This window comes from Bombina bombina, chromosome 3, assembly GCF_027579735.1.
Source record: "Bombina bombina isolate aBomBom1 chromosome 3, aBomBom1.pri, whole genome shotgun sequence".
Taxonomy (NCBI): domain Eukaryota; kingdom Metazoa; phylum Chordata; class Amphibia; order Anura; family Bombinatoridae; genus Bombina; species Bombina bombina.
This window is the reverse complement of record NC_069501.1, coordinates 1,149,168,136-1,149,240,224: the sequence shown is the minus strand read 5'-3', so window position 1 is coordinate 1,149,240,224 and position 72,089 is coordinate 1,149,168,136. Positions and strand designations below refer to the sequence as shown.

The following is a 72,089-nucleotide window of genomic DNA, read 5'->3' as shown; positions in this document are numbered from 1 at the left end:
CTTCACGCTGTCACCTACCTCTTGATAAATTTCAGTCCTCCAATGCAATACAGGGTCTTGCAAGCTACAAAGGAACAATAGGATACAAAATGTCAACCAAACATCAACACAGCATATATCAGTGAGCAGCTTATTACAACCTAAGTTGCTGAATGAACATTGTACACCAGATTTTAAGAGCCCCTGCTGCAGGGCCAGGGGAAGGCTGCTCCAGCCCCTTGGTAGTAGTTGTAAATGCAATATAAAAAGATCAGTGGGTAAACCCACGTTTTTTTAACATACAATATTCAGCGATCTCAGTAGAGATAAGCAGGATAAGCATCAATATGTTAAACCTTGCATAAGAGATGAGGCCCATATTGCTGGGCATTAGTCTCGGTGTTTTAACTATAGGCACTTTCAGAAACTCAAACATCAAACTTATACACAATCTAAACTTATATAATATCAACCTGGGTGTCCAAGAATTGGGCCACCATCTTCTTGATTTGGCTACTGCAGCCATTTAACACATTATAAAATATAAGCGTTGCAAGTGAGTCAAAATCTTCAACCCTCCCCACCCCTTGCTCTCCCTGGGCTCATTCCTCCCTGTTCTACTTCTAGAAAAGCTTGTGCCGTTTCTGGCAAGTCAAAAAATTTGGGTCCCCTCGGGGTCGAGATTTTCAATTTGGCCGGGTACAGCAAGTAAGCCTGTCTACCTGCACGGTGTAATCTGGAGCATAGCGCAGAGAATTCCCTACGCCTTTTCATCAAGTCTACAGAGTAGTCCTGAAACAGCAGGAGCCTGGAGTTATCATAGGTTAAGTCCTCAACTCTTCTATATGCCCTCAAAACTATGAGTTTAGTTTGGAAATGGAGGAACCTTATCATTATTGGGCGAGCCTGAGCATCGCGATCCATGGCGGGTCTTTCTGGGCCTACTCTATGTGCCCGCTCAACACTCCCCGCCAACTTATCAGGTGGGATATCTAGTAGTGTCGGGAGAACAGTTTCTACAAATTTTAAAAGCTCCGTTGGTTTAACAGACTCAGGGAGCCCCAGTAGGCGAACATTGTTGCGCCTCGAGCGATTCTCGAGGTCGTCAATTTTTTGCTGCAAGATCAGCGAGTGTTTTTCTAGGGCTTCTAATTTACTAGTGGTGGTAACCTGCGTGTCCTCGAGATCAGAGATCCTGGTCTCTGCCTCAGTTACTCTAGTGGAGAATTGTTTCATCTCCTCCACCAGGGTATCTACTCCCTTTTGGAGGTTCTCTATTTTGGGCAAAAACAGGGTGGAAATCTGCTTGACTATGGGGTGTGGATCAAGTAAAGTGTGGTCTTGCTGGACCTCAAAGGAAGGCCCTTGTGCTACAGCTTCTGAGCCCTGCCTGGCTCTACGCTCAGCAGTCTTATTGCGGTTCGCCATTGGGTCTGGTATGAGATATTTCTCCATGCACACACACAACTATATTTTAGGATACACCATGCATCAAACTTATTGCCAAAAGAGTAACGGGTTCTAGAAATTCCCCCCAGATGTACCCGTACAACCACAAATATAAGGGCTAGCAGAACACACTTCCTGTTAAAACAACAATTTAACAAGTACACCTGTAGGAAATAAAGGGAAGGTTAGATACATCAACCCCATCAAAAGTATTTGTAATCAAAGGTCCTTTTCAGTCTTTGTCCACTTGTATGGCCCCAGAACAACTGAGTCAAGGTCCCATAGTATGTTAAGCAGAGTTGCCCTTGTATAGGGTAAGATATCACCAGCTAAGCAGAGAAGTGAGTCTTTAATTTAGCAAGAGAGTTTATGCTCCCCCACTCTAATACTTTGTTTTGCCTCACAGGCACCTGCAGCTGCTGAAAATCCTTAGGGGGTGATAAAAAACAAAGCTTGCTCTTTCAAGGCTATACACAAGCAGGGATCTGCAACCACAAATAACTGGATGTATCACACTTCAATTCTGATGTAGCCGGGTTTTAGTAGCTCCCAAGTAAAGGCCTCAGTAGTATGTGGTTAAGAAACGCTGGAGGCCCTCCCACGTGGCTACGCCACAGTTATACAATATATTGTTATTTCCCAGTCATATTATGAATGCTGCGGGGGGCACCCTTAACTGTGTGTCCCAGGCTTAGGGCCTTCTTATTTATTCCAAGTCTCAATACTCCCAAGAGTCAGGGGGGCCCCAGTGCAATATATTGAACCAGCAAGGTGGCACTGAATCGTAGGGACTTTAAATCAGGCTGTGTTAAAGGCTTACCAACCGCCACTGTGAAAGTCGTCACCATCCATGTGTCCTCATTGGCCCGATAAAGCCTAGGTGTAGGCCAGGATAGCCCCTTGCCAAGATTTGACCCAATTCCAGGTTGGGTATCGATGCTTGTCTCTTAGGTGGCAACAAGGCGTGGGACGAGTCTGCAGGGCCCCTTGATGCTTATCGCTGAGTTCCCCACCGATCTCCGGTACTGCAGTGCGTCCTGGGAGTCTGGATGTGCGAATGTGCTCCTCCGGAACCTCCTCCGATATTACCGCTACAAGCGGCACTTATTGCAGCCGCAGTAATCCCTTTTCTTGGCCGATCCACTATGTCCGCTTCGTCCCGCGGCAATGTACACAGCTCTGTTCCTCTCTACTTTAAGGCACCAGTATGGCCGCCGTCACTCCCGCCAAGAGAGCCAATGTTTTTTACGGACCTCCGTGGGGGAAAGTTGTTCTATTTCCGCCTCTTCAGTGCCCAGACACGATGACTGTCAAGGGCAGTTAGGCTCGGGCAAAAATTGAGGCTGAAATCTGCAAAAAACACTCAATTTAGGGGCAATGTGCGCGGAGCTCCACACACACGCTGCTGCTCTCAAGCCCGTCCCACCGGAAGTCAATAATAGTAAGTTTTATTTAGATTTATTAAAATAATATTAAAGTTGGAGGTGTTAGTGTTAGTGTTAGACTTAGGATTAGGGGTTAATAACTTTAATATAGGTGACGGCGGTATAGGAGGCAGGATATGGGGTTAATAAGTTTAATATAGGTGGCCGCGGGGTCCGGAGTGGCGGTTTAGGGGTTAAACATTTAATTTAGTTGTGGTGGGGTCCAGGAGCGGCGGTTTAGGGGTTAAGGAGTTTAATGTAGGTGGCGGCGGTGTAGTGGGGGGCAGGATAGGGGTTAATAAATGTAATGTAGGTGGCGGTGGGCTCCGGGTGTGGCGGTTTAGGGGTTAAACAATTTATTTAGTTGTGGTGGGGTCCGGGATCCGCAGGATAGGGGTTATTAACTTTCATATAGGTGGGGGCAGTATATGGGGCAGCAGATTAGGGGTTAATAGGTATAATGTAGGTGGCGGCGGGTCCGGGAGCGGCGGTTTAGGGGTTAATACATTTATTATAGTTGCGGCGGGGTCCAGGAGCGGCGGTTTAGGGGGTAATAACTTTATTTAGGTGCGGGGGGCTCCGGGAGCGGCGGTTTAGGGGGTAAAACAGTGTAGTTTAGTGTGGGTGCTTAGTGACAGGCTAGCAAGAAAGCTGCCAAGAATCCGATGAGCAGCGAGATCGATGACTGCCAGTTAACAACAGTCCGCTGCTCATCGCTCCATACTTGGTGCGCAAGCTTTCTTGATAACTTTCAGGAACGTATTCAGGTCCGCGGCAGCGATGGTAGGCAAGATTAGGTGAGTGTATTGGGCCGGCGAATGCAGGAAAGTAGACGGCTTCATAACTAGAGGCCATTGTGTTGATTTGATGACATTTTTAATTGTTTGGAAATTGATTTATTGCTCTCATAGAACATTTTGGCTGCAACAGCAAAATCTAATTTGGCAATACTGGTGTTGTGTATTTATTTCAGGTAAACAAAGAGAAAAAGGGAAATGGTGGGGAAGGGAGGTAACAATGTTGTGTAGTAGGGGTATTCACTGGTAGGTAAAATAGAGCCTCTAAGTCATAAAGGTAAATTCTGTATTAGATCATCCCGATCATAGGGGTTTTGCCTGACTCAAAGAGACGTTATTTATCTTGCAATTTCTTTTGGTCATAGCCAAAAGGATATTGGGAATTGTTGGTCCATCTGGAAACTAAGCAGTACTAAAAAAGTGAAATCATATTTTCCTCTTGAATATATACTCATAAAAATGTATTATAACTTGATATCGTAAATCGATCGACGACGTGCAGGGTATGTCCTCTAATCCCACCACTTTACGGTTATTTTAGGGATGCCTCGATATCGAGGCATCCCTGCAATAACTTTCCTTAGCCATCCGATGCAGAGAGAGCCACTCATCGATGGCCGGTATCTTTGGTGGGAGCCGGTCTGGGAGGTGGGTGGCAGATATCGATGCATATGATGATGCAAGAGGGGGGCGGGATCATTGGTGGGATCGCCAGGGGCACGCATGAACGTGAGAGCATGGGGAAGGAGTGGGTGGTAACCACTACACTACAGAACATTTTTTGTGAAAAGTGGTAAAAATGGGGGGAGGCAAGCTGACAAAAATGATCAGGCAGGGTGTGGAGGGTTGGTCTGTGGGGGGGGGGGGAAGCTACACTACAGAATAATATTTTTTTTGCAAACTGGATACTAGCAGACAGCTGCCAGTACCCAAAATGGCTCCCAATAAGGCAAAGGTGGAGGGTTAGAGAGCTGTTTGGGGGGGGGGGGGGGGGATCAGGGAGGATGGGGGCTAAGGGGGGATCCTGCACAGTAGCATATGTAGAAATGCTAAAAAAAAATAAAAAAATAAAAAATACCTTTTATTTTAGTACTGGCAGACTTTCTGCAAGTACTTAAGATGGCGGGGACATTTGTGGGGTGGGGGAGGGAAGGGAGCTGTTTGGGAGGGATCAGGGGTGGAATGTGTCAGGTGGGAAGCTGATCTCTACACTAAAGCTAAAATTAACCCTGCAAGCTCCCTACAAGCTTCCTAATTAACCCCTTCACTGCTAGACATAATACACGTGTAATGTGCCGCAGCATTTAGCGGCCTTCTAATTACCAAAAAGCAACACCAAAGTCATATATGTATGCTATTTCTGAACAAAGGCAATCCCAGAAAAGCATTTACAACCATTTGTGCCATGATTGCACAAGCTGTTTGTAAATAATTTCAGTGAGAAACCTAAAGTTTGTGAAAAAGTTTGTGAAAAAGTGAACAATTTTTTTTATTTGATCGCATTTGGCGGTGAAATGGTGAAATGGTGAAATGAAATATACCAAAATGGGCCTAGATCAATAATTTAGGTTGTCTACTACACTAAAGCTAAAATTAACCCTACAAACTCCCTACAAGATCCCTAATTAACCCCTTCACTGCTGGACATAATACACGTGTGGTGCGCAGCGGCATTTAGCGGCCTTCTCATTACCAAAAAGCAACGCCAAAGCCATATATGTCTGCTATTTCTGAACAAAGGAGATCCCAGAGAAGCATTTACAACCATTTATGCCATAATTGCACAAGCTGTTTGTAAATAATTTCAGTGAGAAACCTAAAATTTTGAAAAAAATTACGATTTTTTTTATTTGATCGCATTTGGCGGTGAAATGGTGGCATGAAATATACCAAAATGGGCCTAGATCAATACTTGGGGTTGTCTACTACACTACACTTAAGCTAAATTTAACCCTAGAAGCTCCTTACATGCTCCCTAATTAACCCTTTCACTGCTGGGCATAATACACGTGTGGTGCGCAGCGGCATTTAGCGGCCTTCTAATTACCAAAAAGCAACACCAAAGCCATATATGTCTGCTATTTCTGAACAAAGGGGATCCCAGAGAAGCATTTACAACCATTTGTGCCATGATTGCACAAGTTTTTTTGTAAATAATTTCAGTGAGAAACCTAAAGTTTGTGAAAAAATTTGTGAAAAAGTGAACATTTTTTTTTTTATTTGAACGCATTTGGCGGTGAAATGGTGGCATGAAATATACCAAAATGGGCCTAGATCAATACTTTGGGATGTCTTCTAAACAAAATTATATACATGTCGAGGGATATTCAGGGATTCCTGAAAGATATCAGTGTTCCAATGTAACTAGCGCTAATTTTGAAAAAAAGTGGTTTGGAAATAGCTACTTGTATTTATTGCTCAATAACTTGCAAAAAAAAGCAAATAACATGTTAACATTGGGTATTTCTAAACTCAGGGCAAAATTTAGAAACTATTTAGCATGGGTGTTGTTTGGTGGCTGTAGATGTGTAACAGATTTTGGGGGTCAAAGTTAGAAAAAGTGTGTTTTTTTCCATTTTTTCCTCATATTTTGTAACTTTTTTTATAGCAAATTATAAGATATGATAAAAATAATGTTATCTTTAGAAAAGTCCATTTAATGGCGAGAAAAACAGTATATAATATGTAAAATTGGAGTGGGACATTAACCCGTAATCAATAAGAAGCAGCACACACTATTGAGAGTGCTTTTTGAATTTGGCGGTGAAATGGTGGCATGAAATATACCAAAATGGGCCTAGATCAATACTTGGGGTTGTCTACTACACTACACTTAAGCTAAATTTAACCCTAGAAGCTCCTTACATGCTCCCTAATTAACCCTTTCACTGCTGGGCATAATACACGTGTGGTGCGCAGCGGCATTTAGCGGCCTTCTAATTACCAAAAAGCAACACCAAAGCCATATATGTCTGCTATTTCTGAACAAAGGGGATCCCAGAGAAGCATTTACAACCATTTGTGCCATGATTGCACAAGTTTTTTTGTAAATAATTTCAGTGAGAAACCTAAAGTTTGTGAAAAAATTTGTGAAAAAGTGAACATTTTTTTTTTTATTTGAACGCATTTGGCGGTGAAATGGTGGCATGAAATATACCAAAATGGGCCTAGATCAATACTTTGGGATGTCTTCTAAACAAAATTATATACATGTCGAGGGATATTCAGGGATTCCTGAAAGATATCAGTGTTCCAATGTAACTAGCGCTAATTTTGAAAAAAAGTGGTTTGGAAATAGCTACTTGTATTTATTGCTCAATAACTTGCAAAAAAAAGCAAATAACATGTTAACATTGGGTATTTCTAAACTCAGGGCAAAATTTAGAAACTATTTAGCATGGGTGTTGTTTGGTGGCTGTAGATGTGTAACAGATTTTGGGGGTCAAAGTTAGAAAAAGTGTGTTTTTTTCCATTTTTTCCTCATATTTTGTAACTTTTTTTATAGCAAATTATAAGATATGATAAAAATAATGTTATCTTTAGAAAAGTCCATTTAATGGCGAGAAAAACAGTATATAATATGTAAAATTGGAGTGGGACATTAACCCGTAATCAATAAGAAGCAGCACACACTATTGAGAGTGCTTTTTGAATAGGTTGAGTGTTTTATTTTATTTTGGTAGCGGTTGTTATTTGGAGGATGCGGTTTGTGTGAAGAGGAATTGACAAACATTATTAACCCAATTTTTTTCTGTTTATTAAAGCTGGAATTCTTATATTGCAACCTTTATTAGTCTAAGGAATAAAATATCTAAGTCTCAATTGCTGGGATTTTTTTGTATTATTTAGTATATAATTTGTGTGGGTACAGTAAATGAGTAAGAGGAAAATTACAGCTAAACACAAACACTGCAAAAATTTAAAATAGCCTTGGTCCCAAACAGACATAAAATGGAAAAGTGCTGTGGTCATTAAGGGGTTAAATTGCACACTCTGTGCTGTTTGTAGATGTGAGTACATAAATAATAAGTTGTAACTCAACCAAGCGAACAAAGGCAGCCAACATCAAAGCTAATTAGTCCAAATGTAAGGTATATATAAACAGAAAATTAAATCTTGTTACAATAAGAATGCAGTTTATTTTTTAATTTAAATATAAACCTACCTAATAAATGGGCATTTTAATATATATATATATATATATATATATATATATATATATATATATATATATTAATATATATTACTATATATATATAGATACACACATATATATCTGTATCTATTTATATATATATATATAGATATATTACTATATATATATATATATATATATATATATATATATATTCATATATATTCAGAAATCATAAAACCCATTAGAATCGATACAAATAAAAATGAAAATAGAAAACAAACACCTAGATTTAGAGTTTTGCGTTAGAAGGGGTGCGTTAGCTACGCGTGCTTTTTTTCCCCTGCACCTTTTAAACAACGCTGGTATTTAGAGTTCACTGAAGGGCTGCGTTAGGCTCCAAAAAGAGAGCGGAGAGCATAATTTACAGCCACTGCAACTCTAAATACCAGCGTTGCTTACGGACACGACCAGCTTCAAAAACGTGCTCGTGCACGATGGGGCAGTTTGAGCTGAAAAAAAACCTAACACCTGCAAAAAAGCAGCGTTCAGCTCCTGACGCAGCCCCATTGTTTCCTATGGGGAAACACTTCCTAAGTCTGCACCTAACACCCTAACATGAACCCCGAGTCTAAACACCCCTAACCTTACACTTATTAACCCCTAATCTACCGTCCCCACTATCGCTGACCCCTGCATATTATTATTAACCCCTAATCTGCCGCTCCGTACACCGCCGCAACCTACATTATAGCTATGTACCCCTAATCTGCTGCCCTTAACATCGCCGACCCCTATATTATATTTATTAACCCCTAATCTGCCCCCCCCAACGTCGCCGCTACCTAACTACACTTATTAACCCCGAATCTGCCGACCAGACCTCGCCACCACTATAAAAAATTTATTAACCCCTAAACCGCCTCACTACCGACTCAAAAACCCTATAATAAATAGTATTAACTCCTAATCTGCCCTCCCTAACATCGCCGCCACCTAACTTCAAGTATTAACCCCTAATCTGCCAAACGGACCTCGCCGCTACTAAATGTATTAACCCCTAAAGCTAAGTCTAACCCTAACCCTAACACCCCCCTAAGTTAAATTTAATTTAAATCTAACGAAATAAAATAAATCTTATAAAATAAATGAATCCTATTTAAAGCTAAATACTTACCTGTAAAATAAACCCTAATATAGCTACAATATTAGCATTTTAGCATTTACAGTATATTTATTTAACAGGCAACTTTGTATTTATTTTAACTAGGTACAATAGCTATTAAATAGTTAATAACTATTTAATAGCTACCTAGTTAAAATAATTACAAAATTACCTGTAAAATAAATCCTAACCTAAGTTACAATTAAACCTAACACTACACTATCAATAAATTAATTAACTAAACTACCTACAATTATCTACAATTAAATCAACTAAACTAAATTACAAAAAAAACACTAAATTACAAAAAATAAAAAAAGATTACAAGAATTTTAAACTAATTACACCTACTCTAAGCCCCCTAAAAAAATAACAAAGCCCCCCAAAATAAAAAAATGCCCTACCCTATTCTAAAATAAAAAATTAACAGCTCTTTTACCTTACCAGCCCTTAAAAGGGCCTTTTGCGGGGCATGCCCCAAAGAAAACAGCTCTTTTGCATTTAAAAAAAACATACAACACCCCCCCAACATTACAACCCACCACCCACATACCCCTAATCTAACCCACCCAAAACGCCCTTAAAAAACCTAACACTAAGCCCCTGAAGGTCTTCCTAACTTATCTTCACCACATGCCGTGTATCACCGATCCGTCCAGAAGAGGGTCCAAAGTCTTCATCCTATCCGGCAAGAAGAGGTCCAGAAGAGGGTCCGAAGTCTTCATCCTATCCGGCAAGAAGAGGACATCCGGACCGGTAGACATGTTCATCCAGGCGGCGTCTTCTATCTTCATCCATCCGGCGCGAAGCGGGACCATCTTGAAGCAGCCGACGCGGATCCATCCTCTTCTTCTGGCGACTCCCGACGAATGAAGGTTCCTTTAAGTGACGTCATCCAAGATGGCGTCCCTCGAATTCTGATTGGCTGATAGGATTCTATCAGCCAATCGGAATTAAGGTAGGAAAAATCTGATTGGCTGATTGAATGAGCCAATCAGATTCAAGTTCAATCTGATTGGCTGATCCAATCAGCCAATCAGATTGAGCTTGCATTCTATTGGCTGTTCTGGATCTTGAATGCAAGTGACATCATCCAAGATGGCGTCCCTTGCATTCCTATTGGCTGAAAGGTTTCAATCAGCCAATAGGATTAGAGCTGCTAAAATCCTATTGGCTGTTCCAATCAGCCAATAGGATTGAGCTCTCATCCTATTGGCTGATTGGAACAGTCAATATGATGAAAGCTGCTCTAATCCTATTGGCTGATTGGAACCTTTCAGCCAATAGGAATGCAAGGGACGCCATCTTGGATGATGTCACTTGCATTCAAGATCCAGTTTATGGCAGAGACCGTATTGAAGAGGAGCTCCTCGTCGGATGTCTTCAGGATGGACCCGCTCCGCTGTGGATGGATGAAGATAGAAGAGGCCGCATGGATGAAGACTTCGCCGGCTGGATGAAAATGGAAGAGGCCGTCTGGATGAAGACTTCTTGCTGGCTGGATGGATCCTTCAAGCGGAACTTCAACAACTGTAAGTGGATCATCGGGGGTTAGTGTTAGGTTTAGTTAAGGGTTTTTTGGGTGGGTTTTATTTTTAAAGTAGGGTCTGGGCAGGTAAAAGAGCTAACAGCCCCTTTAAGGGCAATGCCAATACAAATGCCATTTTAAGGGCAATGGGGAGCTTAGGTTTTTTTAGATAGGGTTTTTATTTGGGGGGGTTGGTTGTGTGGGTGGTGTGTTTTACTGTTGGGGGGTGTTTGTATTTCTCTTTACAGGTAATAGAGCTGATTTCTTTGGGGCAATGTCCCGCAAAAGGCCCTTTTAATGGCCATTGGTAGTTTATTGTAGGCTAGGGTTTTTATTTATTTTCGGGGGGCTTTTTTATTTTGATAGGGCTATTAGATTAGGTGTAATTATTTTTTATTTTTGATACTGTGGTTTGTTTGTTTTTGTAACAGTGTTTTTTTATATTTTGTAACTTAGCGTTTATTTTTTTTGTAATTTAGTAATTTTTAATTGTAGATTTAAATCATTATTTTGCCACGCAGGACCACATCACATTAGAAAAGAGAATACAAGATTTTCATATTTACACATCTTGCTGGGTTTTTCTTTATTTTCCTTTAAAACTATCCTACAAAACCCACCTGGGAATACTTCCAGGCCTATTGCAAAAGAAAAATGTTTGCGGAAGAGGAGAAAAGAAAAATGAAGGAAAGGAGAGAACACCAACTTCTATATAAACCACTCACTTTATAATGTAATGAGCATTAAAGGTAATTCCCTTCATCTTATCCCTAAGTCTCTACGTCTTGTGCTATGCATTATGGTCTACTCTTAGCTAATTCTCGTATTCCCTTATCATTCATTCTCCACCAACCATCCACACCAAAAAACACAAGAGAAGAAAAAAAATAAAAATTAAATAAATAGATATACCGGTATGCCTTCCCTTTCCCTTCCCACTCCTCTCCCACCCCCACTCTATATATCATACTATGTTTCAAAAACCCAGTCCCCCCTTAGATTTGCTTCCTTTATAAATAAAGAATCCCTGAAAGGGGATGTGATTAATTTCTGAGTATTGTTATCAAGTGTATTGATAAGTTTCCCCCATTTATCTTAAAATTTCTCTATGTTGACCTCCATTTCCATTTGTATTTTAGCCTGTTCTAAGAATAGTTGATGAATCAACCCATTCTTGAATTCCGAAAGCTTAGGTTCTTTCTGAGACTGCCAGTTTTTCAGAATTATTTTCCTACCTATAAGAATAGCTGTGTTCAATAGGAGGGAGAACTCCCCCACTTCTTCTGATGAAGTTAGGAAGAATACGTTCTGCCTGTTGATACATATATAAGTCCTGGAAATTTTGGTGGCCCAAAATGAGATTTTACCCCAGAATCTCTGCATTACTGGGCATTACTGGGCATGACCATAGTAAATGAATAAGGTCTGCTAAACAAAATTTACATCTCCCTAGGTCTCCCTCTCGTTAGACCAGTATGATCTCAGCTTGGGGGTGCTATAATATTTATACAGAATCTTAAATTGTTGTTCTCTATAGTATTCCCCTCTCATGGCTTTCACTGCCCTCTTAATAGAACTTGTCAATACCTCTGTTTCTACCTCCCCCTCCAGAAAATCTTCCCAAATTAACGTGAGATATTTAATATTACTCTGCTCTTGGTTACTTAGCACTGAAGTATAAATCGGCGAAATAGAGAGTTTTCCTATTCTGAATAAGAGTAGTATACTTTTTAAGGCTTTATTTTGCCAGTCCAGATTTGTTATTTTCAAAATTTGCTCGGCATAATGCCGAACTTGCAGGTAGGCAAAGAACTGGGATTTGGAAATCCCAAATTCACATTTACATTCATCAAAGGTTTTCACTCTGTTTTCCTCTAAGTTAACCAATTGGATCATGTAACTAATCCCTGCCTCCTTCCAAGTTCCAAATCTTAACGAGTCGTATCCTGCCAAGAAGTCTGGGTTCCCCCTTATAGTTAAATAAGGGGAGGCCCTATAGTCAAAGCCTATTTTTGCACAAAATTTCCTCCAGGCTCTGATTGGCTGATTTATAATTGTTAATTGTCTTAGCTCTTTAGGGATCTTGGATGTGGGCATGTGAGCGAGAGCTTTGAGGGAGAGGGGTGCGACCAGTCCTTCCTCCACATCATACAGCGAAAAATTAGTTGTTCCTTGGAACCAATCAATAACATACTTTATATTGGCCGCAATGTTGTACGCCTCTATATCCGGAATGGCTAATCCCCCCCCTCCCTCCTTGCACACATACGTTTGAATGCTATTCTGGACCTTCTATCCTTCCAAATAAATCGTCTTATAATTTTATTAATTATCTTGCTATCTTTTTTCAATAATAAAAGTGGCAATGCCTGAAATATGTATAAAAATGTGGGTAGTGAAATCATTTTGAGTAAATGAACTCTACCAGACAGAGATAGAGGTAGATTCATCCACTTCTCTATGTCTTTCTCGAGGGAACTAATAAGTGTTGGAAAATTTAATTTATACCAGTTCCTCGGGTCTGCTGCGAACTTGATTCCCAAATACGTAATGTATTCTTTTGCCTCTTTGAACGGAGTTGTAGGTGAGTTTTTACCCTTTATTAGCCACAATATTTCTGATTTAAAAAAGTACAAGAAGACAGAGGGGCGCCTTATGTGTGGTATAATCAGATGGTATTTTTATTTCATATATATATTTTTCATTTTTATTTTTATTTTGTTTGGTCCTTGTAATATTTGAATTGTTCTGTATTATCTACGCATAGTGATTCATTTTTGCACTGAGTTACCCCTGCACCTTTAGCGCCCCTCTATTTTGTTGTTATATTTCCGATTTATCCTTATTAATAGCAAATCCTGTAAAGGACTGAAATCTATCCAGGATATTGATAATCAGGGACAGGTTATTTTCCAAATTCTGTGTGAAAATAAGGAGATCGTCTGCGTATATAGCTTGCTGGATTTTAAAAGCACCTATGTCAATTCCCTCCAATTTTCCCCGAAAGTATATAGCCAGAGGTTCCAATGCTAGATTGAAGAGCAGGGGTGAAATAGGACACCCCTGCCTTGTGCCCCGTTGCAAGCAGAATTTATCTGAGAGACTAGAGTTGATAACAAACGCAGCTACAGGTGCATTATACAGCTTGGAGAGGACATTTACAAAATTACCTCTGAATCCAAACTTCTCTAATGATGTGAACATATAGTCCCAGATCAGAGAGTCGAAGGCCTTCTGTGTGTCTATGGTTATCACTGCCGCATCTTTCGCTGCGAATATGCCTTCTTTGATTGCCATGTCACAGTAATCTATCACTACCTCCAACTTCCTGAGATTTTTGACCAATGTTCTCCCTTTCATGAATCCAGTTTGGTCTGGATGTATGAGTGAGCTAATAGCCAACTGTAGTCTGTTTGCAAGAATGTGTGTCAGTATCTTATAATCCACATTCATTAGTGATATAGGCCTATACGATTCCATCTTACTTAGATCCTTCCCTTGTTTTAGTAATAAAACAATCCTAGATTTGTTAAAGTAGCTAGAGGGGGACTCCCCCTCATAAAGAAAATAATTATATATTTCCCTCACTATTGGGGTAATTTTCTCCTCAAGAATCTTGTATAATTCTCCTGGAATATCATCAGGGCCAGGCGCCTTGTTGAGCTTCAGGTTTTGGATAGCTTTTTGAACTTCTTCATTGGTGATCTGGGCGTTTAATTTCATTATATCTTCCTTTGCTACTTGAGGTACCTTAATAGTACCCCAGAACACCTCCTTCTCCTGTTGGTCTACCTCCCTATTCCCATACAGTTCTTTAAAGTACTGTTGAAACTCCTGAATAATTTCTGAAGACAGACTAACTATTTTGTCCTTAACTTTGATCATTGTTATAGGCTTACATCCTTTTTGAGACCTAACCATATTGGCCAAAAAATTCCCAGTTTTATTACCATAGGACATAAATTTACTATTCCTTTTAATTTCAGATTGTTTCTCTTTTAAGACACACCAAGCGTCCCTCTGTTTTTTGGCATCTACGTATTGCTTCCAGTTCTCAATACTATTATTTTGCAAATACCTTTGATATTTATTCACTATTTGATTAGTGAGTTGCATCCAATATTTGTTATTTATTCTCTTACTTCTAACAAGAAAGGCCAAAATTTCACCACGAATCACGGCCTTAAAGGCGTGCCAAAATGTTTCCTTACTCTTAACTGAATCTTTGTTATTGAGGACGTATTCGTCCCATTTACTGCATAGAAAATTTCAAAATCTAAGATTTGTGTATAAATATTTTGGAAAAAAGAATTTATTCCCGGGTATACTATTACCATTTTTTACTAGACGTAACAGTATTGGCGCATGATCCGATATTGTGATTGGGGTAATTGTTGTCTTTTGAACTAAAGAGAATAGGTTTTTACTAATTAAAAACATGTCTATCCGCGAAAGTGATTTATGTGCTTTAGACAAGCAAGTGTATTCTTGAGTATCTGAAAAATTATTTCTCCAAATATCCAATAAATCCAAATTATAACACAATTTTTAAAAAATTCTAAAATCCCTTTTTCCCAAATGTTCCCTATTCCCCGTCCTTTTCCTGTCGATTATTTCAGATGCCACCATGTTTAGATCTCCTCCTTTTACAATATTCTGTCCTAATCCTGCCAGTTTGGCTTGCAATGAATTCCATAATGGACCCTTCTTTTCATTTGGGCCATATGTATTACACAGTATAATTATTTTCCCCCCAATTTCCAACTTCAGAATAATGAACCTGCCCTGAGGGTCTATTTCCTTTTGGAGAATCTGGTATTGTAGATTCTTTCTAAACAGAATAGCCACTCCCTTCTTCCTCCGGTTACCCGGGGCGCACACTACCTCCCCAACCCATCCCCATCTTAGTTTCTGACTCTCTGTACTATTCAAGTGTGTTTCCTGTAGCATACCTATATAAACCTTTAATTTATTCAAATACTGTAAGACCATATTCCTTTTGATTGGCGAGGTAAAACCCCCCACATTCCATGAGCCTATGTTATAATTCCTAGTCATTCTCGTTTATGCAGTGGAGGTAAGCCATAAATGAGAGGGAGTGAGAGAAGAAAAAAAAGGAAGAGGGGAAGTAAAGAGAGAGAAAAAAAAAAAAAAAAAAAAGGAGAAAAAAAAAAAAGAAAAAGAAAAAAAAAAGAATAGTCCAAACACGCTTACTCATTCACACAAGCCTCCCTCATCCTCCCCCCCCCCCTTCATCCTTATCCAACGATTCCATGTTCAGATTGTCTCAACTTTTGCTTTCCTCCTTGAGGAAATTTTCTGCTTCTTGTGGGTTCTCAAAGGTTTTGAACCCCTCCTGAGTTTTAATGCTAATTTTGGCTGGATAGAGTAGCCTAACTGATCTGCCTTCCTGTATTAGGCGAGAGCATAGGGGTGCACACTGTCTTCTCCTAGTGGAGGTCTCAAGCGAGAAATCTTGGAATATAAGAAATTTCTTGTTTTGATACATAACATTCTTTTGAAGCCTAAAAGCTCTTAATATCTTAGCCTTATCCTGGAAGTTTAAATACCTAATAATAATAGGTCTGGGTCTATCCTTGCCTTCCTCCTGCTGCCTGAGAGCCCCAATCCTATGTGCCCGTTCAACTGGTAAAGCTTGCTCTCCCTTGAGCATAGAAAGTATAGAAGGTAGCTGAACTGCTGCAAAATGTAACAAATCCTTTTCTAAAAGGGTTTCAGATATACCAATTATTCTCAAGTTATTTCTTCTCGATCTATTTTCGAGATCCTCCACTTTGTCTGTTAAGAATTTAACCTGTTTCCGTATTACTGTTAATTCCTGGTCTTTCTCAATGTCCCTGTCCTCTAGATCTGAGATGCGCTGTTCCACTAGGCCTACTCTAGCCAATATTTGTTTTGTTTCCTGCGAAATAGACTCTATAGTATTTTGTATAGCCTCAAACTTGGGCATGAAAAGTGCACTCATCTGTTTCAGCAACTCAGTGTTTGTTGTCAAATCAGGCCCCACCTCCTGCGAGGTTTCTGAGCTTAGTTCTGTACTTCATCTGGTTTGCTTTTTCTGATATAAATTTATCCATAAGGGACGTGGCACTATTGTCCCTACCTTCCCTATATGACTTCCTCGTGCTTGTGTCTCCCTCTATCACTATCCTCCTTTTGATTAGCCTTTTAGCAGCTGTGGAACTCCTATTACCCTCTCCTCTTTTATCATCAATGTTCCTATATGTGTTGTTATTACAAAGTCAAATATTTAAGCAGAGCTAAGAAAAAAAGAAAAATTTAACAGCTTCCCTTCCTCTCCTCCCTCCCCAACTTACCCCCAAACACCTACATAGTGCATAATTCAAAAACCACTATATGGACAGATACAATAAAATAATCACTCAGTGCATATACCTTACAAAATAAAATGGTATAATACTTAATTAGGTTCCTATCAAATTCAATCCCATATGTCCTACTGTTCCCAGTATCAGAGGGCTATTTATGTGTCTAGTACCCCAATATTCTATCTTCTAACCTGATATACATTAATTATACAGTGCATTATTCTAAATCAATAAATAAAATAAAGAAAAAGTAACAAATCCAACAGCCCTTCAAGACTTGCAAGAAAAAAATAAATGTGATACTTCTGTGCCATCACAGTCCCAAATGTCCCGTTGGGTTTAATAACAAATAGGAGTCCTTTCTTCCCCTAGGTATTTCCTCTGGGCAATCAGGGGTGATCCTTATCCGTGTCCTGATTTCTCCTCAGTTTCTGCTTCAGCGAGTCTGTTGGAACAAAAAAGAGAAGGGGCGCCCCATGTGTTCCAGAGGCACCCACATGTGCCAGTAGAAGCGGGCTGAACCTTTAGCAGCAGTTCAGCATGCTGTCTCTCTCCTGGAGAATGTTGTTTTTCTTCCAAGTTTAGGTGAACATATAAGGGGGACATAAAATACAGTACCCTGTGTGAATCCGCTAGGAAAACAAACATAAAGTGTATCCAGAGCAGTTACAGGGTACTCACAAACACAGCGGCACTCTCTTGTGCCAGTTGCCGCAGGCTAAACCTTTTACAGCAGTCTAGCATGCTGTCCTCAGTCGCGATGTGTCTGTGTTCTTCCAGTACATAAGTTAGAAAGGGAGACATAATACAGACCGCACATGTGTGACTCTATTATAACCAGTGCATGTATCTTTAGTGAGCTTACAGAGTGGTACTCACAAGCGTTGCGGCACTCCTGTGTGCCTTTGGAAGCAGGCTGGACCTTTTAACAGCAGTCCAGCACGCTGATTTCTGTAGTGGCCACGTGTCTGTTTTTCCAATTAACTTTTTGGGGCTATAGTATGCTAATGAATTTACTGTTTTTAGGACTTAGCTTCTAAATTTAACCTTATATCTAAGGGGGGGGGGGGGGAGATAACCCTTTTATCTTTCCACAGCCCTAAATTCCTGGGGCAAGTCCTAGCAGGTCGCCTTTGTTAATGACCAATCTTGCGGCACAGAGTGTGAGTACTTAAGGAGGGCTGAGCAAAATAATCCCTTTCCCCCACAGGTATACCAGCAAGTTTGGGAGGGAACAACCTTTTACTGCTGCCTATCAAGGGGGAAGGGTATCAATGTGCCATGTCAGTATCTGCTACCTTAATTCCTTTCTCAGCCGCCTCTCCTCAACCTCCCATCCTGCCTAACGAGATTTCTAGCCACTTGCGGGGACCAGGGAATGAGACTATCCGCCGTCGGCTGTGGATTCCGATCGCCACTTCCGTCTCACTGCACTGGTCTCCCGTCTCTCGATCTCTCCCGCCGGTTCCGCTAGCAGCGTTCACCTGTGTGTCCCTCGCCTCGGCGCTCCTTATGTGCGTCTACGCCAAGCGTGCCACAGTAGCTCCTAGGAACGCCTTGTAAAGGGATTTTCATTGGTAGTTTAATGTAATTTTATTATAATAGTTAGGGTAGGTTAATTAATAGTTTAATATAGTTTAATTTAATTCTACAGGTAAGTTTTAATTTTATTATAGGATAGGGATGTTGTAATTTTAATGTAAAGTTAGCTGGTTGTTAGGTTTAGGGGTTAATAGCTTAATTTAGTTTATGGCGATGTGGGGGGCTGGCAGTTTAGGGGTTAATAGGTTTAGTTAATGGTAGTGATGTGGGAGGCCAGGGGTTTAGGAGTTAATACATTTATTTAGTTGCGGCGGGGTCTGGGAGCGGCGGCATAGGGGTTAATAATTTTAGTAAAGTTGCGGCGGGATAGAGGTTATACTTTTATTAAAGTTGCGGAGGGGTCCGGGAGCGGCGGCATAGGGGTTAATACTTTAATTTAGGTTGCGGCAATGTCGGGGCGGCAGATTAGGGTTGTTTAGACTCGGGGTGTTAGGTGTAAACGTTACTGGTTTTCTACCATAGATATCAATGGGATATCTGGCAGCATCGAACACAGCTTTCGCTGCTTTCAGACTCCCATTGATTCCTATGGCATCTGCGGCCTCCAGGGTGGCGGATTGAAAACCAGGTACACTGGGCCAGAATAGTGGCGAGCGTACCTATTAGAAATATGTTAACTTGCAAAAGGTGTCAGATAGTCAGATGATAAAGTTCTTGACAGTACAATTAGAAAAAGTCTGAACAAGTATGGTTTGTATGGAAAGGTTGCCAGGAGAAAGCTTCTTCTTTCTTAAAGGAACATGGCAGCGCGGCTTAGGTTTGCAAAGTTGCCTCTGAACAAACCACAAGACTTCTGGAACAATGTCCTTTGGACAGACAAAACCAAAGTGGAGATGTTTGGCCATAATGCACAGTGCCACAAATGGTGAAAACCAAACACAGCATATCAACACAAACACCTCATACCAACTGTCAAGCACGGTGGTGGAGGGGTGATGATTTGGGCCTGTTTTTAAGCCACAGGACCTGGGCACCTTGCAGTCATTGAGTTAACCATGAACTCCTCTGTATACCAAAGTATTCTAGAGTCAAATGTGCAGCCATTTGTCCGACAGCTAAAGCTTGACCGAAATTGGGTCATGCAACAGGACAATGATCCCAAGCACACCAGCAAATCTACAACAGAATGGCTGAAAAATAAAAGAATCAAGGTGTTGCAAAGGCCCAGTCAAAGATTGAAATGCTGTGGCTGGACCTTAAAGGGACAGTAAACACCAGAAGTTTTGTTATTTAAAAAGGTAGATAATCCCTTTATTACCCATTCCCCAGTTTTGCATAACCAGCACAGTTATAATAATATACTTTTTACCTCTGTGATTACCTTGTATCTATGCCTCTGCAAACTGCCCCCTTATTTCAGTTCTTTTGACAGACTTGCATTTTTAGCCAATCAGTGCTGACTCCTAGGAGCTTCATGTGCCTGAGCTCAATATTATCTATATGAAACACATGAACTAACGCCCTCTAGTGGTGAAAAACTGTCAAAATGCTTTCAGATTAGAGGCGGCCGTCAAGGTCTAAGAAATTAGCATATGAACCTCCTTGGTTTAGCTTTCAACTAAGAATACCAAGAGAACAAAGCAAAATTGGTAATAAAAGTAAATTGGAAAGTTGTTTAAAATTACATGCCCTATTTAAATGATGAAAGTTTTTTCTTTTACTTCATTGTCCCTTTAAAGGGACAGTCTACACCAGAATTTTTATTGTTTTAAAAGATAGATAATCCCTTTATTACCCATTCCCCAGTTTTGCATAACCAACACAGTTATATTAATATACTTTTAACCTCTGTGATTATCTTGTATCTAAGCCTCTGCAAACTGCCCCTTTATTTCAGTTCTTTTGACAGACTTGCAGTTTAGCCAATCAGTGCCTGCTCCCAGATAACTTCACGTGCACGAGCACAGTGTTATCTATATTAAATACGTGAACTAACACCCTCTAGTGGTGAAAAACTGTTAAAATGCATTCTGAAAAGAGGTGGCCTTCAAGGTCTAAGAAATTAGCATATGAACCTCCTAGGTTATGCTTTCAACTAAGAATACCAAGAGAACAAAGCAAAATTGCTGATAAAAGTAAATTGGAAAATTATTTAAAATTACATGCTCTATCTGAATCATGAAAGTTTATTTTGGCCTAGACTGTCCCTTTAAGCAAAATATATTGTACATTTTTTATTGCACATAAGCAATCATTTATACATATTTTATATTACAATATCAAATAGTTTACTTTTCCTTTAATTACTTATGGAAGTACATAAAAAGTGGAGAAATTTACGTCCAGATTACAACTCATGAAAGCAATATTTGTGCTCCACTGTGTAATACCGGCGCACGCTGTGTTTCCAAAGGCATCAGAACTTCAGCGCAGCGAAGGGGGTAAATAGCGCAGCGATGGCATCAATTTTAAATATATATGTATATGCTGATAAACATATATTTCTATGTTAATATGTGTATATACACATATTAACACATAAATATATATGTATATAAGCAAATACATATATATTTACAAGGAACACACAGTTCACATAGACCACAATGTAAAGGCACTTTTCAGTGTCACTCCCACCAACTTTAGTCCCAAAATACTGCCTGGTACAGTCATTTTTATTAAAAAATAAAGATGCTGCAATCTTTATTTTTTAATAAAATACACGACTGTATTTTGAGGCCGTTTGGGACACATTTATAAAAATTAACCAGAGATCTAAGCTCACAGTAGCAATAACCAGCAACTTATAATTGGTGATTAATTATCGCACTTGCCCATTTGTAGGCGCGCAATAATTTAGCGCTCCACTTGTAAATCTAGCCCTTAGTGTTATGCTCCGTTTTTATATTTGCAAAATACCCAACACTGTAACCAAACTCTTAAGAGTCACCTTTATAATAGCCCAGTACATAGTTACAAGCAATGCAGCAGTTTATCATTTTCTATACTAGTTATACAAGTCATTAACATGTATTTCCATAAGTGCTCAAAATGGGTATAAAGCATTTTAATCATTTTGGTCTGGCAGAGAGGACAGAAACACAGTTCAACAGAATGTACCGTAGAATGTAATGATGGAGGCAACACCATTATCTCATAACTGCAAAATAGTTTAACATTAGACAAAAACATCCTTAAAAAACAGCTTGTGTTAAATTCTAGAAATTAGTGGAAGGAGTGCATGCATACTGGAGCCCAATAAGGGCTGGGCTTTCCTGAGGAGGTAATGATAGAGGGGGTTGGTAGGAATGCCCTGCAGGGGGGCGAGACTGTTAGGGATTGGTGCAGGGGAACAAAGGGGGGGAGTGGCTACAGGTACTTAGGGCGAGGTGCGGCAAGGAGAAATCATTCTAATTTTTTGTTTTATTTCAACAGGACGTCCAGATCATGGAGATTCCAAGATGGCGACCAGGAACAAAAGAATCCTGTAGAGGTACCTTGACAACAAGGTATCAGTTTGGAGAACCAGGGCCCTGCAGGCACAGAAGAAGCTGCAGAGGATAGAGAAGGGGAAGCCAGGACAGAAGGTTACACCAGGAGCAGCGTCGGACGATGTGGTCGGCAGTTTAGTGAGTCCCCCCCCAGCAAATGGCCATTAGGGCAGATCCAGAGCCGGTAATTGAGGCAGGGGTGAGGGTAGCCTCAGGCAGTCCCAGCGGTCCAGTAGGTAACCCCATGTTAATGGAGGATGGGCACAGCGGCCCCTTGGTGGAGTCATAAGAGAGCTTTGGGGTCCCGGCCTGTTTCACCTCCCCCCCGATCACCGGAGGGGGGCATCTTACTGGCGCAGGGGAAAAGGGGGGATATTAGCGGGCATAGGGAGCGGGTGGTAGAACTATGTAGTAGGGGCATAGGATGGGGCATCCCCATGAGGTATTTAGCGGACCCAGGCGGCGAGGCCTCGACCGTCTCGCCATCGTGATATCTATATAGTAAATTAACAGGGGGATGGGGGGACCACGTGTGCCAACCAGCTGGAATGGGGATACAGAGAGGGGGCAGAGGAGCGGGGATGGCGATGTTCCTTGCAACAGGATTGCACAAAGGACACAGAGGGGTGGCGCGAGCACATGACATGGGAGGGAAGGGGCCCATATGGGGGAACAGGGAGGCAGGATGGGGGGGACATTTTGGCGCTGCAGTCCCGGCTGGCCGAGTGCTCCTTTTGAGGAAGGGTGGGATAGCAGGGAATACAGGGGTCAGAGAGGGGATTTCCCAGATAAATGAGGGGGATAGGGGATTTAGAGCATGCAGGGAATCAGAGCAGGCAAGGTTTTTTAAAGGGGAATCGGGGGAGCTGGGCAGGCCAGTGAAAAGAACCAGGCAGGAAGTGGGGGGCAGGCCATGGATAATTAGGGACATGGATGGTAATTCCTATATGATAATGGAGGAAGAGGAGCCATGGGGGGAAAAGTCAGGGGATGGCAACAGGGAGGGGAGGGATGGGAGTCACGGGGGTCAACAGGGGGCAATGAGGCCAGAGCATCCCTTGCAAAAGGGAAAACAAACCATTACTAATGACAATTATACTTTGCAGAGCACTGTGGAACAGGGAGATAAGGAGAGGATGGCAAGGTCAGCAGCCAAGGTTACGGAACCGTTAGAAGCAGAATCAGGACAAAAGGCTGGGACAACGGCAGCACAGCAGAAGGAAGGGGCTATGGCGGCCAAGATCGTGGAGGGAGTGGAAAAAAGGGACAGCACGTAGAAACCGGCGACTATTATGTAGAAGCAATAGCATGTCTGAGAGTTCCTCTGAGTATGATGCTGAAGATGATAAGGCCAAGGGAGGTGGTTGCAATAAGATACTAAAGATAGTCAGGAAAATCAGGGAAAAGGGGAGGACAAGGAAATAGTAAGGGAGTCCACGGCAGGGGAGGTGGAGGAGTTTAACACAGATGATGAAGTCACGTGGGCATTATTATTGCCCCTGAGCACACACTTAAAAGCGAAAATAGTAGCCAGGGCATAGAAGGGAAAATTCGGAGACGTATTCAAAATAACAAGGGAAGCAATGGCGGTTAAATCAAGAGGGGATGATGGGAAGCCTAGAAAAACCAAGCAGACATTCGCGGAATGGGTGAAGGGAATGTTAATATATGTGGAGTGTTTTATCACTGCTAACCCCGAAAAAGTGAAGGGAATGCTAAGGTACATTCATTTAATTGCAGAATGTTACACAACCTATGGCGGATTTGCATGGAAAGATTAAGATGCAGAGTTTAGGAGGGGCAATTTGCAGCTTGGCGATAAGGGGCACAAAGACTTTGGGGTAAGATTTTGGATCTTTATACAAGGGTAATAAAGATAACAGATAATCAATGAGGGCGAAATATTAACGTTGGGAAAGAAATTAAAACTGAGTTCAAGGATTGCTGGGCTTTCAATGAGAAGAGATGAGATAGAGGGAATGACTGTAAATATAGACACGCATGTAGATACTGTAGTGGGTGGCACGCGGGGGTAGACTGCAGAAGGAACAACAGTAACAATGGAGGCTGGAGGGGTTCCTTTCTTAGCCAAGGAAACATGGGTAGGGGCAACCAGTAGGGCCAGGCCTCAACGCTGCTGAGGGTAGATAGGTTGACATGGGAATTGAGTAAATACACATTACAGGAGGACATGAAGCTGTTAATTGAGGGCATAAATAAGAGATTCCTAGTACTGGTAAAAAGGGAGGCAGAAGGGGCAAGCAAAGCCAGGAACCTAAAATCAGCATATGAGTTTCCGGAGATTCTAGTGGAAAAATTAGGGAAAGAAGTGCTGTTGGGAGGATGGCAGGCTCTTTTAAAGAGAAACCTTTTATAGACATGGTAGTATCCCCCTTAGGGGTGGTCCCCAAAAAAGAAAAAGGTAAATTTAGAATGATACATCATTTATCTTACCCCAAAGGGAAATCAGTTAATGATGCTATCGATAAACTAGATGCGGCAGTACAATACTAATCATTTGACAACGCGGTAGATCTCGTGAGAAGTGCAGGGGAAAGGGCAGAAATGGCAAAAATAGATATTGAATCACATTTAGGCTATTACCCCTGAACCCCGAGAGCTTTAGGCTAATGGGGTGCAAATTCCAGGGAATGTACTACATAGATACGTGCTTGCTAATGGGGTGTTCAATCTCATGATCAATATTCGAAAAATTTAGCTCTTTTTTGCACTGGCTATTGGTAAAGAGAACGGGGAGGGAGTCGTTAGTACATTACTTAGATGACTTTATGGTAGTCGGAGCAGCAGGATCCGGGGTACGTAGGATAATGAGAGATGGTTTGATGGAAATGTTTGGGGAACTGGGGTACCAGTGGCAATAGAAAAAACAGAAGGCCCCCTGACAAGAATGGCTTTCTTGGGTATAGTCATAGATTCAGAAAAGGGACAGTGTGAGTTACCAGAGGACAATATTGAAACGGCCAGGCAGGCAGTTGGAGAAATGGCGAAGAGAAGGAAAGCGACGCTCAGAGGAATGCAAAAGCTGTTGGGGATTTTGAACTTCGCTTGCAGGGTGATACCGATAGGCAGAGTTTTCAAAAGGCTATTGGAGCTGAGCACAAAGGGTGCAAATAAACCTGAGCCCCTAATCAGGGTATCCGGGGAAATGAGGGAGGATTTAAAGGTGTGGGACGAATTCCTAAGGGATTTCAATGGAGTCAGGATATGGGTACAGGAAGTATCAGGTGAGGAAATAGAATTATACACAGACACAGCAGGAGGCATGGGTTTCGGGGAATATTGGCAAGCGAGTTGGTGCACAGGCAAATGGCCGGAAGTATGGAAAAAGAAGGGATGGTTAAAGAACCTAGTGCTGCTAGAACTTTTTCCCATAATAGTGGCCATTGCACTGTGGGGCAAAATGTTAGCGAACATAATCTGTCGGCATCATCCGTACTAGTTATCAAGTATTTAAAGTACTTGGTTTTGAAATGTTTGAAGCTAAATGTATGTTTTAAGGCGAAACACATACCAGGGTATAAAAACGTAGTGGCAGACGCCCTGTCGCGGTTTTAATGGGTAAAATGTAGGAGCCTGACCCCCGACGCTAGGTTAGAAGGTGATCCCTGCTCTATTTCTATCTGGCAGATTGGCAATGAGTAGACATGGTTAGCATATATAAAACACTAGGTCCAATGGCAGGGGTTTAAATTGGATAACGCGTTGGGGAAGAAGGATGTTTTTTGGAATGGTTAATGCGGGCAAAGAGAGAAGGGGTAAAGAGAGTTGGGTATGGTATTAGCAGGAATCTCATACTTTGCGCAATTTTACAGGGAAACAGACTGGAAGAGATTCGTAGTAATGAAAATAGCAAGGGCATGGGGAATGGGGGAAGAAAAAAGGTCAGACCAAAGGTAACCAATAACAGAAGAGAAGCTGGAGGAGATAATGTGCGTGCTGCAAGAAGTTTGCTTTAACAAAGAGGAAGTGCTAATTTTTAGGGCAGCTTTCTCATATGCATTCCATGGAGCTATGAGGATAGGGGAGCTACTCCCAAAGAGCAAGATGATAGAAATTATTTGTAGTGAACAGTGACAATGATGGAGTTACCACCTAGAGTTTCACTTTAAAAAGCAGAAGTGTATCAGCTGATGTCATCCCTGAGGAAATGCTATATGTAGGGTGTACACTGCATAGATAATGTTCACTATGGGTGCAATGCCGTCTGTATTTAAACTTGGACTTTAATAAAGGATCTTTCAATACTGTTTATTTTCCACCTCCTTGAGAGTATAATCCTGCTATACTTTGCTAAACATTATATACTCCAATTCATTTTTACCCACCATGTGTTCCACTACAAGGTCCCTTTAAGTTCAAATTCAATTTGCCTTCATAATGAAACAAAGAAGCATAAAGGACTCAGGCTCTTTTAGTAAAAAAACAAGAGATTCTGTCTGCAATATATAGTGTGTGCAACTATGTACTTATAACAATTTCCCTATGTAAAACATATATTTCTAATAGGTTATGGCTAGAACATTTGTGTGTGTGTGAAAAAATGTAAGGAGATAGATTCTAAAGAAAACTTTGTTTTTTTAGTTTGATTGAGGTTTGACTACTTACAGCTCTTTTTTTGGGGGGGAAGCCCCTGAACTGCCATAGCGTATAATCAATGCTTAATTAACTTCTTTACTAAATTTGCTCTGCTGCAATTATTTTCAAATGTTAGTCACTTACTAAGGTAGAATTGGATTTATAGGTGATTTACCCATGGGATGTCTAAAGGGAATAACTAAGACAGCTGGAATACGATTAGGGTCCGCTGAAAGGTGCTCTAATGCAATATCTATTAGGATCTTATAAGTGTTCCTAATTAAGTGCTTTCTTGTTGTGTTACATGGATTCTAATACATATAACGATGAGCTCCACTTCCCAAATGTCACAATATGCCACTGCAAGATGCTAATACTTGTTATAATCAAAACATTTCTTAAAGGGGCATAAACTTGCAAAAAGAAAATGCTCTTATAGGTTAGAAGATTTTTACTTGCACTATTGCTTGCATATAACTGAAAGGTTACAGTACATGCTTACAATAGAAGGGAAAGCCCCTGCAAGTCTAGAATTTTAAAAAAATGTTTTTGTGATGTTTCAGGGTTAGAATGCCCCTTCCTCAGACAAAGTTGCCCTCTCATCTGTTGTATGCACTCCAGCACTTTGCAGATACTTTAAGTGAGAGTCCTTTCTCTTTCTGTAACTTCTATATATTTAGGTATAAATATATTAGCACACACATATAGATAGATAGATAGATAGATAGATAGATAGCTGACAGACAGATAGATAGATAGATAGATAATTAGATAGATGATTAGATAGATAGATACATAGATGATAGACAGATGATAGATAGATAGATGATACACAGATGATAGATCGATAGATAGATAGATAGAGAGAGAGAGAGAGAGAGAGAGAGAGAGAGAGAGAGAGAGAGAGAGAGAGAGAGAGAGAGAGAGAGAGAAAGAGAAAGACCGATACCTATTGGGTAGAAAATAAAATGTCAGTAGCAACAAGTGCAGCAGAAGCAGCTTTTTATTGTAAATGTGCTGCGAATCATTTTAATAAATAAGGGTTGACAGCATAAAAAAAAAAGAACTGAAGTGTGTAATTTATTTTTATGTATAGTGATCAAACTCTATATATTCATATTCACTAAAATGAGAGATCAAGGTTAAATCTGCTGAGTTAAACTATCACTTACGTGGCAACATTCTTTTCAGTGTCTAGAGTGCAGAACTGCAGATTTATACACTTTCACATTTACTTTAGGGTTTTGAAAGCATCCTACAAAAAATGATGATTCTTTAAATAAAAAAGACCGAAAAAGATTACAAGTTGAAACAATGTTAAGCCTACAGCAAGTTACAGACAACGCTGGCCCTTAGCAATAAGCTTAAATTTACACTCAGTAACAGCATATTCTTAATTCCTTCTGTAGTTTGAGACCCTGTCCATAGCTTGATGTTTGTGGCCCTCAGGCAAGTAGGTTTACATACTGAAATGAAGCTCTCAAAATTTTGATGATTGCTGTAAAAAAATACTGCTACCCAATAAGAATTAGAGCTGATGCGTCTCCCCAGACCAGGTGAAAGAAGTATATAAGCAGATGGGGATCCAATACAGATTTGCTCTGGACAGCTTCAGAACTGGATACATAAAGCTCTCAGGATGACCGTGGAAAGACAAATAAAAGCCAGCAGCACAGCAGTGCGTTATGGGGCTTCTTATGGAGGCAATAGACTCTTCTCTGCTGGAAGAAGTTCTTTCAAGTCCGGTGGATATGGGTCATCATTTGGAGGTGGTTTTGGAGGAGTTGGACTTTCCAGAGTCCTGGGGGCAGGTTCAGGTGCAGGGGCAGGTTTTGGCTTTAGATCAGGTCTAGGAGGAGGAGCTGGTTTCAGGGCTGGAGGAGGCTTTGGTGGAGGTTTTGGTGGAGGCTTTGGTGGAGGTTTTGGTGGAGGCTTTGGTGGTGGTGTTGGTCTGGGACTAGGCGCTTCGGCTCTTGGGAGTGCAGGTGGTAGGCTTGGTGGAGCCACTGGCATTTTGAGGGGTCGTCTGGGAGGTAGAGGTTTTAAGGTAGGAAGCTATGGCTTCAGTCCTGCCTTCTTGTACAACCTCAAGGCTGGTGGTCCAGGCGGACCTGGTGGTATTCCTGGCATCTCTGACATTCCCTCCATTGACCCCTCCCTGCCATCTGTGGACACTGTCCAAGTTACTCGTCTAAAGGAGAAGGAAGAACTCCAGAGCCTTAACAACAAGTTTGCATCCTTCATTGACAAGGTATGGTAACTGGATCAGGAAATATTTAATAATTGTGTCTAAGTTCAAGTAAAACTACATCGTTATTAGTAAAACTGAAAAAGAATAGGCACATAATAACACTGTGCCAGCTTCTGATTAATAAACTTCCTTTTTTTTTTAGACTCCTTTCAATTTGTTTCACTAAACTTTATCAGGATTCCTGCTTAGTCCTCAATGTGTGGTTAACTAGGTCAACCTAATACATTTAAACAAATAATACGTTTAAAGTTTTTTTTATAATATTAATGTTTTCATTTGTCTGGTAATAGCTGAAGATAGTTGCATTTTAGATACTCACATTTATTTCTAATAGAACTGTTTGTTTTCTGTTTTAGTACATTTGTGGTATCTTAATGGTTGTTTGCAATTGAGTCGTTTTTTTAAAACATAGCTAGCAACTACTACAGCCCACAAATATATATCTGAACAAGATAAGCTAATAAAAAAATATTTCCAAATAAGAAGCACCAATAATTATTTAAGAAAGCAAACATTTGTGTTTTATTAGTACATCTTTTATTTCTGCTGAAATAATTTATTAAATGAGTGTACTGTGTTTATTTGTATTATAATCTATTATACTTCACTCTTATTTTTACTCCAAGCACTGCCCAATTATTTGTCAGCTGTGAGTTCCATTTCTTAAATGCTACATCAATATACTTTACTAATACATTGCAAAGTAACATAGTCAAGGAAATCAACAGACATATATATATATATATATATATATACACTATCAGCTCATTCATATTATAAACATGATGACCCATTTGTCCTGATTATATCACTTTTCCTGATGCATCATATAATCTGCAGCTCTATGTCATACAAAGTAAATATGTTTCCTTGTCTGTTTTTTAAAACAATAATAATAATGTACTCGTTTTAAAGTAGGGTTTAACGTTTATACAATAAAATTGTAAATCAGTGATTAGATTAGGAAATTGTATAATAGATTATATAGAGGTTATATAGGTTCAGTCCTCTTACTTACAAAGTAAATATTTTTGCCCTGTCTTTTTTTTTTTTTTTATTATTATTATTATTATTGTATTATTATTATTATTATTATTTATTATCATTATGAAGAAGAATACAATACTGTTTAAGCAGGTTTAATAATGTTTACAATAAAATAATAAATTAGTTATCAGATGAGGTAATACCTTATAATTACATTTGACAAATGTGCTTAAAGGGATATGCAACCCAATTTTTTTCTTTCACAATTTAGATAAAACAAGCAATTTTAAGCAGCTTTCTAATTTACTCCTATTATCATTTTTTCTTTGTTCTCTTGTTATCTTTATTTAAAAAGCAGGAATGTAAGCTTAGGAGCCAGCCCATTTTTGGTTCAGCCCCATCTGTAGTGCCTGCTGATTGGTGGCTAAATGTAGCAAGCTTACTTCAATGCTTTTCAAATAAAGATACCAAGAAAACACATAAACTGTGGTACAAGGAGTAAATTAGATAGTTGCTTAAATTTGCATGTTTTATCTGAATCATGACAGAAAAAAATGTGTTTCATATCTCTTTAAGATGTTGACATATTAAATGGACAGTATACACCAATTTTCATAGAACTGCATGTAATAATTACTAATTACACAAACAGGAGTATGCAGGAGTCTGTAGACTTGAGTATACATCTGATACTTTGGTGCTTGGTTAGGAGTCTGAAAATCAGCACAATGTTATATAAAAATTTAGAAAAACTATACATTTTTACAAAAACACCCCCATATGGGCTATATAAATGGATCATCTACAAAACATTTATGCAAACAAAAATCTAGTGTATAATGTCCCTTTAACAGGATATATTTGCCAGTTTAGAATACAAATATTTGATTTAACCTATATTATTTATCAGTGTATTTTCCTGAATTGACTCATTGAATCCCACTGCATCTTTTCCATATTTTTTTTTTTTTTTTTTTTAAGGTCCGCAGTCTAGAGCAACAAAATACTATCCTGAAAGCTCAGATTTCCATGTACAGCAGAACTGATGCAAGTGGACCAGTCAGCCCATCTGTAGTTAGCACAACAGCTGTTGCTGGTTACAAAGCTCAAATTGAGACCTTGTCACAAACAAAATCAGTTCTTCTTGCAGAAATTGACAACTACAAGCAGGTCATTGAAGAAATACAAGTTAAGTAAGTAAATCCATCTAGTTAAATAATTGTGTAGAACTAGGTTCTTTTATAACATGCTACTAAGCACAGATGTGCAGCCATAATATACTGAGCACACAATTCCTGATAACAAACACATACATCCTCTCAAAATCTTGTTTAAAATGTATATAAAAGTGAATGAATGAATATATATATATATAAATATATATATATATATATGTATATAGTTCTCCAGGATCACCAACCACAACTAATGTCCAACATTCGGGGTGCACTTCAAATCCTGTAGGTAATTCACACACAGAAAGCACTCTCCAATTAAAAATGAATATCCTTTTAATGTGTTAAGATATTGGGGGGTGTCTGAGGATAGGGGCAACCCTGAAAATGTTAAAGGGACATGAAACCCACATTTTTTCTTTCATGATTTAGAAAGAGAATGCAATTTTAAACATCTTTCTAATTTACTTATATTATCTAATTTGTTTTATTATCTTGATATTCTTTGTTGAAAAGCATATCTAGATATGCTCAGTAGCTGCTGATTGGTTGCTGCACATAGAAGCCTCGTGTGATTGGCTCAGCATGTGCATTGCTTTTTCTTCAACTAAGGATATCTAAAAAATGAAGCAATATAAATAATAGAAGTAAATTGTAATATTGTTTAAATTTCTATTCTCTATCTGAATCATGAAAGAAAGATTTTGGGTTTAGTGGCCCTTTAACACATTAAAATGATATTGATTTTTAATCAGAGAATGCCTTCTATCTATTTATCTATCTATCTATCTATCTATCTATCTATCTATCTATATATATATACACATATATATATATTCAGTTTTACAAATGAATATATGATAGTGATACATACAATGAATGAATAAATAAATCAATCAATAATCTTATAAAAGAAAAATGTAATCTACAGTTGTGATGTTTTCTATTTGCAGATACGATGAAGAAACTTCAGTAACCAAGTCATTAGAGGGAGAATGGAGTTCTCTAAAAGAGGTGAGTTTAATAAGCCATAGAAATGAGAAGTAAATTAGTCATATGGAACAATTATAGCATAATGATTTTTTTCTTAGTTAAATACATAGAAACGTAGATTTTGAAGGGCTGATATTAACCACAGACCCGATAAACCTGCCCATGTTCCCTATAAAGTATAAGCTTAAAGGGATATGAAACCCATTTTTAAAGAAACTTTCTAATTTACACCTATTATCAATTTTCTTTGTTCTCTTGGTATCTTTATTAGAAAAGCAGAAATGTAAGCTTAGGAGCCGCCCCATTTTGGTTCAGAATCTGGTTATCGCTTGCTGATTGGTGGCTAAATTTTTCTTTATTGATTCAAAAAGAGCATACAATTTCTTTTTAAAAATGGTGTCCAGTTCTATTAGCAAATTTGCTTCATTCTCATGATATTCCTTGTTAAAGAGCATACCTAGGTAACATGTCATACATTCAGAATTTGTTCTTATGTTACCATTTTATTTTATACAAAACGGTACTTAATTTGACCTTTCCTTTTTGAATAGTCTAAGCTTATAAAGGAAATAGCATCATAAGATGCACATTCACACATAATCATTACTTTCTCTTAAGGTTTTAATGTTAAAAACATATTGTATTATTACAGGATGTGGATCACTTGTACTTGACAATATTTGACCTGCAAACCAAACTTACTGGAATTGAAGACCAAATCACCCTTTCCAAACAATTATATGATGCTGTAAGTACAACAAACTATTGCTATTAACTTGTCAGTGTGCTTTTTTTTAAGATATGTATAATTATTTTATTATTTAAGGTTTAACTCAATAGCTACCAAACTGGAAAAATAAAATAGACCACATTAAATTATTATTGCAAGAAATCAAAACAGGAGCTTATTCCCATATCATACACTATGTACGTGTTTACTGCTGCTTGCTGTTTCTTCTATAGGTGTCTCCATATAAAGCTTAAAGGGGCTTGAAACCCAACAGTTTTGTATAATTTAAGAAAAAAAATGTCAAATTTGCTTCTATTTAAATAACCAAGGTGGCACAGAACAACAGGAGCAACAAAATACTATTTGAAAAGGTTGCATTATTGCGCAACCTTATTACTTATTAAAGTATTGCTTTAGTCATAGCAACTCATTAAGAACCAATGTTTATCACTGTCTATGCTAATTTCAGTATATAAATATCTTTGGGGTCATGAAATGTCAAAAATATCAATACAAAGACAAATGCTCAGATTCTACCATTGTCTTTTACGTTGCTGATCTATTGTGAATTTCTAAATCCCTTCTAGCACTATGCTAACATATTTTCCCTTTCATTTGTTAATGGTCTTTTTTTTGTGTTTAAATACACAGAAAGTCAGAGAAGTACAGACTGTTGTTACCAACGGCACCAAAGCAGCCATATCCATTTCTTTCGATAACTACGCTCAAGCTGTAGACTTAACGTCAGCCATATCTGACATGAAACTGCAGTATGAAGCATTGGTAGCAAAGACCAAACAGGAAGCCTTTGCCGCAGCTGAGAGCAAGGTAAGATTTATTGCAACAGCATATGAAATAGTTATTATTAAAACACTTAGTATATGTTGTACTTATATACACCTGTTTAAAGGGAGAATTTCTAGATTGATTTAAAGGGACATTATAGTCAAAATTAAACTATCATGATTTAGATAGAGCAGCAATTTTAAAGAACTTTCCAATTTGCTTCCATTAACAAAATGTGCAGTCTTCTTATATTTACACTTTTTGAGGCACCAGCTCCTACTGAGCATGTGCAAGAATTCACAGAACATACATATATGCATTTGTGATTGGCTGATGGCTGTCACATGATACAGTAGGAGTGGTAATAGATATAATTTTGAAATTTGTCAGAAAAAAATCTACTACTCATTTTAAGTTTAGACTAAGTGCTATTGCATTATCTTTACATCATGCATTTATTGCTTATGCAAATCGACTGTATTTACTGGTCCTTAAGCTATATCTTTACCATTTATACACCATATTCTAACAAGGAGGAAAAATTCTATAGAAATTCTTCATAAATTGTTTTTGAGAATTTTGTAGTAAAATTCTATTGATAAGCTTTTACAACTGGAATAGAATCTACAGCTATGTTATTTTATTTAAGGGGAAAAACAAACAAATGCATTTATTTCTCATGTATGGTAAGATTTATGTATTGTAATGTTTTCCTTTCTAATGTTTTTTGTATTTTATGCCTCAGATTATTTTGGCAACAGGAAGTACCATACCCGCAGTGCAATCTCTGACTTCATACAAAGAGGAATACAGGGCGGTCAAACTACAGGTTGACTCAATACAACGTGAAATTGAGCGTGTGAAGACATTGGTAAGGTTTTTGTTTGCTATTTTTTTTATTTGTAAAATTATTTGTCTCTGAATATGTTCCCCATGACTTGTTATAAAAGTTGCAGCGGATAAAATGTATGAGAAATTGCTCATTTATGCTTCTTTTTTTCAAAAGAAATAGCTGCCTTTGCTCTTTGAAACCACAGCCCATCAAAATAGGCTTGGCTTGCTGACAAATCTCGTTATCTTATCACTCAAATGCTTCCCTTTCTTATCTCTCTCTTTGTACAATACTTAGAAACAACAATTGAAAATCAACATTTTAGAGATTTATCTCTTCCACCTCCCACTGTGAGTCTAATTTATTTTGCTGGCTGTGTAGGGATACTACAGGCTAAATCAGCTATTCCAAATGCCAATATAAAGGCCAAGGATATATTTGTAAACAATTTAATCCACTGTAGATAAATTGCTATTCACTGTTATTTTCAATTCTGTATTTGAGTCAATTGTTGTGAGTACAACCAAGTAGATATAGATAATAGCATTGGCCAGAAATATCACCTGTTTATTTTGGTGTTTTTTGTATGGAATAAAATACATTATTATGCATATTTAAGTGCAACCGACTTAGGTCTTTTGCATAGGGTTTTTGTGCCTCACCTTATGCACTGAAATATTTAAACAAATATTAAATGTTGGTCTTTTAGCACTCACCAGCCTTCATATTTACCTTATTAACAATAATTGTGATGTCCCCAAATTTTAAGGTCTTGAATTTCTGGCTCCCACAATAGATATGTCATAAGCACATTTATTTATATATAATATTTTTTTTGCTTTTTTACAGAATATTCAGCTGGAGTCACAAATTGTAGAAGCAGAATCCAGCACGGGCAGTGAGGTTGACACATACCAAGAACAAGCATCCGCTCTCAAGGGTCAGTTAGATGACATCCGAAAGGTAATGAAGCAGATGACATATAATGTTTATTTTAATCTTACATCCTTTTTTTAATGTTTTGCTTGGAAAGCATTGTTTATTGTAAAATATAAGCCATTATACCACTTTGGCTGTGAAAGGAGCAAGGAATTAAGAAAAACAGAATATCAAAATATTATAACTACATAAAATGAATGAATGCACCGTACACTAAAAAATAAAATTAGATACATTTATATTCATACACCTAATTTTTCATTTTTTTCTCCTTATTTTTTCACTTGGCAGCAAATTGCTCATTACGGACAAGAATATCAAGATCTATTGGCAGTGAAAATGGGATTGGATGTAGAAATTACTGCCTACAAGAAACTCATGGATAGTGAGGAGTTAAGGTAATTCATTCTTATGAGATGAGGCTTAGTGCCAAAATGGTTCAGACTGGTGATGCATAATTTATGCATTGCTGCTATTTGGTGTTCACGTTGCACCTGATACTTTAAAAAGAATTCACTGTAATGTTTGCTTCTAAAGGAAAAAACCCCCACATAATTCTACATAAACAATAGCACTTGAGATCAATAAACTTCTTTTTAATGCAACATTTTCCTGACGTAGTAAGTATAAGAGACATTCACTCCTATTTGGCCTAACGGTTTGGCACAGACCATAACACAAACATTATTATTTATTTCAACATTGAAGTTAAAACTTTTTATTGATTAAGCACATATGTAAAAGTAGGCATAATACTCTAGTGCCCATAGGCAGTTCTACGGATGCTGGGAGGTGTTATGCCCTCCAAAACATTAAAAAGACATTGGGCTAGATTACAAGTGGAGCTCAATTTAATGTTTGTCTGTAAAATGGGCAAGTTTGCCAGTTTACGGACGCGCGTTAAATAACCAGTCATTACAAGTGGCTGGTTAATGCTACCACAAGCTCGCAGTAGCACTTTGCACTTTAATTCATTAACCAAAGATCAGATCTGTGCTTAATGAAAAAAAAATCCCCTAATGTCCCCAAAAATAAAGTGTACAGATCTTTTTTAAAAATAAAAAATATGAACATTTGTTTTATTAAAATACCTACACAAAGCCGTTTATAATGGGTTATAGTGAAGGGATGTGGGGTGTTAGTAAAAAAAGTCACTGAAAAGTGCCTTTACTTTGGGGACTGTGATTTCTCTATAAATAGATATGTATATGCTTATTTACATATATATTTATGTGTTAATATTTGTATATACACATATAAACACATAAAGAGATATGTATATAGTTATATACAAATATATTTTAAATATGTTGTCCAACACTTACCCCCTGCGCTGCGCTAGATTTTCTGCCATGTGTATTGGCATCAGAATGAGGATCCCATTGGAGCCTATAGATCTTGGAAGCGCACTCTCATGAGCGCAAAGCTTCAATGCAATGCGAATGCGAGGTTGCATTCGCATTGCGCTTTACTTGTAATATCAGCCCATATTTGCGTGTGCTGGTATTACTGAGTGGAGCACAAATATCGTGCTTGCGAAAGCCCAATTTTGGACACCACTCGTAAACTAGCACATTGTGTCTTAAAAATGCTCTATCATCCATATGAAAGAGCAGTATTTAAACATGTTCAGTTTTTACCTGAAACTATTTTAAAAAAGCCAATATCAGTTTTACACTTGCTAGTATGTACATTGCTTACTGATCTATTAGCCAATGGGTTTTTTATCTCTATATGGCATTTTTCTGCTTCATTAAAAAAAAAGAGTTAAAAAGCTAAGTGTATTGCACTAGGTCATAGTCAAATGTCATGTCCTATAAGTTTTTATTGTGTTAAGGTGTATTCTCTGTTCATTCAGAGTGGTGACCTGAAATTCTGCTTGTCAGTTCCAGGCTGTCTGCTTGTGGACAGCTGTTTCCATGAACCTGTGTGATTGATAGCCCGTTATGCTGAGTAACTGAGTGCAATAGACTGTAAATCACAGATCTCCACTAGAACAGCTCAGTAGCAGAAGAACAGGGCAAATTAATCAGACTTTGCAAAGATCAGGTTGAGGCGAAGGCAAACTGGTTAGTCTGTAAATTTAGTACTCAGTATTGGACTAGAATGAATGCAGTTCTGGTTACACAATGTATTTGTACAAGCAACAGGGTCAGAAGTTCAGTACAAAGGACAGTAAATGATTATCGGTTTAGCAATAAGAGTGTCATCTGTGCATCACATTTATTTCACTTTAAAGATCAGTAAATAGTGCTAAATTTCATGATGTACAGTATTTGTAACAGCAGTGTTTTAACAGGGGTTTGCACATTTTGCTCCTCAGGGGTCACATTGAAATTGTATTCATCCACAGAAAATCTATTAATTTAAAATTATAGATAGACAGACAGACAGACAGACAGACAGACAGACAGATAGATAGATAGATAGACAGACAGACAGACAGACAGACAGACAGATAGATAGATAGATAGATAGATAGATAGATAGATAGATAGACAAATAGACAGGTATAGTTTGATTTGAGTAGCCATGCAGTGTGTTAAATGCTGTGTTTGAAATCTTATAACTTTGGAATGGCTCAAGAAATGTGTCAGACAGAGGTAATCTGAATTACATTAATGTATAAGTCATAGAAAGGCTGGATCCAATTTTGTGGCCATGAGCAGTTGCCATTTTTAGCACATTTGGTATATAGGACACCTAAACATATACTGTATCTATTTGAAACAGAGAGAGCATATGGCACTTATTTTTTTAGGCTAATAAAAACAAATCTTTCAGGTTAAACCAGCGTTTATAGAAATTTAAGAATAAAAAAGATTATTAAATTACAATTCATTTGTAAGGGACACCTCTTTTGAAGACACTATGCATAGATAGCACATTTGCTAACACATTTCCCCTTTACTACTTTAGTTCTGAGATATTTTCTTTTTCAATCCACTATTGGAGTGCAGAATTTTCCAATGCAATACACATGGTAGAACCATTTTGACAAAGCTGAATAACACTATCTTATATGTTAGTTGTTAAAGGGATAGAAAACGTCAATACTGAAAGGTGCATGAGTACTTTTCAATTTTGAAATATACTATTAGCAAAGTGTAGAGGACAAGGATCAAACACCACTTCTCAGAGAGATGGAGGTGGTGTGTATTGCATCAGCGAAAAGTTAATTTGTGTCACAAAAGCCACTGCCAACTCTCTGAGAAGTTGTTATGTTTGAAAGCTGGTGCACGGGGCACTCACGGCATATGTGCATATGCCACTGAAAACAAGTAATAACTTTAAATAGAAGCATTTTTTGCTAATGGACATTTGTTACAAAAATGTGTCTATTTAATTTAATTTAAGTGCACCTCTGCTTATATCAATTTTGTCTTTTCTATCCTTTGAATTAGGTTTATTTTTTTGTTAAAAACTTGATTGGATTTGAGCTACTATGTTGCTGCCAAGCCTTAAAGGGACATGAAACCCAAACCATTCTTTCATGATTCAGACAGAGAATACAATGTTAAACAACTTTCAAATGTACTTCTATTGCCTAATTTTCTTCATTCTCTTGGTGTCCTTTGTTGAAAAGCATACCTAGTTGGCTCAGGAGCTAGCTGCTGATTGGTGACTGTATAAATATACCTGTTATCATTGGCTTACTGATGTGTTCCACTAGCTCCCAGTGTATTGCTGCTTCTTCGATAAAGGATACCAAGCGAATGAAGCACAATTTATAATAGAAGTAAAATAATAATAACACCATCTAATAAAAACTATTGAAAAAAATATTGCACAAAAAAATGTATAAGGGTTCAAACATTTGATATCTCAGTTTTTAGAATAAAAAAGGCGGCAAACGGCTTTAAGATAGAGATAATACATATACATGTGTACATACATAGGTGTGTATATATATATATATATATATATATATATATATATAAGTGCATTGGAGCCCTTTGCAATAAAGTAGCTGAAAACAGGAAAAATCATATTTATGCTCTATTCATATTAAGTAAAGTGTTTAACTATGTATTTACTATAAATATTTCACATTCCAATATTCTGCAAATAATTATTTTTAAATAGATAATCCTATATATATAAATATATATATATATATATATATATATATATATATATATATCGCTGTATATATCTATACCTATATATAAACATGTGTGTGTGTGTATATATATATATCCCTGTATATATCTATACCTATATATAATCATGTGTGTATATATATATATATATATATATACACACACAGTATATTGTACCAAAATACCATCAGATATATGTAGAAATATGTATTTATGAATAAATAGAGCATATGCAGCTATGTGCAGAACATTCGGATGTGAAATATTCATATTTTCATGTTAGGTTAGCGCACATGAGAATATACATTCAGGTTAGCTCCGCAGGGAGGGTGTTTTTCTCCACTTTTTTTTGCTCCGTTTACTTCTATGGGGTAATAGACTGTTTGCGCGCGTCGGGTTAGCGAGCGTGATAACTTTTTACTTTTAACTTGTAATTCAAGCGCAACCTGACTCCCACAAAAAGTTTACTTCTTGCGCAATTAGTGCTCTAGCGAAAGCACTAAATAACGCTCCACTCATAATCTGGTCATAAATATATTCCAGCAGGTGAAATGGATCATTGGAAATATATTAAAGGGGAGAAAAAAAATTGAAAGTATACTGTCCTTTTAAGGGAAATGTAATATTTGTGAAATCAAACAACACTATAATTTAACTAAGAAGCATTAATAGTCTATGAATTCAATGATGGGAAAATAATTTGTTTAGTTGAAATTATTCACAAAGTCCACATAGTTAAAACAACATGGGTCCATAGTCTAAATGAAAAATATGCTCTGTTGAGATTTCTTTAAAAATCAGTGGCATATGCATAGATATGTATAGCATAACATTGAAATAAAAACATATATATATATATATATATATATATATATATATATATATCCATAAAGAATTGCATGAGTTGTCAGTTGCTGCTGTTTACTGTAGATAATTTAATTTCTGTTTCTAAACTCATGATTACATTCTGCTTCAAACAAGATACTGTCTTTAATGTGTTCTTCATAGCACACATTTTAATAGGTTGCTAAAAATAGCTGTGCTGTATTCCAGTAAAATATTACTGCTGAAATCGAGCAGGGAGCAGTGGAGAAACCTATGCATTGTGTTCTGTACAGCTGCTGTTTGCTGACTTATTCGTTCTTGGCAAAAATTTCAACACAGGAGAACAAATATTACTATTCCCTAATGTTTCCTGTTTGAAGCAGTGAAATAAGATAGATCAAATAAGCACTGTTGCACATATTGCATGCCAGAGATATATGTCAATGCTTAGAAGTTATGCATTATCCTTACCGTAACATTTATATTATGCAGTAAATATGTAAATAGTTTAGTGCTGTAAATGGGGCTCTTTATTTTCTTTCTTTTTTTCTTTTGGCAAAGCTACACACACTATATATATATATATATATATATATATATATATATATATAATATGTGTGTGTGTTTTGTTATGCATTTAATTTATATTTAATAATTAACCTGCAGATGTTATTAATCAAATGACTGGTTTAGTCAATTTGAAGCATTTTGAAAACCTGGGTCCAAAGCACGGCATTTTAGCTTCTCTAGGGAGTGTGGGACAAAGCACAATTTTTACACAAAAGCAAGATATGTTAAATGACCCTTCAATACCAAAGCAATTCTGAACTCATATAACTCTTCAGATGGAGAAGTAGGTTTTAGCCCAATTAATTCTAAAACACCTTTTAAAATTGCTAGTATTATCTGAATACTCAAGATGAATGTATTGTCATTTTTATATTCTGTAAGCTAATGTGTCTTAAAAATATAAACAAATGATTTATTAAAAATGTCCCCCTTGTTATCAATCTTTATTAGTACAAATAAATAAATAAATAAACATTTAATTAAACTAGGGTAAATCTTCATATATAGCTAGAACTTACATTTAATTAATGACCATCATTTTCCTGCTACAGAAAACTATTTTTTTTTTATCTATAATCCCTTTATGCACATTATTTTTATGTACAAGCTGCTTATTTCCGCATTTTATTTTCATTTAGTTCTGTTAGACAATAAAGCTTTTCCATATGACTAATTCTGTCATAAGAAATCCAAAGCAGGTTGCCACACATTGCATTATATGTGCCTAGATAATAAGTCTGGTGAGCCCAGTGCCAGCATTAAATGTCATCTCATCAGTATTCACATACTTAAGTCTGTCAATACATGAATGCATTTTACTTCTATTATTCAATTTGCTTCCTTCTCTTGTTATCCTTCGCTGAAAGGTTTATCTAGGTAAGCTCAGGAGCAGCAAAGAACTATGTGCAGCCTCCAATCAGCGGCTCCTGAGCCTATTTTATATGCTTTTCAACAAAGTATATCAAGAGAATGAAGCAAATTAGATAATAGAAGTATATTAAAAAGTTGTTTAACATTGCATGCTCTTTCTGAATCTTAAAAGAAAAAATCTGGGTTTCATGTCCCTTTAATAATAATATTTAATAATATTGTCAGCTGGCTGAGCATCATGGGAAATGTAGTTCCAAAACCTCTGTAGAGCCAAGTTTGAGAATGTCTGATTTATAGTTTGTACTTTTGCACTTTTGTTTAAGGACAAATTCTAATTACACTCCTAGTATGGCTGCTCTGCCTTCTTGGACACTTACAGTTTTAAAACAGATGCCCTGATTGCAAGTGTAGTGTCCCCACAGTGAAATTAAACAGCAGCAGTCTGTGCAATTTGTCTTCTTTTAATACTTAGATATTCTCAGTATGCATGTACTGCATTATTTACTCTTATACTGCTCTGTCACTTATTCCTGAAAGACCAAAAAAAAATATTGAAACTGGACAAATGATCAAGACAAAATAGGAGAGGATGATATCCAAAAAATGGAAAATGTGTAAGATCTATATTATATTACTTGTCGCTGTTTTCTATAAAAACGTAGTGATTTTGATTTATGTGCAGTATAGATTGTGCACATATATTCATATCAAGATGTACCTTTACGAATTCCGTTCCTTTTATCACACTGTGCTCGGCAGGGCATATTTTAATGTGCCTCTAAGAACAGATGTGAAGTCATAATTTACCAACTGTTCCTTGAATTTCTGATTTAAAATATTTGAAAATTTTATTGGGAAAATACTTTCAAAATTTTTTACAGCTATGTCTAAACCATATACTGTACTTGTCAAAATATTAAATTACAGCATTTAATCAAAATTAAAAAGCAAAATGTAAATTAGTGATTTTTTTTCCTTCTTTTTAAATGCACCCTCACGTCCCAAAACTCTAATTTTAAGTGGGAAAATTTGCTAATGGTTGTTTGTCTTCCTTCCTAGGCTGAGCACTGGCAGTGGAATCACTGTGCATTCAACTAAAACTTCTTATGGAGGAGGAGCTGCACTAGGTGGAGGAGGTGGTGCAGGAGCTGGCCTGGGAGGTGGTTTTGGTGGTGGTCTTGGTGGTGGTTTTGGCGGAGGTCTTGGCGGAGGACTTGGCGGAGGTCTTGGTGGAGGTCTTGGCGGAGGTCTTGGCGGAGGTCTTGGCGGAGGACTGTCTGGATTTGGTAGTGGATTAAGCTTCAGTGGAAGTGGTGGACTCGGAGGTCTTAGTCTTGGAGGTGGACTATCGAGTAGTATTGGAGGAGGTTTTCTAGGAAGCCTGAATGCAAGCTCAAGTAAGTTTATGTTTCATTTTAAAAATATATAAGTCATATTAGATACATGCACAAAACTTCTACTATAAATACTTGATAATATTTTATACAATAAAGTGTATTTAATAAATGTGTGTGTTTGTTGATAATATAATATATTTTATAAAGGATGGGTTGTGTATAAAATTAAGTTATACTTAAGTCAAGGGAGTAACTTTAAAAACTCTCCAGTTTGGAGTGAAATCAGTATGCAGACATCTCAGGGGCAGAACTCTGCAAATTCTCTAAGAAAAATAAAGTCAACACTGAAATTCCAGAAAGAAAAGTGCTGCCTCTCTTAGAAACGAATTCTAATTGTAACAAAACTCTGATTTGATGTAGTGCAGCAGTATAATGAAATGGCCTCTCCTTCACATGTGACCTTGTAGATACAGAAAAATTTGCCTTTCTAGAATCGTGTGAGGTATCTCATGGCACATGTTAGATAATCTGGCCTGAGTGGGAAGCTTTAAAGAATCAGGATAAAACCAGTGCACCATTAACATAATTAATAAGCATTGGCTAGGCATATGAATTCCGATTATTCACGATGATCCGAATGCGTAAGAAGGTGGACACTCATGACATTCAACTCTTTTCGAAGCCGAATATATTCTTGTGAAAATGCAACACACTAAGATCTGGATTTGCACAGATCTAAGCGTGTTGAAATGCGGGTTGAACTCCTAAATAGATATGGCTCAGAAAAAAAAACGAATGCCGCAAGCAGCCATCTTCTTACACTTTTAGTTCATCACGAATGATCCAAATGACCAGGCCTAGCATTAACCATGTAGCTTAATTACTTAATACTGTGACTTCAAAAGCTTAATGGGTATAAACTGATTGTTGTGTGACATGCATTTATATATTTTTTTTTATCTTTCAGTATCCACATCTACTGCCTTTTGAAGAACGTCAGTTGTCAATGTCTGAGATATCACTCACCCAGTGACAGATTAAAACTACTAGATTTTCAACACGCAATATTTTAAATCTGCACTTGTCAAGTGTCCCAGAAGACAATCCATGCTTTAAAAATCTTTACTTCATATTTTCTAATATTTTGTGTTTGTGTGAACTGTATGGTTTTAAAAATTTCCTCTAAGTAATCTTGGGGAACTAAGAGGTACTTTTTTCTGTCTGTTTCTCCATACTGACCATCTATTTTCAACAGCATGAAAGATAAATTATACATATAACCCCAAGTCTGCCACATACATCTCTAATTACAGAACTGATGGAAGTATGGCTTATTGGGGATATCTCACTGTGCTATAAATTGCTGAAATGAAAAGGACAGAACTATATATGTCAGACTTAAAGTGTGTGATAATGAAAACACAGTATATGTGATAACTGTGATCGACATACTGCCAAGTTTTGAAAATGTGCAATTTCAAAGATAACAAGTATTATTTCTGTTAAAGGAGTTTATTACAATCTCTTAAAGGGTCCTTTTAGTGAGGCATTTAGCAGATTCTGCCATTGTGGTTGAAGCTGTTTTTAAACTTGCAAAGAAATATCAAATTAAAAGCATTTCTTTAAATATTCACCTGTGTATGTATTTATTTGTGTCTGTATTATGGATTAGAGCTGTGGATATTCAAGCATTTTTAAGAACACTAGATCAAATATATGAGTCTATTTGCTATTAAAGGTGTATATACAAAGGGAAAAAATATGAATTTAAATAATATACAGTATATATATATATATATATATATATATATATATATATATATATATATATATATATATATATATATATATATATATATATATATACAGTATATACACACATAATGTATATATAGCTAGCTAGCCAGAAATCCCATATAAATAGCTAGCAGACCCCATAAAGAACAATAAAGAGTAAAAGTTTTTTTGTGTGAACAAACACTAACACTACACCTCCTAATTGCCAGAAATACTCCCACTTGTGACTGGTGAATTCCAAAAAGAATTAAAATGATTAGACAAGGTTTAAAGGTGTGCTTGAAAAAGCGGTTTTGAACTAAAATTATACTCAAAATTTAAGGAATAATTCTTATATCTTAAAGTAATATTTTACTATTATATTTGGAAATCTTGGACACACAATTTTTCTCTTATGTTTTTAAGCATTTAGCCTTACGTTTTAAAGCCTTTGACCTTCTGCAGAGACTGTGTCTTAATGAAGGTTATTTTGTAACAACTCTTTTTTATTGAACTTAACACATAACAATTATTTTAACATATTAAGCAAACATTTTTTTATTTTAAATTGTTACCCTTTAATACCGGTATCACATGTATGTATGTATGTATGTATGTATTTTTAAAACTTTAGTAAAATGTTACTTTCAGATATACAACATTTTTCTTCAAACTTTGAGTATAATTTTAGTTCCAAAACACTTTTTAGAGCGCCAATAAAGAACAATACCAGGTATAAAGCCAGTAATCTAAGATAAAAAGAGAAATTTATGTAATATAAAGAAGTAAATGTAAACCACATACAACACAGACTAATTGGATTGTCAGAAATTCTACATATATAAAGTATACAGGTACATAGCTAGGTAGTATCATGTACACTGAGAGGTATATAAAGCCAGAAGTCACAGGATTATTTAGCCTACTATTTCACAGAGGGCAGGTAAGGTAAATAATAAACAATCGCTAGCAAATAACCAGTCATCACAATTAAAGTTGGAAGGTTTATAGCAAGTGATCCCTCATGGGAGGACAGATACATAGCCAAAATCTAAATATAAAAAAGAAGGTAGAGAGTTAGTGATATCATGTAATCTCACGGCTCTGTCCCTCCAAGGGCAGACATATAGCCAAAATTCTACAAATCCTGCAATAAGGTAGATAGTTAGTGATATACAATCTTATTGAAAGGTATATAGCACATAATCACTCACGGTGGGGGGGGGGGGGGGGGCAGATATATAGCCAAAATATACATATTCAGTAAGAAGATAGAGAGTTATTGATACAGTCTCACTACTCTGACCCCTTTTTTTCTAGATCATTCAAACACCACCCCTTTTCTGTTCTTTATGACTTTCCTACCATCCCTGGTAACATGGTCTTCAGAGCAGAGCTATTAGGTAATCCCCAGAGTGCTATAAATGTAGTCTATCCCAGATATGGTCACCCAACCTATCTGCCAGTTTTTTGTCTAAACTCTTTTTACTACATAGCACCTTCTTTCTCAACCGTACTAATGTGTAAAATGCACATAAGTCATTTATGAATAGAGGGGATAATTTTATTTCATTTTAAGTAGTGCCATTGGACACCTTTTTTGTTCTATTAGGTAATATGTCCCAGGACATACTTGAAAACGAGAGAAATCTCAATGTATCCTTCCTGGCAAAATATTTTATAAATAAATAAATAAATATTCAGCAAATAACAAGTAAGAGGGATTATTATTTTTTTGTGACCACATAGAAAATGATCTTCCTACTGGCACCGTGTAGAATGATTTGTTTGGAATACAGGCTTTAAAAAAGTATATATAACCTGGCGATACCACTCTTTATCATTCATATACTAATGTAATAAACATAACTTTTAATTAACAATATCTAAAAACAACCAGCAAGCAGTTTTATACTAGGCTTAATCTCTTATTCAATAGAAGGTAAATTGCTAAACCACAAACAGCTGCAAGATCAGTTACATTTATTCTTTAAAAATCTATTTTACTAAATTAGAGAGTTACCCAGTATAAACACCGCTACAGTATCATTAGATGTTTTTAATGACCAGTACGCTGGAACCATGGCATCAGCTCAGGGGGTGAGTTGAGCAGATACAAAGTGACAAAATAATAAAACAAAGAAGCAAACGTGTATTGCCCGTGAGCAGGGCTTTCTAAATGCACTGAAATAATAGATACAGGTGTCTCATCAATATGTATGTAGGAGTTGTATTTTCACGTAGAGAAGTGATAAAAAATAAGTAAAAAAATTAGCATATGTTATTAATGTTTAACCCCTTAATGACCGGACCATTTTTCAATTTTCTTACCCTTAATGACAATGGCTATTTTTACATTTCTGCTGTGTTTGTGTTTAGCTGTAATTTTTCTCTTACTCATTTACTGTACCCACACATATTATATACCGTTTTTCTCGCCATTAAATGGACTTTCTAAAGATACCATTATTTTCATCATGTCTTATAATTTACTACAAAAAAAATAATAAAATATGAGGAAAAAATGGAAAAAAAAACACTTTTTCTAACTTTGACCCCCAAAATCTGTTACACATCTACAATCACCAAAAAACACCCATGCTAAATAGTTTCTAAATTTTGTCCTGAGTTTAGAAATACCCAATGTTTACATGTTCTTAGCTTTTTTTGCAAGTTATAGGGCCATAAATACAAGTAGCACTTCGCTATTTCCAAACCACTTTTTTTCAAAATTAGCGCTAGTTACATTGGAACCCTGATATCTGTCAGGAATACCTGAATATCCCTTGACATGTATATATTTTTTGTTAGAAGACAACCCAAAGTATTGATCTAGGCACATTTTGGTATATTTTATTCCACCATTTCACCGCCAAATGCGAGCAAATAAAAAAAAACTTTACATTTTTCACAATTTTAGGTTTCTCACTGAAATTATTTACAAACAGCTTGTGCTATTATGGCACAAATTGTTGTAAATGCTTCTTTGGGATCCCCTTTGTTCAGAAATAGCAGACTTATATGCCTTTGGCATTGCTTTTTGGTAATTAGAAGGCCGCTAAATGCTGCTGCGCACCACACGTAAATTATGCCCAGCAGTGAAGGGGTTAATTAGGTAGGTTGTAGGGAGCTTGCAGGGTTAATTTTAGCTTTAGGGTAGAGATCAGCCTCCCACCTGACACATCCCACCCCCTGATCCCTCCCAAACAGCTCTCTTCCCTCCCCCACCCCACAAATGTCCCCGCCATCTTAAGTACTGGCAGAAAGTCTGCCAGTACTAAATAAAAGGAGTTTTTTTTTTTTTATAAAAAAAATAAAATATTTTAGCTGTGATGGACTCCTGCCTTAGCCCCAACCTCCATGATCCCCCCCCCCCAGCTCTCTAACCCTCTCCCCTATCTAATTGCGGCCATCTTGGGTACTGGCAGCTGTCTGCCAGTACCCAATTTGCCCAAAAACAAAAGTATTTTTTGCTCTTTTGCTTTTTTTTTGGGGTTTTCTGTAGTGTAGCAGCCCCCCACAATACCCCTACCCCCTCCCCCTCCCAGATCCTTTTATATTATTTAAAAAAAAATCTTTCCCCCCCCCCTTCCCTCCTCATTGGTGTCAGTGGCCAGGTAATGCGCGCACGCGCGCACACGCACGCGCGCCTCCCGCACGCTCCCGGCACCCGGCGTGCACATTGCACTTCTAGGAACCGGATGCCGGGTAGCGATGGGCCGCCCACCCGCCTCCCTGTTGCGCTCCCACCCACCAACGAACCAGCACCATCGCTACCGGTGCAGAGAGGGCCACAGAGTGGCCCTCTCTGCATCGGAGTCTTCTAAAAAGGTATTGCAGGATGCCTCCATATGGAGGCATCACTGCAATACCCTGAGAGCTGCTGGAAGCGATTGCGATCACTTCCAGCACTCTCTTAGACAACTGACGTACCAGGTACGTCCATTGTCATTAACTACTTGTTAATGCATGACGTACCTGGTACGTCAGTTGTCATTAAGGGGTTAAGTCCCATTAGAAGATAGAGGCACTAGTTGTCTAAGTACATGACACTTACTTGACATAGCTCCCTTTATTATTGATGGTCCTTAGTGGTGAATTGCTGGTCTGGGGGTACTCCAGGAGGGTATGTTGGGTTGAAATCACTTATGTCTCTGTGTAAGTGTATTACCTCTTTTTCTTCTGATACCTCTTAAAGGTACATGAAACCCACACATTTTGTTTCATGATTTAGACAGAGCACACAAATTTAAACAACTTTCCAACGTACTTCTTTTATCTAATTTGCTTAGTTCCCTTTGTATACTTTGTTTAACCCCTTAACGACCGACAACGTACAAGGTATGTCCTCTAAAAAAATACCCTTAACGACCGAGGACGTACCCTGTACGTCGTCAGTCTGTAAAGCAGCTGGAAGCAATCCAGATCGCTTCCAGCCGCTTTCCGGTTATTGCAGGATGCCTCGATATTTAATGTCCCTTTAACCCTGGTTTGTGGCTACTGGGGTTTTATACACAATAGTTTCGGCTTGTTTTCCTTTGTTTTATTTTATTATATACTCAAAATGTGACTGAAGTGTAGCACTTTGCTCTATAGATTACTTGAAGAACCAGCTTTGGATTTCTAAAAGCACTGTATTGTTTTTAATACATTTGCTATTTGACTATATAATTGATGCTTGTTTTATACGGTCTGTTTTGGAATTTTGACTTTTGGGCATTGTGTTTGTACTTGAGAAAAAAAAGCAATATTAGATACAAAAATGTGTATAAATTGTGCACAAATAAATATGTCAAAGAAAAGTCCAAAAGTATTATCTTATTGGTACTTGTTAAAACAGAGAGAGAGAAACAACAATAAAGGAAAAGGACAGAACATATTGAGCCAGATTACGAGTGGAGCGCAAACGTTTGTGGATCAGTGATACCGGGTTTTCGTGATCACTTGTGCACAGATTAAGTTGCGTTTGTATTGCAATCACAGGAGCGCAATGCAAGTTAACGCTTGTCGGATTAGCGGGTCCTCAAAGCTGTGGTTAATTGTTTTGCAAAACACATTAAAAATACATTAAAAAGTACATTTATAATAATAACACCATCTCATAAAAAAATAAAAAATATTGCACGCAAAAGCTATATGTGCTCAAAGATATGTGGTCTCAGGTGTTAGAAAAAAAAAGACAAGCAAAGGGCTTTAACATTGAGATACATACATATAAATCTCTAAAGATGTATATGTATGTATTTATATATGTCTATATATGTGTACAGATGTATTTATGTATTTACAGTATATGTGCATATATGTATTTACAGACATATCATGTAAACACATAAATACATATGTACACATATATAGAATTGCATTGGAGCCCTTTGCAGTTAAAGGGATAACCCCAAATGTTTTCTTTCATGATTCAGATCAGATTTTAGATGATTTCTGAAAAGCAGGAATAAAAGCATGGGAGCCATTTTTGGTTTAGAACCTGGGTAGTGCTTACTGATTGGTGGCTACATTTATCAATCAGCAAGCGCTACCCAGGCGCTGAACCAAAAATGGACCGGCTTCTAAGCTTACATTACTGCTTTTTTTAAATAATGATACCAAGAGATCGAAGAAAAATTGATAATAGGAGTAAATTAGAATGTTGCTTAAAATAGCATTCTCTGTCCGAATCATGAAAGAAAAAAGTTGGCTTTAGTTTCCCTTTAAGTAGATGAAAACATGAAAAATCATATTTATGCAATATTCATATTTAATAAAGTGTTATACTGTGTATTTACTGTAAATATGTTCACATTTCAATGTTCTGCACATATTATATATATACCTGTATATATATATATATACTGTATATATATCTGTGTTTATCTATACCTACATATAATTATGTATATACAGTATATATATATATATATATATATATATACACACAGTATATAGGTATAGACATATATTGTACTAAAAAAACCATCATATGTAGAAATATTTATTTCTGAATAAATAGAACATATTCTGCTATGTGAAGAATATTGGAATGTGAAATATTCATATTTTTGTGTTGGGTTAACGCTCTGGAAAATATCAGTATGGGTTTGCACGCGAGTCGGGTGTTTTTTTTTCCTATTGCCTTCTATGGGGGAATAGGTCATCGCAATACCAGTGCAACATGACGCACGCAAAAAATTTACTTTGAGCGTAATTGTGGTTCCAGGTTCATTCAGATTTTTCTATAGATTAGACTGGCAATCATTAATAATACCCAACATTTTAAATACATGTGTTAAATAGTTTTTGACTGGTAACTTTTTATTTGTTTTATGCTAGCGTATTCTCCCACAGCCTAAAAGGGTTTGCCACTGAAACAGGATTGGGAGATAAGACAAAACTTCTGATGCCTGTGATAAAAATCAAGCAAAATCTGAGTATTATTTGAAGATACAGTTACACTTAAATATATTAATATCAATATTTTAGTGTCACTATATATTCCAAAAACTTCCGGTTGCATAAAAAATGTAAATGGACCTTTATTTCATGTATTCCACAAGTCCAACAATAAACAAATAACGTGTTAACTGATTTATATTAGTATTCAAGTGACTTAGGCATGAAAAATATCAGTACTTCTTTCTGAATTCATATAAAAGTGAACTTGAAAAAATGATAAGAAAAAAGAAAATTTATGCTTACCTGATAATAATTTTTTTTTTTTTTGACACAAGACCATGGATTATCTTAATTACTAATGGGATATTCACCTCCTGGTCAGCAGGAGGAGGCATAGAGCACCACAGCAGAGCTGTTAAATAGCTCCTCCCATCCCTCGCACTCCAGTCATTCGACCGAAGTTAGGAAGAGAAAGGAAAAGACAAGGTGCAGAGGTGTCTGAAGTTTACAATAACCCAAAACCTGTCTTACAAGAAAAGGGCGGGCCGTGGACTCATCGTGTCAAAAAGAAATACATTTATCAGGTAAGCATAAATTTTCTTTTCTTTTTTAAGACACAATGAGTCCACGGATCATCTTAATTACTAATGCAATTCAATACCCAAGCTAGAGTACACAGATGATATGGGAGGGACAAGACAGGGAACCTAAACGGAAGGCACCACTGCTTGAAAAACCTTTCCCAAAAACAACCTCAGTCGAGGCAAAAGTGTCAAATTTGTAAAACTTTGAAAAAGTGTGAAGAGAAGACCAAGTTGCAGCCTTGCAAATCTGTGCTACAGAAGCTTCATCTTTGAATGCCCAAGAGGATCAACAGCCCTCGTGGAATGAGCTGTAACTCTCTCAGGAGGCTGCTGACCAGCAGTCCCATGCAAAACGTATGACGCTCGACAGTCAAAAAGAAAGAGAAGTAGACGTAGCTTTCTGTCCCTTGCGTCTGCCTGAGAAAACCACAAAGAAGACTGACAAAAGTCCTTAGTCTCCTACAGGTAAAACTTTAAAGCACGGATCACATCCAAATTGTGCAAAAATTTTTCCTTCTTAGAAGAAGGACTAAGACACAAGGAAGGCATTTTTAAAATGTTATCTCCCTGTAATGGGAATTAAACCTGTGTTGTCAAAGTCTTAAGCTGTTGCTCTAACCATTATACTAATTCAGAGCACACCACAATTTCCTGATTAATGTTCCGATCAGAAACAACCTTAGGAAAAAATCCTAATTTAGTACTTAAAACTACCTTATCTGCATGGAAAATAAGATAAGGAGACTCATACTGTAATGGTGAGAGTTCTGACACTCTCCGAGCAGAAGAAATAAAACCTTCCAAAATAACAACTTAATATCTAAGGAATGCATAGACTCAAACGGAGCCCTTTGAAGAACATTGAGAACTAAAGTAAGACTCCATGGAGGAGTAACTGGTTTGAACACAGGCCTGATCCTGACCAAGGCCTGACAAAAAAGATTGTACATCTGGGACATCCGCCAGATGTTTGTATAACAAAATAGATAAGGCCGAGATTTGACCCATTAGGGAACTCGCCGAAAAACCTTTCTCCAAACCTTCTTGGAGAAAAGACAAAATCCTAGGAATCCGAACTCTACTCCATGAGTAGCCCTTGGATTCACCCCAGTAAAAATCCTTCTAGTTACAGGTTTACAAGTCTGAATCATGGTCTCTATGACCGAATCAGAAAACCCCCGCTTGGATAAAATTAAGCGTCCATTCTCCAAGCAGTCAGCTTCAGAGAAACTAGATTTGGGAGAAGGAAGGGACCCTGAATTAGAAGGTCCCTCCTCAACGGAAGTCTCCTAGGGGGCAGAGATGACATTTCCACCAGATCTGCATACCAAATCCTGCGAGGCCAAGCCGGAGCAATTAGGATCACCGACACCCTCTCCCGCTTGATTCGAGCAATGACTCAAGAAAGAAGCACAAGCGGAGGAAATAGGTATGCTAGATTGAAGGTCCAAGGGGCCGTTAGAGCATCTATCATCTACCCGTGGATCTCGACCCGTATATCGGGAGCTTGGCGATCTGCCGCGACGCCATGAGATCTAACTCTGGCTGACCCCACTTGAGAATCAGACTGGAAAACACTTCCGGATGGAGTTCCCACTCCCCCAGATGAAAGGTCTGCTTGCTCAGAAAATCCACCTCCCAGTTGTTCACCCCTGGGATGTGGATCGCAGACAGACAGCAAGAATGAGCCTCTGCCCACTGAATTAGTGTGGCAGCCTCTGTCATCGCCAAGGAACTCATTGTTCCTCCCTGATTATTGATGTAGGCCACTGATGTTATGTTGTCCATAATCCTTGAGCCTTTAGGGAGCCCCAGACTTCTCCCCACCCTAGAAGGCTGGCATCGGTTGTCACAATCACCCAAGATAGGCTGCGAAAGCATGTTCTCTGGGAAAGATGATCAAGAAATAACCACCATTGAAGAGAGTCCCTTGTCTACTGCTCCAGTAGAAGCCTGGGGGACAAGTCCGATAATCTCCTTTCCATTGTCTCAGCATGTTCAACTGCAGAACCCTGAGCAAACAGAATGATGTCCATAGCCGCCACCATCAGCCCGATTAACTTCATGCACTTCATGAGTCGATAATCTTTGATTTCCTGACTTCTGTCAGAAATATCTTCATAAACAGAGAGTCTATTATGGTTCCTAGGAAAGTCACTCTTGTGTGTGGAACTAAGGAACTCTTTCAAAATTCACCTTCCAGCAGTGGGATCTTAGGAAGGACAACACCAAGTCTGTGTGGATCTTGCTAGCTGAAAGGATGGCACCTGAACTAGAATGTCGTCCAGATAAGGCGCCACTGCAATGTCCCTTGACGAAGCACCGACAACAGAGATCCCAGGACCCTTGTGAAGACTCTGAGGGCTGTGGCAAGACCAAAAGGGAGAGTCACAAACTGGCAGTGTTTGTCGAGAAAAGCAAACCTTAAGAACTTGTGATGATCCCTGTGAATGGGAACGTGCAGATATGCTTCCTTTAAATCCACCGTGGTTATAAATTGACCCTCTTGGATTAATGGAAGGATGGAACAAATAGTTTCCATCTTGAAGGATGGAACCCTGCGAAACATGTTTAGGCTCCTGAGGTCTATAATTGGTCTGAAGGTTCCCTCCTTTTTTGGGAACCACGAATAGATTGGAATAAAACCCCAGTCCCTGTTCCAGAATTAGAATGGGAACAATCACTCCCAGAGTGGAGATGTCTCTTACACAATGTGAGAATGCCTCTCTTTTCATCTGGTCTGCAGATAATCTCGAAATTAGAAACATGCCTCTGGGAGGAAAAACCTTGAACTCCAATTTGTATCCCTGAGACACAAATTTTATTGCCCAGGAATCCTGGACATCCCGAACCCAGGCTTGAACAAAGAAGGAAAGTCTGCCCCCTACAAGATCCGTTCCTGGATCAGGGGCATGCCCTTCTTGCCATCTTTGATTCAACAGCAGGCTATTTTGATGTTGTTTAAATTCTTAAAATTTCAAAAGAGATTATTTCCATCAAGCGAGGTCTCAACAAGGTCTTCCCCTTGTAAGGAATCGCTAAAAGATTAGACTTAGAGCATACATCCGTAGAATAAGGCTTTAACCATAAGGCTCCGTGAACTGGAACAGAGAAAACTGAAAACAATGCTCCCTGAAAACTTGAAGGGAAGAATCGGAAAGAAAGGAAGAAGCAGATTCTAAAGCTTGTACCCTGAGTTAGTAGCATCAGACAACGCATAAAAATAATATGTCGTCACCCTAGTGACGGAAAAAAGTACACAGCTGGTTGCCGTTGAAAACCCTGTTGTACCTATCCAATTTTTGGTTACATCGCGGCTAATCCTCCTTAAGAGACTCAAGGCGCCGCTCATTCTATCAACCTCGAAAAGAGGAAAGACTGAGTAAACCTTCCCGGGGAAACTTGCAACCCTCGGTTTGCTACAGTGCAAAGTAGTCACAGTGCATTAGTATGCCGAGCTAGCTTCCAGCTAGCTCCAACTATCCTCTAAGGGTATAGTAGTTCTCTTAGATAGGCTGGAAACTACCCTTTCCACCCTAAGAATGGTTGCCCAGCCACCTTATCTGAGTCGGCTATGGGAAAACTCTTTTTAAACATAGGGAGTGCGGACTTGCATTCCTTATAAATTACTGGGCACACTAGGATAGATTACACCGGCAGTGTTGGAGATGCCCAGGGTAGCTAAAACCTACTAAAGTAACAAAAGGAGGTGTTTAAGCTCAAAAAACTGAAAGAAAAACAACCTCAGATCAAATAAAGATATTATTCCATCTGATTCTGAGAATTCTTTCTCAGATAATCCCGAGGTATCGTCCCCCTTCAGGTAACAGGGAAGAACTACTCAGAATAGCAAATACTGTATGATTCCTAAATGATTGAAAAAAAATTCTCTAGTAATGTTTTCTACCTTATGGAAAAAAACATATAATGTATGATACGCAGAGTAACTCCAGGAGGGGTGTGAGAGGAATTGAAGGGCACTGCAAGTGGGCTATAACATTCTGTGAGACACTACAGGAGAAAATTCTGGCATAGATTGACCATTGTCAACAGACTCCTAGAAAGCAAAAGCCTTGGACAGTGTAGGTTCAGAAAAAGAGAGAAATTTTTCAATAACAATTTACACATAAAAAACGTTACTGTCTCTTTAAATTTAAAAAAGTAACTCTTTATTTTTGTGTGTGGCCTTGTTCCATCCTAAGCTTCACAAAGGATGAATTAACCCCTTAAGGACCAGCGACGTACCCTGTATGTCACTGGCCTTTTTTTGGGACTTGATTGTTTTATAGCGCGGTCTTGCCAGCAGCATTGAGACTGCTCTATTCTACAAAGCCTGCTGGAGGGAGGGCATTGATAGCGTGTTCTTGCTAGACTTGTGCTATTATGTCCTGAAAAACCCCTTAACGACCAGTGACATACAGGGTACATTGTGGTCATTAAGGGGTTAAACAAATAAACATCTTAAATTCTTTTAACCCCCTTAATGACCACAACACTTTTCCATTTTCTGTCCGTTTGGGACCAGGGCTATTTTTACATTTCTGCGGTGTTTGTATTTAGCTGTAATTTTACTCTTACTTGTTTACTGTACCCATACATATTATATACCGTTTTTCTTTCTAAAGATACCATTATTTTCATCATATCTTATAATTTACTTTAAAAAATTTTATAAAATATGAGGAAAAAATGGAAAACATACTTTTTCTAACTTTGACCCACAAAATATGTTACATATCTACAACCACCAAAAAACACCCATGCTAAATAGTTTCTAAATTTTGTTATGAGTGTAGAAATACCCAATGTTTACATGTTCTTTGCTTTTTTTGCTATTTACAAACCACTTTTTTTTCTAAATTTGCGCCAGTGATGTGCAGTCACTAGAGGCAGGTGAGGCAGTGCTTTACCTCTCATATGGGCAAAAATAAATATTTTTTTTTATTGGCTTTAAAAAAATAAAAAAATTGCTATTTTTTTTCCCCAGCATTTTTTTTTTCACAGCTACATGTTGTGCAATGGAGAGGCACAAGCAGATCTGCCCACCTTTACACAAAATGCTGCGCCATCTACTGGATGAAAGTGGTTAAGATCATTGCATGGCCCATTATCTGCTTATTTGAGGCAGTCCCATTTGGGCTGACCCAATCCAGTGAGAGGCATTAGTAAGTGGAATTTAGGGTTGGGGCTGGATGTTAAATCATATAAAACAAAACAAAAACGGAAAAAAAACAACTTTAATTTATTTTGTTGCTGTCCTGTGAAGCTGACAGCTTTGCTAAAGTGAAAAAGAGAGTTCTGTTCTTCCCCTCTAAGTGCAGTGGAATGTTCCACTGTCACTTCCTGAATCCTTACAGAGCAGGAAAGGGAGAGAGGCAGAGAGAGCAGTGTTTCAGCCACATTTTATTGTAGTAAGTGCTGCAGCCGTAGATTTTACTGAAATGGATTCTGTTAGTGAAAATGATAATTTAATGAATGTGGTTTAGTGTTTTTGTTGAATTGTGTTCAGATACAGCTCATTAACAGGGGGACAGTAAGTGAGCATAACCCAATACTTACAGGAAGTCAAAGGGTCAATTCAAATTTAAATCCATCATTTAAAACCCAGAGTTTGAAGTTAAGTGTGCAGTGTCCACATTATTTAAATTAAAGTTTTTGACATTGAATATTGCTAAGCCTCCTTTTTCATGGTTATTTGATTTAATTAGGTACAAACTCCATATATGTTATGTCTGTTCAGTCAGAGGATGCAGTATCTATTTTTATTTTTCTCTGTGTCTCCATTTATTTAAAGACTGCTGTTAACTTGTAATTCACAAATCAATTGAAAGCTGTTGCATTGTGTTTTTAATATGTGCTGCTTTTATACAAGTTTATATTAATAAAAGGAGATAATGAGTCATTTAAAAAATATATGTAATTATTGCAGTTAAATGTTTTTAGAAATAATGCCACTGTAAAGTAACTGGTTGAACACATAGTCAAAGGGAGACATTTAAAATTAAACTTTCATGATTGAGGTAGAGCATGCTATTTTAATAGACTTTTCTAGTTATTTATATTTTGAGAATTAGCATCAACTGTTACTGGCCCCATGTCAGCAAATCAAATTAGTTTTTGAAAGGAACATGAAAGTCATAATTACATTTCCATCATTCAGATAGAAATTGCACACAAAAAAAAAAACTTTCTATTTTACTTTTATTATTATTATGTACTTCATTCTTTTGGTATCTTTTGGTGTCCTTTGTTGAAGAGCATACCTAAGTGGGATGTGCACGTGCATATGAACACCATATTGCAGCAGCTGTGTTGGCAGTATTGATAACTTTGTGTAAAACTTGTATGGTAAATTATTTCTATTTTTACAATACAGTAGTGAGTAGAGAAGAGATTGTGTATCATTCTAATTGCTTAGTAACTGGCACTGTGCCACAGAATTGTGTGAGTGGGTATGTGAGCAGAGTGTGTGTGGGTGTCAGTGAGCAGAGTATGTGTGCTTTATTCTCCAGGTAATCAATACATTTCCGATGAGCTCGTGCTTTAGTGCAGTGTTTATCAACAATGGTCCTCAAGTACCCCCAACAGGCCAGGTTTTCATTATAGCCAAATCAGTGCACATGTGAAGTAATCAGCTGATCAGTAACTCAGTGGTTACTAACTTGCTCTCACCTGATTATGTCACCTGTGCACTGGTTCAGCTATCATTTAAACCTGCCCTGTTGGGGGTACTTGTGGCCCTCTGTACATGTGTTTCTCCGGCGTATCATATCTAGTGCCTCACCAGCCTCTGACCTCACTGCACATCACTGATTTGCGCTAGTTACATTGGAACACTGATATCTGTCAGGAATCCCTGAATATCCATTGGCATGTACATATTTTTTTTTAGAAATCATCCCAAAGTATTGATCTAGACCCATTTTGGTATATTTCATGCCACCATTTCACCGCCAAATGCGATCAAATAAAACAAATTGTTCACTTTTTCACAAAATTTTTCACAAACTTTAGGTTTCTCACTGAAATTATTTACAAACAGCTTGTGCAATTATGGCACAAATGGTTGTAAATGCTTCACTGGGATCCCCTTTGTTCAGAAATAGCAGACATATATGGCTTTGGCGTTGCTTTTTGGTAATTAGAAGGCCGCTAAATTCTGTTGCGCACCACACGTGTATTATGCTCAGCAGTGCAGGGGTTAATTAAGGAGGTTGTAGGGAGCTTGTAGGGTTAATTTTAGCTTTAGTGTAGTGTAGTAGACAACCCCAAGTATTGATCTAGGCCCATTTTGGTATATTTCATGCCACCATTTCACCGCCAAATGCAATCAAATTTAAAAAAATAGTCAACTTTTTCACAAACATTAGGTTTCTCACTGAAATTATTCACAAACAGCTTGTGCAATTATGGCATAAATGGTTGTAAATTTTTCTCTGGGATCCCCTTTATTCAAAAATATCAGACATATATCGCTTTGGAGTTGCTTTTTGGTAATTACAACACGTGAATTATGCCCAGCAGTGAAGGGGTAAATTAGGTAGCTTGTAGGGAGCTTGCAGGGTTAATTTTAGCTTTAGTGTAGAGATTAGCTTCCCACCTGACACCTCAGACCCCCTCTTCCCTCCCCCACCCCACAATTTTCCCCGCCATCTTAAGTACTGGCAGAAAGTCTGCCAGTACTAAAATAAAAGGTATCTTTTTTTTAAAAAAAATCTTTTTTTTAGCATATTTACATATGCTGTTGTGTAGGATCCCCCCGTTAGCCCCCAACCTCCCTGATCCCCCCAAAACAGCTCCCTAACCCTCCCCCTCTGACTTATTGGGGGCCATCTTGGGTACTGGCAGCTGTCTGCCAGTACCCAGTTTGCAAATAAAATGTTTTATTTTTTTATTTTTATTCCTTTTTTCTGTAGTGTAGCTTCCCCCCAGACCAATCCCCCACCCGCTCCCAGATCCTTTAGATTTATTTGTATTAAATATTTAACCCCCCTTTCTCCCACTTATAATAACAACATTTTCTGTAGTGCAGCAGTTCCCACCCGCTACCTCCCAGTGCACGCGCCCGCTTCCCCCGTGCACGTGCGCGTCCCCGTGTGCGCCCCCGGCGGTCCCGCCCCCCTTTCTGACATAGACCGCATCTATGGCTGCCCACCCGCCTCTCACTTCAGCTCCCACCCACCAACGGATGCGGCCATCGATGTCCGGTTCAGGGAGGGCCACAGAGTGGCTCTCTCTTCACCGGAGGGGTAAAATTTGTTATTGCAGGATGCCTCAATATGGAGGCATCCTGCAATAACCGGAAAGCAGCTGGAAGTGATCAGGATTGCTTCCAGCTGCTTTCCAGACCCAGGACGTGCAGGGTACATCCTTGGTCGTTAAGTGACTTTTTTTAGAGGACGTACCCTGCATGTCCTCAGTCGTTAAGAGGTTAATAAAGATAACATACAAAAAACTTTACTGTTTCTTTAAATTTTAAACTGTAACTTTTTATTCTTGTGCACAAAAAATGCGCCAGATTTGCACACAAATAAGCATTTATTTACACCTCAGATATAGCATGCTGAGGTGCTCATCCACCAGTACCCACTACTAAAAAGCCATACAACTCAGTGACACTTAGAACCTTGTGTTCCTATGCAAATCCGGAGCGCAGCTGTAGCGCTATCCGGAACTACCTAAATGATAGCAATGAGTACTGTGCCTAGTAAGGAAAAACAACACTTCCTCTTTCCTTCCGATGAACGGAATAAATGGACCAAGAGCCCTCTAAGTCGACTCAAACCTAGCTCCACCCCTCATGGGCGTGATAACCCTTAACTCTGATTTCCTATTGTTTAATGGAGCCCAGAGATCGGAAAATTGCGCCATTAAAAAAAAATAAATGGCGCCAAACATAACCCCGCCCATCATGGGCGTAACCACACACAATCTCCCGGTCACCATTAGTGTTTTTAGAGGTAGGCCACCGAGAGATAACTGAACCCTGCCTTGTAACACCTGGGGGCAAATTGTAGTACCGATGATAAGTAGTACACCAAGCATCACCCCTCCTGAGCCTTTTCATATTTTTTCCAACTCTGTCTAAGTGAATAAATACTCTTTATATAAGAGCCCCCAGATAAGCCATCTTCTATTCTCTCTCAGCCCCAGCACCTGATAGTAATAAGCTTTCACAGGATCCCCTTTCATACATACATAGGAGATATGTGTCCCAGTAAAGTGCTCCACTTCTTCTGTCCTGAATTTTTTCTTTACGTCAGACCCAGAATAAAAGTCAGCACTTACCTTTAAAATCTGCCCGACAGCAGGGCAGCTCAGCAGGTTTAAGAGGTCCTCTCCCTCCCATAGCCCTGTGGATAAAGATAAAGCCTGAGTAATCTTACTTAGGCCATCAGGATAAGGGCAGCATCAATGTATGGGAGGCGCAGTGAGAATTATGTCCCACAAGTTCCCATTGCTCTAAAGCCACCTAAAGCTCTACTGAAGAGACTGATATGGACTACGGCTACACCCTAGAACAAAGCAGCACACTCTGGCACTACTATAAAAATAATAAACTCTTGATTGAAGAATCTTTTCTAACACCTCACTTTACCTCTTCCTATCACTAACGTAGGCAAAGAGAATGATTGGAGTGGGAGGGAAGAGAGGAGCTATTTAACAGCTCTGGTGTGGTGCTCTTTGCCTCCTCCTGCTGACCAGGAGGTGAATATCCCATTAGTAATTAAGATGATCCGTGGACTTACCCGGCTAGATTTAGAGTTGGGTGGTAGCAGTCAAAACCAGCGTTAGAGGCTCCTAACGTTGGTTTTTACCGCCCTCTGGTATTTGGAGTCAGTCAGGAAAGGTTCTAATGCTCACTTTCCAGCCGCGACTTTTCCATACCGCAGATCCCCTTACGTCAATTGCGTATCCTATCTTTTATATGGGATCTTTCTAACGCCGGTATTTAGAGTCGTGGCTGAAGTGAGCATTAGAAATCTAACGACAAGACTCCAGCCGCAGAAAAAAGTCAGTAGTTAAGAGCTTTCTGGGCTAACGCCGGTTTATAAAGCTCTTAACTACTGTGCTCTAAAGTACACTAACACCCATAAACTACCTATGTACCCCTAAACCGAGGTCCCCCCGCATCGCCGCCACTCTATTAAAAATTTTTAACCCCTAATCTGCCGACCGCACATCGCCGACCCCTATATTATATTTATTAACTCCTAATATGCCGCCCCCAATGTCGCCGCTACCTACCTACATTTATTAACCCCTAATCTGCCGACCGGACCGCGCCGCTATTATAATAAAGTTATTAACCCCTAATCCCCCTCACTCCCACCTCAATAACCCTATAATAAATAGTATTAACCCCTAATCTGCCCTCCCTAACATCGCCGACATCTAACTTCAATTATTAACCCTTAATCTGCCGACCGGAGCTCACCGCTATTCTAATAAATTTTTTAACCCCTAAAGCTAATTCTAACCCTAACCCTAACACCCCCCTAAGTTAAATATAATTTAAATCTAACTAAATAAATTAACTCTTATTAAATAAATTATTCCTATTTAAAGCTAAATACTTACCTGTAAAATAAACCCTAATATAGCAACAATATAAATTATAATTATATTGTAGCTATTTTAGGATTAATATTTATTTTACAGGCAACTTTGTATTTATTTTAACCAGGTACAATAGCTATTAAGTAGTTAAGAACTATTTAATAGTTAACTAGTTAAAATAATTACAAAATTACCTGTAAAATAAATCCTAACCTAAGTTACAATTAAACCTAACACTACACTATCAATAAATTAATTAAATAAAATACCTACAATTAAATACAATTAACCTAACACTACAATATCAATAAATAAATTAAATAAACTACCTACAATTACCTACAATTAAACCTAACACTACACTATCAATAAATTAATTAAAATACCTACAAATAAATACAATTAAATAAACTAACTAAAGTACAAAAAATAAAAAAGAACTAAGTTACAAAAAATAAAAACATATTTACAAAAATATTAGAAAAATATTACAACAATTTTAAACTAATTACACCTACTCTAAGCCCCCTAATAAAATAACAAAGCCCCCCAAAATAAAAAAATGCCCTACCCTATTCTAAATTAAAAAAGTTCAAAGCTCTTTTACCTTACCAGCCCTGAAAAGGGCCCTTTGCGGGGCATGACCCAAAGAATTCCGCTCTTTTGCATGGAAAAAAAACACATACAATACCCCCCCAAACATTACAACCCACCACCCACATACCCCTAATCTAACCCAAACCCCCCTTAAATAAACCTAACACTAAGCCCCTGAAGATCTCCCTACCTTGTCTTCACCTCACCGGGTCCCAATCTGTCCAGAAGAGCCTCCGATGTCTTGATACAATCCCAAGCGGGGGGCTGAAGAGTGACGTCCATCCTCGGGCTGAAGTCGGAAGTCCATCATCGGGATGAAGTCTTCTATCAAGCAGCATCTTCAATCTTCTTTCTTCCGGAGCGGAGCGGAGCCATCTTCTTCCCAGCCGACGCGGATCCATCCTCTTCTAACGATGCCTACTCGCCAAATGACGGTTCCTTTAAATGACGTCATCCAAGATGGCGTCCCTCGAATTCCGATTGGCTGATAGGATTCTATCAGCCAATCGGAATTAAGGTAGGAAAATTCTGATTGGCTGATGGAATCAGCCAATCAGATTCAAGTTCAATCCGATTGGCTGATCCGATCAGCCAATCAGATTGAGCTTGCATTCTATTGGCTGTTCCGATCAGCCAATAGAATGCGAGCTCAATCTGATTGGCTGATTCCATCAGCCAATCAGAATTTTCCTACCTTAATTCCGATTGGCTGATAGAATCCTATCAGCCAATCGGAATTCGAGGGACTCCATCTTGGATGACGTCATTTAAAGGAACTGTCATTCGGCGAGTAGGCGTCGTTAGAAGAGGATGGATCCACGTCGGCTGGGAAGAACAGAAGATGGCTCCGCTCCGGAAGAAAGAAGATTGAAGATGCTGCTTGATAGAAGACTTCATCCCGATGATGGACTTCCGACTTCAGCCCGATGATGGATTTCTTCAGCCGCCGCTTGGATCCAGACTTCAGCCCGAGGATGGACGTCACTCTTCAGCCCCCCGCTTGGGCTTGGATCAAGACATCAGAGGCTCTCCTGGACAGATCGGGACCCGGTGAGGTGAAGACAAGGTAGGGAGATCTTCAGGGGCTTAGTGTTAGGTTTATTTAAGGGGGGTTTGGGTTAGATTAGGGGTATGTGGGTGGTGGGTTGTAATGTTGGGGGGGTATTGTATGTGTTTTTTTTCATCCAAAAGAGCTGAATTCTTTGGGGCATGCCCCTCAAAGGGCCCTTTTCAGGGCTGGTAAGGTAAAAGAGCTTTGAACTTTTTTTAATTTAGAATAGGGTAGGGCATTTTTTTATTTTGGGGGGCTTTGTTATTTTATTAGGGGGCTTAGAGTAGGTGTAATTAGTTTAAAATTGTTGTAATATTTTTCTAATGTTTGTAAATATTTTTTTATTTTTTGTAACTTAGTTCTTTTTTATTTTTTGTACTTTAGTTAGTTTATTTAATTATATTTATTTGTAGGTATTTTATTTAATTAATTTATTGATAGTGTAGTGTTAGGTTTAATTGTAGATAATTGTAGGTATTTATTTAATTGATTTATTGATAGTGTAGTGTTAGGTTTAATTGTAACTTAGGTTAGGATTTATTTTTTTAATTATTTTAACTAGGTAACTATTAAATAGTTCTTAACTATTTAATAGCTATTGTACCTGGTTAAAATAAATACAAAGTTGCCTGTAAAATAAATATTAATCCTAAATAGGAATAATTTATTTAATAAGAGTTAATTTATTTCGTTAGATTTAAATTATATTTAATTTAGGGGGGTGTTAGGGTTAGGGTTAGAATTAGCTTTAGGGGTTAAAAAATTATTAGAGTAGCGGTGAGCTCTGATCGGCAGATTAGGGGTTAATACTTGAAGTTAGGTGTCGGCGATGTTAGGGAGGGCAGATTAGGGGTTAATACTATTTATTATAGGGTTATTGAGGTGGGAGTGAGGCGGATTAGGGGTTAATAACTTTATTATAATAGCAGTGCGGTCCGCTCGGCAGATTAGGGGTTAATAAGTGTAGGCAGGTGGAGGCGACGTTGAGGGGGGCAGATTAGGGGTTAATAAATATAATATAGGGGTCGGCGGTGTTATGCGCAGCAGATTAGGGGTACATAGCTATAATGTAGCTTGTGGTGGTGTACGGAGCGGCAGATTAGGGGTTAATAATAATATGCAGTGGTCAGCTATAGCGGGGGCGGCAGATTAGGGGTTAATAAGTGTAAGGCTAGGGGTGTTTAGACTCGGGGTTCATGTTAGGGTGTTAGGTGCAGACTTAGGAAGTGTTTCCCCATAGGAAACAATGGGGCTGCGTTAGGAGCTGAACGCTGCTTTTTTGCAGGTGTTAGGTTTTTTTTCAACTCAAACAGCCCCATTGTTTTCTAGCACGAGCACGTTTTTGAAGCTGGCCGCGTCCGTAAGCAACGCTGGTATCTAGAGTTGCAGTGGCGGTAAATATGCCTGTACGCTCCCTTTTTGGAGCCTAACGCAGCCCTTCTGTGAACTCTAAATACCAGCAGTATTTAAAAGGTGCGGGAGAAAAAAAGCATGCGTAGCTAACGCACCCCTTTGGCCGCAGAACTCTAAATCTAGCCGACCGTGTCTTAAAAAAGAAATAATAGTACTCATCTCATATGAAACACAAAGAAAATTAACAATTAAAAAAGGAGATGTGAATCAGTATTTACCAGAGGATAATTCCTAGCTACAGAGCATGAAAAATATATTAAAAATATGTATCAAACAATACATGAAAGGAAATCACAGGCTGTAATGATATGAAAATATATTTCCTTGGTTGGGTGAGTTCTTAATCAATACATAAAGGAGCAGTCTATACTTTGATATTGTGCCAAATTTGAGCTAAGAGATCTTTAACATGATTAACGCTATCTTAAGAAGCTTTGTGTATGCTGTATGGAGATGTTTATCATGAATATCATTACATCCTAGGCAAATAAACAAATCATGTCTAATTATATATTCACATCGTAACATCTAATTTAAGTATAGAGTAATGTAGAGAGAACAATTTTGTATTAAATGGTATGTTCAACACAAGGCTTATATATTTTAAAATTATTCTGCTTATATCTACATACAAACACACACAAACACACACACACATATATATATATATATATATATATATATATATATATACTGTATATATATATATATATATTTATATATATATATATATATATATATATATATATATATATACTCAATGCAACAAAAGTCTATACACCTCTTTCATTACATTGGTTCAAATCTTTTATTTTTTCAGCACTTCGTATGTGCACTTTTATTTATTTTTTTTTTTTTTTTTTTATTTATTTTTTTTTTAGATATTTTTATTGAGGTTGAAAATAAATGGTACAGGCAAATAATAATACATTTCCAAGATATACATGCTATAAATCAAAGAAGTAATGTCCAAAATCACCCAAATAGACTATGTAAAGTTAACCTCAGAGTTTTAACTAAGATATGTCCCCTTACCTTATAGACAATTAAAATGAAATCCCAAAATGGTAACTAGGGAACCTCTCTTGGGATCCTTAAAGAAGAATTTAAGTCAGAGTGGGGAGCTGTAGGGGGAAAAAACAAAATTACAAACAAAGCCTCTCTTGGATCCCAACTAAGACCTTTTAACAAGTGGAACATGAACTTAAAGTTAGAAATGTTTCGATAACTATAAATTAATAAATGAGAGCTCTAAACAAGAAATTGGGGAGAATAATTGCTTGGTCAAGGCACAAGCTGCATCTGAAACCAATATCAGGATATAAAAGACTCTAGGGTATTATTAGTGACTTTTAACTAGGTTCTAAGAACTGTGTAACCCAAACTGTGGGACATCAAATGAAAAATGAACTTAAGAAATGCAGCCATGAAATACAGAAAGTTGAAAGCATCATGTATAGGGAGCTTAAGGTATCCCTCTAGTAGAATCATAATTGCAATGAAAATAAGTGAAGCTAAACATCATGAGGAGGCAGCGCCAGAACAGGTTGTTAACTTAGTATATGTCCTGCAACACCACATAGTTAAAACTACCTCAAAGGTGCATAATATAACCACCCGTTATGGGGAGACAAATAGCAAAATGAGTCACAAAGCAGGGGCTCAGTCGGCCGTTGCACAAGGGAGGTACTGTAAAATTTAGGAGCCGTTCATGACAGTGCTCCAGCAGCAGACACCCCCAAGTGCCCTCCCATGCAAACAAGAGAGGTCCCTTAACCCACACCAGTACGTGAGGTGCGCTGTGTGAGATATGCTGGATCTGGCCCCCTGCAGAAAGGTCTCTTGCGTATAGTAGAAGGTACATGCTGTAAGATGCGGACCGTAGTGGTTAGGCTGACCTTAGTAATGTTCTCCACCTCGTCCGACACATGTGAGGAAGGCTGTGTAGCGGTTATGTTTTGTTCGGTCAGTAAAGAGGAATTCCCCCTCTCATGGCTCTCCGCATGATTAGGAGGGTCGGGTAGCCATTCGCATGACAGAAAAACTGCCGATAGGAATAATACTGGTGATTCTGCGGCTGGTCTCAGTTCATAGCGAACTAGTTGTGGATCGTGGCCGCCGTCTAGATTATCTGAACCTGCATAGTCTCTCAGCACAAAATTCTTTCTAGATATGGGCCCACTGAGGTGTGGTCGATCCGGTTGCAGGGCAAAGTCTGTGTCATCCGCGCCTGAGAAGGGCTCCGTCACAAGACCCTCAAGGGGCAACTCTCTACCCTGGGTTGCCACCAGGTCAGTCGCGGGTTCATCTAGTCTGGGAGCATGATCGTTATTTGTAGCCCCACATGCCTGGAAACAATTTTCTACCAGCCGGTGAAGCTTTTGGAAATGGTCCTCTAGGAGAGTGTAGAGATCAGCTTGTAGGAGCGGCATAGTAGGTGCCGTCTTTCTTGCTGTGCTTTGTAGGATCCAAGAGTGGATAGTGCAGCCAAATAGTGGTTGCTTAACCCGTATTACCGGGGGGGTGTTGGTCTTTTCGTGGTAGGCCGCCGCCTGAAGTTACAACGGTCCAGATCTGGGCTGGAGGGTCACAAACACAGTGATCCTAGGATCGATAGATGCAGTGGAACATAAACAATCTTCACACAAAAGTTTTATGTAGGTATGCTGTAGATTCCTCTAATTAATCGGCGGATTAATAGGATCTCCTCGGCAGCCTCAAATATTGCGACCAGAGATGGCCGCCGCCCGGACACGCCCCCGCACTTTTATTTTTGATGACACACTCAATACTCCTCGATTTGGAGGATACCAGGGTGGCACTTCAGATACTATTTTTATCTTCTTCATAAACTCTTTCATGATTTTGGTATTGTTATCATTCTGGAATGTTTCTCTTCTGCCAAGCTTCTGAGAGTTGCCTTGTCAGACAGTATTTTGGTATAGTCACAGGCATTCATGGAGCCATTTTTAAAAATCATCTACCCAACACCTTTGAACTCATGCAACCCCATATCATCATTCACTGGAATAATCCTGGCCAGGTTTGATGCCAAACATGTTGGACCCCATCTGAGCCCAACAAATTTACCTTGGTCTCATCCGACCAAAGAATATGGTCCCAATGTTCATTACGCTTCTTTTTATGCTGTTTAGAAAAAGTTTAATCATGCAGTTTTGTATTTTATTAATCACAGAGATGACCAGTTGATATTACATAAATGTCGATTCTCAGATTCATAGTTATACTGTCTACAAGTGATAAGAATTTGTTTCCCCTGTATAGTTTGATTAAATAACAGATTCAAGGAGATGTCTACTTCAAGTTGATACAGTTACAAGTTTACATCGGTATGTTGTTATCCAGATGGCAGGAGGCATGTTGAATGATGATGGTATTTTTTTTTGATCATATAATATCACTATTCTATTATTATTCTATTATACTACTTCATATAATAGCACTATTTTTTGTTAACGGCTAATAATTTTTGGAAGACTGGTTCTGAACCCACTACCACAGTTTAATAATAGCTATTATTATATTGTGGATGCATGGTCACTGCTTAATATGTGAATACGCTAATAGAAACTGTGTATGTAGCATTATATTCACAATGTTGATATTCCATCGTGAAGGTTAATTTATTTGCACTAAAGGGCAGTTAACCTAGCTTAATATAATTATTTAACTAAAGGACTCGGACACATTGCAGTTGATTTACCACTCAAATTCACCCTTTAGTCTAGACCAGTCATTGCATGTGTCCTCATACATTCCTGGGCTTTTATTGCATATAGTATCCCAATTTTAATATACTTTATGAGTAAATAAAAGTTTTAGTAACCATATGCTTGAATCTTATGACTAGAGTGCTATACCGCTTTTCAAACTTTTTTGGTTTGTGTGTGTACATATACACACACATGTAATATTTTTTACTAGTGATGCCAATGATAGTGTCATCAACAATGACATGTGTGATGTAATCAGGGGTCAAGTCCTACAAAACAGTGTGGGAACTCACCCTGACTCACCCACCCTTCTCACAATTGATATTGTTATATACAGTATATATATATATATATATATATATATATATACACTGTATTTATATGTATATAATCTATAGACTTTGATTAATGTAAGAAAATTAAATCCAATGAAGGGTTAAATGGTTGCCTTTAGGCATTAGACTCCTCCTCTGTCACAGAGTCACACCCACTTAAGTTAAATTATAGAAATAATCCTATTTCTGCTGAGGGGAACTACATAACCCCAGAGCAAGCCACAAAGAGATGTAAGCACCATGTGTTCCACAGTGTGAGGTGATCATATAGCAGGACAACTGACAGGCTTGCATTTAGTGTATTGCAGGAATTGATACTGCCCATTATTAGAGGATCTCAATATTCCTCTAACCAGATTGTGCTCCAGCTCCTCCCACCAGCAGCAGCAGTGTTTACTGACACATTTCTGTTCTCTGCCAGAGGGAACTTAGTTCCTCCTGCAATAATAGTGCAGGAACTCTGTTCCCATGCGTTTGCGCTTGACTTGACTCCTGGATGTCATCAATTAATGATGTTATGCAAAGCTCCCAAGGGAGAGTGAGTGGGGGCAGTTTAAGTTAGGAATTTCATTATATTATATAACATTACATTATATTATATACAACACTCTTGTCTACATTAAAGTGATTGTAAAGTTTAATGAATAAGTGCCCGGTAACTAAAAGTAATCTTAAAAACAGGGGCACTTTCATTCAATAAACTTTACAATGATGCTTATTTTTTAAAATACTTACCTTTGCGTTATGGTAAACATAACGCCGATCCTACCCTCGCAGCTCCTGCTTTCATTAGAATATCAATGACGATCCGGCCATCGATATGCTAATGCCAAATTTAAGTATAATTACATTTGCCAGGGCAGGACATATCCACAAATTATGAGCACTCACTGGGTAATAGTTTATTAACTCATCAATTGTGTATATAAATATATATATATATATATATATATATATATATATATATATATACACATTACAGTATAGAACAGTCGTGAGTACACTCCTGTGCAATATCACTTAATTGTCAAATGATTCATAATTGTATCACCTTACAGTAATTCACAGTAGGGTATTTGCTCTTATGTAAAATTAAAAGCAAACAGTTTAGATTTACTATATTAAAAATACAGACCCCACAGTTGGAACTGTACATCTTCTTTGGCTATATTACAATATTGCCACCTTTGTCAGCACATTGTATTATCACATCATCCCACTTTTTCATATTTACTAAAGCTTATCTCTCTTTGGGAGTTAGATTCTGTTCCTTACATTTTAGTTTCCATGTTGTCTGAGTGTATAGATATCTCACAGGTTTTGCTTCCATACTGTGTCTGACCACAGAATCCCCTTATGGGGTAAGTGCAAAAAAACAGAAAACACTTCTGGACAGTTGTTTTTGAGTGTATTTACTCAAGCATTTTAATTATTAGTTTCTGTTTTGAAGCTCTTACCCCATAAGGGGGTTCTGTGGTCAGACAGTATGGAAGCAAAAACTGTTAGATATTGTATATCTAATTTTAATATTTTATCCAGAGTTCTCTGGTGCATTGATAACAATGTATACATACTGCTCTATGAGAAGGCAAGCAGGGATGCATGCCTAGATGATCTGATTGGCTATACAATTATTTAAATCCTCTATTACATACAATTAAGAGACAGAATTTTTGCATAGAAAATCAGCAAATCTAGGAGTATCCCGTTTGCTTGTTCCCAGAACTACTCTTAATAAATTGTTACCAATTACCAATTCACCAGGAAACTCTGGGTAAAATATGCAAATTAGATATACAATATCTCACGCTTTTTGTTTCCAAGTACTGTCTTAAATACTGCAATCCCACTTATGGGGTGGATGCAGCAAAAAAACAACAACTTCTGGACAGCTGTTCTGAGTCTTTTTAACTCTCATCAACAGAAGATATATTTACTTTGTTGCTTGGTGAAGCTTATTTCTAGAGAAAAAGCAATACTTATTTGAGTTATGGTGGAGATAATAGCGTGAGATTAAAATCCTCCATTTCCTAAAAGTAAGAGATATGGAATTATTGTATAGAAAAATAGCAAATCTATGCAAGTATCCCCCCTTGCTTGCCTTAAGAAGTACTGTGTATACACTATTACCAATACACCAGGGAGCTCTTAGTAAGATATGCAAATTAGATGTACAATATCTCACGCTTTTGCTTCCAAGTACTGTTTAACAGCAATCCCCTTTATGGGAAAGGTGCAGCAAAAAAAAAAAAACCACTTCTGGACAGCTGTAGATAGGTTTAATTTACTTCTTGGTAAATCTGATTTCCAGAGAAAAAGCAATACTCACTTGATTTATGATGAAATTAAAATGTATATATTTTATTATACACACACACATATATATATATATATATATATATATATATTCATACCTCCTCTGTGTATCTGCACTGACAGTTTAAAAGTGTCTTCCACCAGGGTGCAAAGTCAAATTATTTGTAGAAGATCCAAGCAGGGACTGCACTCACTGGATTTAGAAAGTAGATTAATATTTATTAAATCATTTGGTGATGTTTCGGGGTTCGCAGACCCCTTCCTCAGACCAGACTCATCTGGTCTGAGGAAGGGGTCTGCAAACCACAAAAGATAGATAACGCCTTTACTGCCCATTCCCCAGCTTTGCACAACCAACATTGTTATATTAATATACTTTATAACTTTTAAACTTTTAAATGTATGCCTGTTTCTAAGCCACTACAGACAGCCTCTTATCACATGCTATTTTATTTTCACAACAGGGGAGTGTTAGTTCA

At 38.0% G+C, this 72,089-nt stretch overlaps 1 protein-coding gene across 1 annotated transcript; it reads left to right on the top strand.

Annotated features, from left to right (window-relative positions):
• Window positions 1-28,045: 28,045 nt before the first annotated feature.
• LOC128654558 (thread biopolymer filament subunit alpha-like) lies at window positions 28,046-44,485 on the top strand. Its single transcript, XM_053708540.1, has 10 exons — window positions 28,046-28,707; window positions 30,676-30,887; window positions 31,823-31,883; window positions 32,515-32,610; window positions 33,244-33,420; window positions 34,124-34,249; window positions 35,060-35,173; window positions 35,441-35,547; window positions 42,577-42,914; window positions 43,822-44,485. The coding sequence occupies exons 1-10, from the start codon at window positions 28,096-28,098 to the stop codon at window positions 43,842-43,844; spliced, it is 1,866 nt and encodes a 621-aa protein (XP_053564515.1). The 5' UTR covers window positions 28,046-28,095; the 3' UTR covers window positions 43,845-44,485.
• Window positions 44,486-72,089: the final 27,604 nt, after the last annotated feature.

Bases quoted from the DNA above. Each gene is read 5' to 3' on its own strand.
- LOC128654558 (XM_053708540.1), top strand. From the start codon at position 28,096: ATGACCGTGGAAAGACAAATAAAAGCCAGCAGCACAGCAGTGCGTTAT. The intron at 32,611-33,243 runs GTAAGTACAACA...TTAAATACACAG, and splicing joins CCAAACAATTATATGATGCT to AAAGTCAGAGAAGTACAGAC. The intron at 34,250-35,059 runs GTAAGGTTTTTG...GCTTTTTTACAG, and splicing joins TTGAGCGTGTGAAGACATTG to AATATTCAGCTGGAGTCACA.